This window comes from Hesperophylax consimilis, chromosome 24 (assembly GCF_061612785.1).
Source record: "Hesperophylax consimilis isolate HC1 chromosome 24, BYU_Hcon_1.0, whole genome shotgun sequence".
Taxonomy (NCBI): Eukaryota; Metazoa; Arthropoda; class Insecta; order Trichoptera; family Limnephilidae; genus Hesperophylax; species Hesperophylax consimilis.
Window position 1 is genome coordinate 11,235,731 of NC_142859.1, and position 72,089 is coordinate 11,307,819.

Consider the following 72,089-nt stretch of genomic DNA (forward strand, 5'->3'; position numbering starts at 1 on the left):
AGGACTAAGCCAGCCGAAGAATTCAACGTACGACGCACAGTGGGCTGAAAATCGCCTTTCATAGACATAGAGACTTGGATTTTCAAGGGTATTTTTTTTGGCTAGAAATGGATTCTGCTGATCATTACTATGCTATAAAATGTCGTACGAAGCAATTGCGTGTACAAATGAAGGAGTTATAATTTTTTTTAAGAAAGATTTGTATGGCGCTGACATTAAAAATGAGGCTATCTCTGGAATCATAAGGTTGGCCGTTCTATCCTTACACACAGATAATACTACTATTTATTTGTATTTTTTTGACATACTTCATATTGTGGCGCAAGGTGCGATTTTTTTTTTAAATTCTCAAAGTTGAAAAAAACCCTTTTTAATGTTGATGATTCATTTTAATGCTTAAATGCTTTTAGGCTTGCAGTGTAAATAAAATATTGTAAACTAGACAAAGCATCCTCATATGTAAAGCATTTAAGCATTAAAATGAATCGTCAAAATAAAAAAATAAAAAATTTTAACTTTGAGGATTTAAAAAAAAAAAATCACAAGTTTCGCCACCGTACGAAGTATGTCAAAAAATACAAATAAATAGTAGTATATTTGTGTGTAAGGATATAATGGTCAACCTTATGATTCCAGAGATAGCCTCATTTTTAATGTCAGTTCCATACAAATTTTTCTTTAAAAAATGATGACTCCTTCATTTGTACACGCAATTGCTTCATACAAAATTTTATAGCATATTAATGATCAGCAAAATCCATTTCTAGCCAAAAAAATGCACTTGAAAATTCAAGTCTCTATGTCTATGAAAGGCGATTTTCAGCCCACTGTGCGACGCCTGGGTGGGTCCCTAACGCGATGCCAACTCACCATCCACTGTCCGGTTGTTCGGGCTTTGTGAATTTTCTCAGCATAAATTTTTATTGAAACATAAAACCAAATCACTGTTTTAAGTATAACGTTCTCAAATTAATTGCGAAATGTTGCAGAATTTGGTTTCTCTCATCCAAATTTCTTTCAAATTCTAAAGATTTCTCTCAATCATTTAATCAATAATATTTTTAAGTTAAATAGGCGTAACGTTTCAAAATTAATGAATTGCATCCTACATAAACTCATCGACATTGTCAAGAAGGCATGAAGATCACCAACCCGTTGGAGTGATCAAATGTAAAATAATAAATTATTATTATTATTTCAAAAAGTACGAAAAATTGGTAAACTGACATTGAAAGTGTCACGAATTCTACCAAATCAAGTTCTATGTTATTACTAACTATATAAGGGGATAATATACAGTACCACACTTACCTGGTAGGTCACTTAGGATTAACAATTAATACACATTAACTAATTGTTTATTAGCAAATTTTAGATACAGGATTTAGGACATAATTGGAAAATTGGATATAATTGGACTTTCTCTAATGAATGGTATATTTAATTTAAGGGTATGACAGTTTAAAAGGGTAAGTTTTTAGTTTAGGCCGAATTCTGTTGAATTATGACAACTCTAATGCACTGAGGATAATACTAATAATATTTATTCCTGTGGATGTTGAAACCAATAAAATAACAAATATCGACAAATCAAAACAAATTTATTAAGTAAACAATGAACACGTGCTAGCCATATATTTCAGTGGCAAAGCGAAAACAATTTTAATCTAAAAGATCTAGAACTGATACAGAAAATGCGTTGCCTTTTTAAATCCACTTGTCATGAATGTTTGACCTAAACTTTGTAGACAGGCCCAGTATGGCACTAGTTTTTGTCATTATTGACTTACGATGCGTTTCGAAGATAATTGTAAGATGGTGAAACGTTTGAAGTGTTTTGCCTGATAAAAGAAAGTCATATATATATGGATAGCGATTGTTTTAGAATTCCAGTTGCACTAACAAACTAGAAATGTTGAAAGGACTGTTCATTTTTGCGATTTTCTCGGCTGCAGTTTTGGGTATGTTATTTTATGAATATTGTTGCCTAGCCAGTTTGATAAAAACGAATTGCTTTGCATTAAACTTACCGTACCATTTCATTCCATATCTTCTTTGGTCTGGAGTGTCTTTGTGTCTCCCGCTTGTTACTTCTACTGGGGTACTTGACATGTACCTGTGCTGTGGTTACCTGTTATTGATATGAATATTGGTTTTAGTACTATTGTAAAGAATATTAAAAAAATAAAGACGAAGAATACGGATCATATTTATATTTAAAATAAATGTTTCTTTGCTACGTTTTATTTGAAATAAATTTTTGGAAAAAACCCTGTGCCTTTTGTTTTATCAATACCAAAACATTACTTTAGATTATATAAATGATGGTGTATTCTGTGTGGATTGTTTCAATGACTGTGGATTATAGAATTTAATTGCGTAGTTCTTAAATTGTTTCTGCCCAAGGGGTTGTATATTTTAATAGGATAAAGAGATTTGGCTGTTATTGTTGATTGAGACAGAAGGGTCACGATTTTGTTTCCTGACATCTTGCATCCTGTTTAGCAAAGTCAACTGAACTAGCTGAAGTTTATCTTTTAAAATATAAAATCATTTGAATACCTATTTTTAATCCTCTTGAATAATATTATAAAGATTCGATTGTTATAAAATGATATATTTCTAAAATACATATTTTTTTTTAATTTGACAGTAAGTATTGGGTATTCAGCGATCGGCTTCTAACGAAAATCTGTTATATCTGTCATTCTGCACATCATGTCATTTTGTCACATGACAAAATATAACTGTTCATAAATAATTATAATTATTTACAAATGTCAAATTCTTTCAGCTGCACCACCATCCGAGTTTGGGAGTGCAAAAGAATCTAAAGCTGACAATGAAGGGGGACGTGTGGTAGGAGGAACTGACGCCGTTCTCTCTGACGTCCCTTACACTGTCGCTCTGAGAACTCACAACAATTGGCAGATATGCGGAGCAACCCTTATTAATGCCCGCACCGCAATCACCGCAGCTCACTGTATTCGCGAGTAAGAAAATTGTATCGTTATTATTCAATGAAATCAAAAAATAAATATAATATTCACCACCCATCAATTTGGGAGGCAGGTTTGGGTAACACTACCATAGGAACCATTTATTGGATAACCAACACCCCTGCTATAGGTCACCCCAAGTGTTCGCTACGTTTGGTGATTTAGCAGGGGTGCCCGGGTTCATCGGGTGAGGTGTTTTCTCGATGCGCCTGCCCACCAGCTGCGCGGCATGCCAGATCGGGAGAGGCTGTTTATGGGAGACACTTTGACCTCTTCAACTAGTCTCTCGCCGCAGTGGGAGGGATATATTCATATGTCACTCCTGAATACACTGATTCATAGATTCCTACCCAACCCTCAACCTTTTACCTTCCCAGAATTTCCACTTTTTCTTTTCTTAAAAAAGACCTTCCAAACAGCATCCGAAATGACGACATAGGAGGCCCTAAGGGAAATGATTTTTCTCAGGGCCCTGTTGTGTGGAGTTTAATTTAATAGTAAAAAACAAATGCAACCAAATATATGAAAATATCAAGGAATATAAATAAATAAATTGAATAGAAATAATATATGTGAATCTGGGAAAACAAAGTAAGTACATACACACCACGCACGGACAAAGACACTTTCAATACTACGCAACCAAATTTTTTAACAGTATGCCCATAACTTTGAAACAATTATTGGCTACAAACACATCTACATACTTTCTCAAAAAACGTATCGAAGCCTGGATAAAAAATCAAGATATTCATTTTTCAAAAGATTATAATTCCAAACCAAACATAACCAAAAAGTAATAAGTAAAATTAAATATTATACACGTTCTTCAAGAATTATCCAAAAATACATACACATATATAAATGTGTGTTTTCATGTTTCAATATATGTCTGTGAAAAAAAAAACTTTCTACCACAACACATAAATAACTGTCACCCTTAATCACAAACACGTTAACACCTCAGCACAGGTTCTCCTAGTGAGGTGTTCAATATCACCCACACGCAGTGTTACAACCAATCTTTTTTTTTATTTCTTACACCTTTTTTCTGTATTTTTTTCTCTATACTACAATATAAACCACTGTAATCATTTGTAAAATGTGTATTCAAGAATAGACATAAATAAAAAAGAGTGATTGATTGTATCAATTAGCTATGTACATTAGTTATTTGAATTATTTGGCAAAAAAAATGTTTCTAATAAATGTTTGATTTTCCAGAGTCCCAGTCAAAATGATAAACGTCGTGACCGGAACAGGCTTACTGAATACTGGAGGTCAATGGTATGATGTTTTAAGGACAGTTTGGCATGAAAAATTCAGCAACTATCTCGAGAACGACATCGGACTCGTCATCACAAACCAACGAGTGCAATTCTCTTCCACTGTACAACCCATCCGATTGTCGCTTGAAGTAACCGGAGCTGGAGTCCCAGTATTGCTGAGCGGATGGGGTCAGACCGGCGTGAGTATCCAACAAACAATATATTAAGGATAATTAAGCCCTTTGTCCCTCGGTTCGGCATACTATCGACATAAACTAAATGCCGTCATGCCCAGAAAATTCATTTACCATAACGAATTTAATATTCTGCGCAGGGTCCTGCAGTACTTGGTTTAAGTTGATTGTTACCGACCCCTGGGTCGACTGGCTAAGTAATGCAAAAAAAATAAAATTACTTGCTTTTGTACCATAATTAATAACTTTCCACCGTAATGGGTTAGATTGTCACATCGGTATTAATTTTGAGACGTAAAGTGTATTTGGTTAAAAAATTATCTCCTTATTAAAACTACACGATAAATAAATATTACTGGTGGGATTATTGCTTGTCGGCAGTTTCTGCTTACGGACGTTGCAGCGTTTTCTACATAGTGTCAAATTATCAAACATTAAAAATGAACTTACAAAACGAAAAAATCTTTAAAATAAAGATTAATCAAATTTGTACAGAAAAATGTAGGAAAGGGATAGGGAGGACGGTAATTTTGAAACTTATAATTAATATAATTACTGTTCTGGAAGAAAAAAACAAACATGGCTTTAGATTTCAGCCTTTAAAATGAGTTGTGATGGAGAACCTCGATGTAAATTATTGTGAACTCATACTTCTTGAAAACCGAGTTCTTGTTAAACTTTTCTTCTTGTTCTTCTTCCACACCTAAAAGGTAATCGATACTATTCTAAAGACTGTTTCAAATACAGACCCAAAAATGTGCAAATACTGTAAACACGACTAATATTATAATTATTTGATCGTAGAACCCAGGAAACATGTCTACCATGTTGCAGAGACTTTCGCAGACTACACTCAGCTACTCGGATTGTAAAGAGAAAATTGGCAAAAGGGGAACAGTTTTGGAGTCTCAAATCTGCGCCTTCTCCAAGGAAGGACAGGGGTCTTGCTTTGTAAGTTTAATGCTGTTTGTTTTCTGGTGAGAAAGTCTACTCTGTGGACTCAAAAGTGTCGGAAGCTCACCGATGCATCGAGTTGTAGTAGGCGTAGATTAGGCGTCTGATACCTTGCGTTCAGTGGCTCTCCATGCAAGACCGTAAGGGATGGAGGAGCTATGGAAATTGGAGTGTGCTTCACGATCCTCAGTAATTAAGAAATAACTAAAGAAGCAGAACTCTCTGATTTCATTCACTGATGCATCTTGTCGTTTAGAGGCTTAGAATAAATAATAAAACAAGAACTGCCTTTCGGGCGTCTATCGTGATCCATATATAAGCCCAATGTTCGCCTTTATTTACATACAAAATTGTGTTTCACCATGATTACGAAATTCAAATGGAATGGCGACATACAATTTGAAATATTTTTTCCCAATTTGTTTCTATTCAAATTTATTTGGAAGGGACATCGAGTTTACTTTTGTATTCCATGTTTTGCAAACCATTCTGCAAGAAAGAAAATGTTTACTTCGAAAGAAAAAATCGAAAAGATGTCATCGGCTCACGATGAAAAGCCACTGGGCAGTACTGATTCAAATACATTTGGTTAATGCATTGATGTAAATGGTATAATACATTATACATAGTATATTTTGTCATTGCATTTGAAGATGTCAGGATTCCTCCATTGTAAATAATTTAATCAATTGATTTCAACTTAGTAGGTACTATGAGCTTTCTAATTCTGAATTTATTTTTTCAGGGAGATTCTGGTGGCCCATTGGTTGGTGATTCAGGACTGATAGGCATCGTCTCCTGGGGACTTCCTTGCGGTATTGGCTATCCCGATGTCTACACCAGGATTAGCTACTTTGCATCCTGGATCGAGGAAAACGGGAAATACTAAATAAGTTTATGTTTACTGTAAAGTTGATGTTGTAGTGTGTTATATCCTTTAAAAAATGATCATATGTATTTAATCATAGCTATTAGGCCAGTAGCAGTTTTAATACTTCTCAGTATCAAACAACCAAAAATAAACATTTCATTTCATACCAGCAGACTTTTTTCCATGTGATTTGGACTCGAGGTATGTACTTAAAAATGCAAATTTTCCGATTGTTGGTAGCTATATGCTATAGCTATATTAGGACTAAACTAAAGAAAGGCTTATTAAGGAGAAGAAAATGCAAAGAAAAAAATACCTCCTTCAAATTGAATTAAACAAGGTTAAAAAGTTTTCCACGATTATACCATTTTTCTACACACAATATACTGTATTTAAACTATATTATATATTTTTCCACGTGTAAGTGATGAGTGTTTATGGTTCAGCCAATTCATAACATATTTCTCCTGGAAACTTTAAGTTCCTAAAAAGTATAATGTTGGTTTGAAGACAATATTTATACATTTGTAGTGCCGAAATGGTACTAATACGAAATTCTAACGAGTGCAAAAATCTCAAAGTTTGTTTCATAATTATTAAAAACGCATTTTTTCTGTTATTCAACGTGTTATAATGTATCTTTCAATGTAACGATAGAAAAAGATATATTGTACCCTTAATCTAAGTTTACTTTATCTATACTTTCTAGCATAAATGCTAAAAAAAACTTTGGAGAAAAAATTGTTATTATTTTTCTTAAACTAATTCTTTAAAATTGTTATACTGAATTACATTTGCAGTGAATTTTAATATTGAATTATATTAATTTGCATATTGAATTATGTTCGTAGTTATTTAATTAGTCTGTGAATATTGTTTACATCGCCTTTTAAGCGAATTTTTATGCTTATGTAAACACACCTCCCATAAACACGAGGTGATTTTGCCCAAAAACGGCGCTATACAAATCATCCAAATATTTTTATTTTATTATTACTAGAGCCTACCTTATAAAGTAGTAGACAAATTAGCACACTGCTATAATTGGATTTTTAAAATTTTATATTAATTTGTAATAAATTATTTCCAGCATGAAAACGTTAAAAAAAGACGTATGTTTTTTCTCCGAACGTCGCAAATTTTAGAGATCACAAAATTTTCAACATGTTAATTTATTTAGGAAATCTGCAAGAAAACATTTTCGTCTCGTTAGTTAATTAAAAATAATATATAATAATAATTCCCCGAGAATAACCAAATAAAAATTACATTTTGAATTCGTTGTTCATTGCGCAATTTGAACGTTGATTTATTTATTTATATTTACCTGGACTGGCGTAAAGCATTTATGTTAATAAAAAACAAAACTTGATCAAAGCAAATCGAACTCTAAGCAGAATTCTTGCCTGAACAGACTATGCAATAATTACAATAGCTTATTATCCAAGGTTGATATTTTCAGTTTCGAACTTACCAAATACAAGAGATCCATAAAAGAATATGTCTCTGATGGTTTGTGAATAATGTTAATGTTTCTATTGTTTATATCTCTATTTTGATTTGATTTATACCTACAACCTCTCTCCATGGCTTTAAATGTAATGTTTTGTAAATTTTTCGTTTTATATAATCTTTGCTTAATATAATTTATTTGAATAACTTATTCCATATTATGCTGTCTCAGTGAAATTCACAAGGAGGAAATCCATAATTGGTTTTATTTTCCTATATAATAAATACTTATGTACAAACTGATTAAATGTAAACTGTCGATTACCCGAAAATGAATAAATAAATAAAAACATCAAGTTCACAGAATTCTTGTTAACAGTTAATTAAAACATAATACATAGTCGTACACACAATCTTACAAATTATTATTCTAATTGACTGGTCAGATTTAGAGTAAAGACTAGAAATTTTATTAACCGCAAGCCGAACGACTTACCTTTTGGGCTATCAACCTACTTAATGGCTTGCTCATTCCTTTACCGTATGAATCAAATCAATAAATTAATAATAATTGTAGTTATCTAATACAAAGCAAATACAGGGAAGGTTGTGATCAATGGACCACTTCATTATTTCAGAAACTAACTGTTTTAAAAATCCAAGGTCATGTCAAAAAGCAAGCAATTCCCCTTTCTAACTTGCTTCTCTACTATTAGCGTCTTCACAACGTACATCGGATTGTCACATATATCAGCATATCGCAGGATTTTCACTATTGAAATTTATTTGTGACCGTCAAAATTCACGTGTAAGTTTATTTTCACTATCTGATGTTTAAACCAATCTTATTGAATAATATGTATTAAAAAATGTTATTTAAAAAGGCGCCATGATTATACCCTGCTTCCAAAATGTTTTGAACCGATCACAGCAAACTGATGGTGCAAACAAGGTAATAGTGGTTCAAATTAGGCTGCCAAAATTTTTGCATTTTCTTCTTTTGTTGAGTAAATGATAAGTTCTAATTTCTGGGACTTATCATTTTATCAAATGAATAAACGGCATTTTTAATGAATCAATTACTTTAATTCTAAATGCCAAGACTAAGGTGCTACACGTGTATAAAAGTTAAGTGGTACAATCATCCCAACTTCCCCTAAATAGCATTTATCTACAGATTTCTAAATCGATATCAAACTAAGAATGTCTAACATTTATCGTAGATTATCTTAATCTACTACTTATCAAACTAATTACTATCAAAATTAATATGGCACTATTTGGCACTTATTGATAAGAAAAATGAATAAAACACTAACACGGTTTGTTGAAAAATCATTAGTTTCTCGTGATTTCCCGGAAAATGTTCAAGGTACTCTTCCTTTTCGCGACTGTCTTGGTTGCAGCTTTCGGTAAGTACATTTAATTAATTCAAAATATATTCATGAATTCTTGAGATCGTTGAAGTTCTTTTTATATAAGCTACATTAGAGTCAGTATATTTATTTCTTCTGTACTCGAATCCTCATTTTGCTGCCCGTCCTAATTAATCTATAAATTATTCATTTATTTATTGTTTAATAATCACTCGTATTCGACAATGTTAGGAAGTGTGCTTAATTTTGCAATAATACTAATTGAGATGTGATTTTATCCAATGAAGTTTTTACTGATATAAGCAATATTAATTTCTTCGGTACTCGAATCATCATTTTGCTGCCCGTCCTAATGAATCTATAAATTATTCATTTATTTATTGTTTAATAATCACTCGAATTCGACAATATTAGGAAGTGTGCTTACTTTTGGTATAATACTAATTGCGATGAAGTTTTTACTGATATAAGCTACATTAGAGGCAATATTAATTTCTTCTGTACTCGAATCATCATTTTTCTGCCCGTCCCAATGAATCTAGAAATGTGATAATGTGCTTCCTTTTAAAATATAGCTAATTGATATGCGTTTTTTTACAATTAAGTTCACGAATCTAGACAATATACTCACAATATCATTTTTAGTTTAGGAATCAGTCAGATTAAAAATATAATGATAAAATGAAATAGTTTTCTTTTTTACGTGTACAGTAAACTTTTAAATGTGAAGAGAAAAATTGACGTTCTCTCTTTCTAAAACTGTGTAATGAATGATCATAATATACAATAAGATAGAACGAGATTTATGATAATTAATCATGGGGTGATTTAGAGTCATATATGGCACAACGAGGCTCAACGGCGGTTAATGTTTCGTGACCCGAGGGGTTAGCATTATTATTTAGCTTGTCTTAAATTACGTTTATTTTTAGTAAACTAGCCGAGGCAATGAAATAAGAAAAACATCGGGCAGTAAGAATAATACTGGTGGAGTTATTTTTTTCTTTGATTTAATTCGTGTAATTTAATTAAATAGGTGTGCTGTGTATTTTTAAATTTATCAAATATGGTAAAAGTTTTTTCAACTTTCTAATTATAACTAAGTATGACTTACTTTCATCGTATTTCTACACCAAATTATTTTTTTGTGATTTAATCGCCATTTCTGGTTTATTATTCATTTTGCAACATTCTCAAAGTTGGGACCACGTAGTTCCAATCACGGAAATTCCAAAAAAAAAAAATAACTCTAAATTGCTTCCAATTTACTAATTTTAAAAAATGGCAAATTTTTCAAAAAATTATAAATATTTCTAAATCGTCAAAAATTTTGAAAAATTACAAAAATTTCTGATATTGAAAAAATTACAAATATTTCAAAAATTAAAAAATATTTCAAAAATTACAAATATTTTAAAAATTACAAATATTTCAAAAATTACAAATATTCCAAAAATTACAAATATTTCAAAAATTACAACAAAGGAACCAATGAATTAAATGTCTTACCACTTTGAAGATATTTATTGATGTGTATATTTCCAGCTGCACCAACGGCTGATGATGATAGCTACTGGCGTGTGGTTGGAGGGTCCAACGCTGCCGTCAATGAGGCCCCCTACCAGGTGTCTCTGAGGTCCACCAGCAACAGCCATTTCTGCGGAGGCTCCATCCTGAACTCCCGCACCATCGTCACTGCTGCCCATTGCGTTGTTGGGTAACCAAAAAAACAATCTTATAAAATAATAGTTCTGCTACTTAATGCATTTCCGATAGATATATGATGTGTTATTTGTCCGATAGTTTATGCTTTAATTATTTATTTACTATAGATATATAATATAATTGTTTATTGTGTTATACTATTTTGTCAGAAATACGGTTAGTTAATACATATAGCAATTCATTATTCGTGTTTTAAGAAAATGAAGATTTCAATTATGATGCTGATTCATGGGATCATTATTATTAAAAAAATATATGAGCACAGTGTTATTTTATAATAATCCAATACAAAGTTACTCATTTCTAAAAATATTTCCTTCCTTCTTTGGTAATTTTTAAGTTCTTTGGTTTTCAATAAATTATCTTTAATCTCTGTTCACTTATTTAATTTTAATTGGCTTTGAGAATTAGGAAAAGCGATTTAATAAAAATTCCACAGTAATAATTTTCTAAACAGCAATAAATTCCTTATTTACCGTGATTACGTATAAATAAATGATATCCGAAAGGGATGTCGCGAATTTTATTAACACTTGGGACCCCGCACCAAAATGAGAATATTTCGGCTCTGGGGATATATAACGTACCTTTCACTTTCATGAAACATCGGCTTTATAAATCCATAGATGCACTCTGAATTCCGTTCCTATGGACGTCATTTTTGATGCAAGCTGTTAACAAAACTTAGTAATATTTTTATAATCAATATAATTTGTTATTGTTTGGGATTTCACTGCTCACAAGCTGCTTCGAGAAAACCGCCAATGATTCTTACTAAAGATGAAATGTTTTTATTTTATCAACAGCCGTACAGCTGCCTCCACGAGGGTCGTCGTAGGAACCATCTACCTGAACTCCGGAGGCACCCAGTACTCGGTATCCAGCATCACTTACCACGCTAGCTATAACGCGAATACCATCGTCAACGACGTCGCCGTGGTCATCACTAGCACCGCCATCGTCGCCGGAACCGGCGTGGGTACCATCTCCCTGTCTACTGGCGTCACTGGCGCAGGAGTCTCCGTCAAGCTTACCGGATGGGGAACCACAAGCGTAAGTCTACTTCAAAATCAATGTTTTTTCATCACCTAATTTTTATTTAGTCGTTTAACACTTAACTGATTTGATACAATAAATTGAATAGTGTAAGCAAGACGTCTGACGTGTGAGTGCGCAGTGAGGTGCCGCGTGAGATGTTATTTTTTTTTGATAAGTAGCCAATTCATACCCTGTCGAAACGTGGATTTATTTTTAAAAAATTTTACCACCGTCAATATAAACGAAATATGTGGCTTGTGCATTGATAAAGGGCTGTGGTAACAGAGGAATGGAATCCATGACGCCTGTCAACTCAGCTACTGACAGGAGAAATACGTTTGACTCATTCGTTTGAAGCATGCAAAACTTGCATTTTGTGAACGACAGTTATTTGATATTCCTGAACTATAAGTAGCATTTGAATGTCTCAGTAGTGGCTCATTTAATTTGTTGTATTTTCAGTACCCTGGAACAGCCCCCAACACCCTCCAGAAGATCACCCTTTCCACCATCTCCGATGCTGACTGCAAGAGCAGGCTGTCCTCTGTAGGAGCCACCTACGCCACCCAAGTGTGCACACTCACCAAGGCTGGAGAGGGAGCTTGCCACGTAAGCTATGCACTTGTTATATTACTTTACTTGTTATATATGGTGTTGTTGTACCGTTACATGTTATGTTGTCGCGAGAAAAATATAAAAAACATATTCAAATTCCCGAAAAGCCTTTAAAGTGCTAACATATGTTAACTCCCTGAGATTGTTCGGAAAAATTTGAAGGTCATTGGAACATAACATCAGTTGGAATGATAACCGATTTGGATGTATAGTAACCATTTTAGCAGGATTTAAAAATTCAAAAGTTAAATCAATTTAAAAATGCAAAAGTCCAATAAAAATGTCTTTTGACAGGCTGTGTATTTTTTTAAAATCAGATATGATTTGCTAATTTGGTCCTGTTAAATTACTCTTGCAATAAAGCTAAAACTGCAAATTACTGATATCATTTTTATTCCTTAGGGAGATTCCGGTGGCCCACTCGTGTCTGGAACTTCCCTGGTCGGTATCGTCTCCTGGGGATCTCCTTGCGCCAGGGGTCTTCCTGATGTCTTCACCAGAGTCAGCTCCTACGTCACCTGGATTAACAACAACGCCCAGTAATAAATATATAACTAATGTTTATAACCTTTCAATTAATCCATGTAAATGTATGCCGAATTTTAAATACACCAAATGCTAAACATTGCAATAACATAAACCAAATAAAGAACTCCGAACAAACCACGTATTTTATTACCGTATTTTACAAATATTAACTACAGGACATATTTCTGCAGAATGTACAATTTATTTGTACCCCTGTGCTGAATCAAGTAACTCCCAACACTGTCAACTGGCTGAAATTCTCAGCATTCACCGTAATTTAAAAACAAATGAAGACCCCAAGGCAAGAAGTTGTTAACTTACATTTTCGTAAAAAATGAGTTAGAATGCTCTCTAAACTAATTCGCATACGCTCTTTCCAATGAACACCATGCCAGAGCTTAAAAACGGCAAGAACATGCTTAAATCAATGTGATGAACATGTTAACTACGTGTTTCTGTGACATTAAGTTGATAAAATCAGGGCAAGAACTTGTTAACTACTAAGTTAACAAGTTCTTGCCGTAATTCTGTAGTTAACAACTTCTTCCCATCTACATTGGTTTAGATTTCTATGGTTAACATGTTATTCACTCACTTTAACGTTTACCTTGGTGGTTTTAAAAAGTTTTGCAGTGCGTGTTTTTTATTTAAAAATCATCGAAAATGAGTTCCAGTGGTGAAAAAATGGTGAAGATGTGTCAAAAATTGATCAGGGAATCAGGTAAGCTGTATAAAACATTATCGTTCATCTTAATTTATCCTTAAAGTAGTTTGAAAATGGGTGAATCATTTTTGTTTTGGTGTTTTTCTGTCTAAAAGTCAACAATTTTTTATTATAATGCTTATTAATTTGTTTCAGGAAGTGTTCAAGAGTTCACTAATTTAGTACAACCTGAGAAGCATTTAGAAATACCTCAAAATAATGTAATTTTAATGGATGGTAAATGCAAAAAATATGTTTTACTCTGTGACTCTGAATATTCTTTTATGTTTTCTTATGTTTTGAATTCCTTCATTAATGCTTTACAATATTTCGTTTCAGAAAGTGTTCAAGACTCTTTGACTGGTGTTGAGTTTGGGATATTATTAGGAATATCTCAATATGATGTCATGTTAATGGTAGGTAAACTTAAAAATAATTTATTGTGACACTAAATTCTTTTGAACATTGAACTAAAAATGATTATTTTATTGTACTTTGTATTTTCAGAAGATAATCAGAGTAGTCTAGAGTATATCGCTACTACCACTGGAACAGGAGATATAATTTTGGAATACGTACAACAAGATGAGATACTCAATACTTTAAATCAAACTGGTGAGTTTGATTTAAAGTATTGAGTAAATTGTACCTCGCATCTGATTTGTCAATCCCAAAACTGTATGAGCTCTATAATATGTTTTGTGGAGAAAAAGAGTATGCCCCTGTTTCGTTGAATCGTTACACTAGGATCTTTACAGAGGATTTCAACTTGTCGTTTAGTGTGCCTAAGACAGACACTTGTGGGACTTGCGATAGCAAAAAATCTGACCAAATGCATGTAAATATGTATAAAGCTGCATTTGAAATGCAAAAACATGATAAGAAAAAGGCATCTGAATGTGATGAAACTTGTTTCATCACATTTGATTTGGAAAAGACGCTACCTCTCCCAAAGATATCCACAAACGTGGCTTTCTATTTAAGAAAACTGTGGCTCTATAATTTGGGATTACATTGTGTGACAAAGGAGTTAAATAGGGCATATTTACATATTTGGAGTGAAAACGAAGGAGGCAGAGGGAGAGAGGAAATTTCCAGTTGTTTAATGGCCTTTGTCAACACCATGCAACTTCAGAGCAACAAGTCTCACCTTATTGCTTGGAGTGACTCTTGTGCCGGTCAAAACAAAAATATATATTTTATGATATTCTGGCAATATTTAATTCTAGCAAAAAAATTCAAAATAATTGACCATAAATTTCCTGAGGTTGGTCACTCATATATGGACTCTGATAGAGATTTTGCATTGGTAGAAAAAAAAATTAATAGATGCCAGTCCGTTCAATCAGTGGACCAATATGTAAATTTAATGATGTCGGCTAACACAAAAAATATACCCATCGTGACAATGATGGCTGATAAGTTTGTTAATATTAAAGAATTAGGGAGCAATTGAACTTTATACACAATACAAAAAACACTATCGGAAAAAAGGTTAACTTTCAAAAAGGAATTCGCTGAATAAGAGTGAAGGAATTCGGGATTTATAAATATCGCGAATCACTCTCCGAAGAAGAGCCTTGGAAAGAAGTGGATCTTAAAAAAAAGGTGTGAAACATTATCTTCCCCGCCAATGATGTCATCAAAAGTGAGAGATAACAAAGAAATCGATGCGGCCAAATGGAACGATATCCAAAAATTGTTACCATACCTGGATGAGGTTTTTCGTGGATTTTTTAAGTCTCAAAAAAAATTGACACATGCTCTGCTACCTTTTCTTTTCAATAATAATTATTATTAAGTTACTTTATATCAAAAAAATGTTTAATTTGTTTGATTAAATAAAACAACAAGAATTTAACATGTTCTTGCCTTTCAATTCTGTATCTTCCTCACCTATCCCTGAAGATGGCATGAACATGTTAACTACATTTTTTTGTAGAAAACATGTTTATTTTAACTTTTAGACTGCAAAACTACTTAATATTACTAGATGTAATGTAAATTTGGTTTGTTTACTTTACCATGAAGGATCAGTACATTGTATATGACATTCAAATAAAAAATTATAAGGCAAAACGCAAAAGTCTAAATATCTCAGAATGCCTTCAATGTAAGTTAACAACTTCTTGCCTTGGGGTCTTCAAATAGTAAAAATTTAATACCCTAAGCTAGGCAAAATCATATATTTATTCCAAATTCCTGTAATATTCAAAATTCTGTTAATAAAAAAATAAGAAAATACACGGATTTAGGAAATGAGATAAAAAGAATTTGGCATTCTCAGACTATAAAAATGTTACCATTCGTTATTTCGGCTACTGGCATTATACCTAGCTCTCTCATTAAAAATTTAGGCGTGTAAGATCTATCAAAAAATTTATATTTAAAAATGCAAAAATCAGTCATTTTAAATACATGTAGGATAACGAAAGATTTTTTAAATATTTATGTTGAGGGATCAGTAGGTTTTATAGGCCCTGTTAGGAGTTCTACCGAGCCGAACCCTCTTATATGAAAATATTTGGAGTCGGTGAATTATTTTCCCATTTGATCTCTGGTGAGTTGACGTGTTGTTCTTGTATTGTTTTGTATTTATTTTGCTTATATAATGCACTTGCCTAATGTTGATTGACTAGATGATCATTTGTGGAAAAGTGTGTGGAAGGGTTTAGTTTTTCCTATGGGGAAGATTTAACCCGGACATAAAGACTAATATTTATATAAAAACAAAAGTTCCATTATTTGGTCAGCTGTCCATTTACTAGTGGCTGACAGATTTGGGTGCCGCGGTGTTGGTAGGCAAATCCAGAGACGTCATGTTGGATACCAGCAGACTGTAAGAAATCTGCCTCTTTAGCCCTTAAGTTCAGTCCTATCCAGTCCAGTTCTCAAGTCCAGTCCTCTCAAAGTCAGGGTTGATCGATGATAGAGATAAAGACGAAATGATGCGTAAATGAATAGAACTAAATTGAACTCTCTTCAACCATTTGAAGGAAATATATTTTGGATAGGATCCCTATTAATTTTCAACAATCGACCAAATAAACAACTTGATACGTCGACGAATTACAGTATAATTAATACAGTCTCTTTGAAATATTATATTGTATATTATTCTTATATTTGTTCTACAGGACTTTTTTATTTTATTTTCCGTCATCAGCTATGATGAGTTTCTCATTACTTCTATGAATTATAATAACGAGAATTGTTTTTTGATCGAACGGTGATGTGTATCACTTGCAAAAGCAGTTATAAAAATTATACAGTAATTTTTTTATTAACAATCTTTCAACAGAATACCATTATTTTTATTTCTTTCAGTTATTAGATCATTTGAAAAGCCGAAGATAGGTTGAGAGGGGGTTAATCCTGAGCTGGTGCAATTTAACAGTCCGCTCCGGGCGCCAACATGCCAAGGCGCCAAGGAGTCGAGGAGTAGAAAAAGATACATAAAAATACTTACCTGGCAGGTCACTCCAGATTAACATGTTATATTAGAAGGTTTTAGCTTTTAAAGATACGATTTTAAAAACACAAGCAGCCTTACTAATAATATAAACACTTCCCAAACGTTAAACGGTATTTTAGTTACACGTTAAATAAAGGACCACGAGATCAAATTCAGCTTGGTACTAATAAAATATGTATTTAACTGTGCTCCGAAATACCTGGCGTTGAATTTTAGCGGAAATTCCCGTCTTGAAGAAGTGAAGAATTTCGGACATATTATTTTTAAATTGACTGGTACCTCATAAATGTAATAAATATCTATGAAAGTTATGTTTTTATAACATAATGTCTTGTGCAATGTGCATGTGTAGCAAACTATAAATCCAAATTGTCAATTTAAAAAAAAAAGAGAATTATTATACATTTTTTTAAATAATTTTTAATTGTATAAATAAATTTTCTTACGTACCTATTCCCTAAATAAAAGGAACGTTATTCTAATTTTCGAGCTTTCTACAATTTTTTTGTACTTTTTGTATTTTTTTTCATGTTTGAAATTATAGTATTCCAATATATAAAATTTATAGTAATACACGGTGACCGGAAACACGTAGCACATAATGGAAAATCTGTGAATCTACATAACATAGAGTTACAATAAAATAAAATTGGATTTGAGCATTTCGATTATTCTTTATAATTTTTTCGGTAAACAAGGGTTAAAACAATTCTTTTGGAGCCCGTTCTATGTTTCGACGCATTTTAAAACACATTGCATCTGAAATTAAGTTTCTGTATATTAAACAATTTCCCGCTTGTACTACAAATTTCCGGTCACCCTTTTTATTCGTACTGTTACCATATTATATTATTATTATTATTATCTTTTAAAGTTTTATTCAATGAAATTATTAGTTACATGCATTGAGGAATTTTTCGACCACCATGCTAGGCACATGCCCGTGTTATGGTGGTCGGTTTTTGGTTTCTCAGTTAGGTAAATTACATATGTATTAATGAACCACATTGTAAACTGTTGATTTCTCTAAAGTAAAATAGATACATAAAAAAGAATTTGAAAAGTATATTATATTATCGAGGTATTGCTCTTTGCCGAAGACATCAAGCTAAACAAAAAAAAAAAAAAAACAAAAAAAAACAAAAAATAACTGATGTAAATTATTGCCAAATACTACAGTCAATATTAATAGGTTTAAAAATTGGTGCGTACAGAGTAGAGTAGTATTGGTGTAGACAAATGCAAAACCTTGAGTTTCTGCAGACATAGAAATCCTGTTTTATTTGAATATTCCATTAACAATACAGCTTTAGAAAGAGTCACGTAAATGATCTCGGAATTATTTTAGATGAAAAACTAAGTTTCGCCAATCATATCCACCAAATTATAAACAAAGGTATAATTAAGAACTCCATACAATCCATTAAACTGTTATACATATCTCTAGTTAGAAGCAAAATTGAATACAACTCAGTAGTTTGGTCTCCCTTTTACAAAATTCACATTAATAACATTGAACGAATACAAAGAAAATTTCTAAGTTTTATAAAATTTATATTAAATATCCCACTAGAAGTCTTAAAATATCATTTCTTATTAAATACTCTAAAAATAACACACATTGAAAGACAGGCGTAAAATAAACGAGTTAACTTTTTTATTCAAAATTCTAAACTCAAAATTCAGCAAGTTATAAACTTACGAATACCTACAATAACAACACGACAAAATACACTATTCCACTGCAACACACATAAGCACAATTACATTGCGAACTCCCCAATACAACGGTTTCACACTATTTTTTATTTTTTATTTTTTAATTTTTTTATTTTGGAAGCAAACAGTCGTACAGTAAAAAATTATAACAATAAACATTCATATGTTTTAGACCAATTAAGTTCCATTGAGTTAAATGTTGGTTTAGTAATTTTTACCTACGCAACATATTTGTTGCGTAGGTAAAAATTACTAAACCAACATTTAACTCAATGGAACTTAATTGGTCTAAAACATATGAATGTTTATTGTTCAATTTATGAAGTTTATTGTTCAATTTAATAAAATGGAAAAAAAATAAACATAATAAAGAAATACATAAAATTAAAAACAAATACTAAACGTATACTAACATATATAGTCCCCCTCAGCACAGGATCTCCTAGTGAGGAGGACTTCAATGATCTGTTTTAATTTTATATATATATATTTTTTCATGTGCCGTACAAAAATGTACCTAATTATTTAAAACAAAAAAATAAAATAAAATAGAAAAAATACAATTTTTCGCATAGCTATACTATTCACTACGGGTGATAATAATGTAATTTTCACAACAAAAAAATCGAATAAAATAAAAGTATTTTAATTTATTAATTTATTAAGCTGAATTTTATATGATATCAAGTTATAGTTGAAAATGTCTACATCTCTAGAGGCATTGTGAGTTTCACAGATACGTACTATTACAGAGTTTTGCGCGTATTTGGATTTACATGTGGTATTCTAAATAAATCGTTCGATCTGGTGTTTTGCTTGGGGCAACGAAATGCAATCCTTTCTAGCAGATATGATGAATCAACAAGGCAGTTCACAATTTTGTGTAAGAATCATCAGAGATTTTTCTACGTTTATATAAAGTGACAGGGACAAATTGATGGTCACTAAAACGATACGATAGGTGTTTCATAAATTTGTTCTGAATATTTTCAATGCGATCAATATACCTATGTTTGATATTGAGGATTCCAAATTACTGAGTCGAATTCTAGTTGAAAAACTATGGGAAACCAATACTTAGGTGATGTCGATATATTTAATATTAACTTTGCGAATTTTGTGGATCACGCAAAAGACTTATTTCAACACTATTCCTAAATGAAAGTTGTATTTTTGTAAACCAGTCAGATCACTGTATTTTTGAATTTGTGTTCTTGTTCTTTTCATTTTTGTTTCTTGTGTATATTATTTAATGTAATTTTATTTTTATTATTTATTTTTTATTTATTATTATTACATTTATTACATACAAGATATACAAATATAAAAGGAAGCTTTGACTATCCAACTAGGAAGTTTCCCGTTTTAGGATTTATTTCTTTCTTGTTTCAAAATTATATAAATAAAAAAATAAATATACTAATTGATTTCATACTAACACAGCGATGACTGGATTTAATCCATTTTTCCCTGCAATAGCAATGTGAAGAACTCTGAGCAAATATTTACATTAAACTATATATAATTAAGAAGAATTATACGAATTGAGTCGACTGTATTAATGAGTTTATTTTTTAATTTTTAAAAAATATCTAAAAACTCTTACAGTATTGCTTATAAAGATTCCATAATACGCCGCTGCAGCGCTGGTGTAGCTATACGAAGAGCCCCGTATACTGCTCGGGTTAAAATATTTGCTCATAATAATATTCATGCAAGATTTATTTTAGACTGGCACTACTTTGTTCTAATCCTCAAAAACACGATCATTTTCGCATTTCGCGTTTAGTTGCTAACTTCGCGTATCTTTAGATGACATTTGCGATGTCTTTGACCGTTTTGAATTGCTTCAAAATCGTAAAACTCGATTAAACGCTCCATATTTGCTTAATATTAATTAATATTAGGCTTCGTATTAAGAACAACTAAAAACTTTAATTCTTTACAAGCCATTAAACTATTATACGTAGCTCTAGTAAGAAGTCTAATTGAATATAACTCAGTAGTTTGGTCTCCATCTTACAAAATTCACATTAACAACATTGAGCGAATACAAAAAAAAAATCTACGTTTTATAAATTTTAAATTAAATATCCCTGTCGAAGACATAAAATACAATTTCTTATTAAATACTTTAAAAATACATACATTAGAAGATAGACGTAAAATAAACGATTTAACGTTCTTATTCAACATACTTAACTCTAAATTCGACTGTTGTGAACTCCTGCAACTTATAAACATACATACACCCACAGTAACAACACGACAAAATACAATATTCTACAGCAGCACACATAAGCGTAACTACATTGCCCACTCTCCGATACAACGACTTCACACCATGGGAAATCATTACTTGGGTGATGTTGACATATTCAATACCAACTTGGCAAGTTTTGTGGATCATTTAAAACATTTATTTCAACAATACTCCTAAACACATCATGTAAACCTACAAATAGCTGTAATTTTCTGTTTTTGTTTCTTGTGTTTGTATGACTTGTTGCATAGCTTTTATCAAATGTAATTTTATTCTTATTTTTTATGTTTAAAAGTATCTGTCAAATTAAAATTATACTACCAACCATATAAAAGCCCTCTGGATGTTAAATAAATAAATAAATATGGAACGGATATTTCAACTCAAAAACATTCCTCTGACAGTGCTGCAAATGTGTATTACTGCTTTTATACATTTTAATTACGCGACCGAATACGTTAGTAATTCGTCACTCATCCTGGGGGTTGGGCGGTTTTAAAATCTGTGAGATACCCTTCAGTATTATCTATTATAAGTAAGAAGGTGAACGTTTAGACTATCCCAAAGCATAATTATTTATTTTAAAGCTATCGACTGCGAGCCGAGCGCCCAGCCACTGTGCTACCAAACACCTTAATGACTTAATTATATCTCTACTATATGAATCGCATTAATAGTTGATATAAATAACATTTATCTCTGAGATTCCCAAATCCATAATTCCAAACAAAGAAAGTATAAGATTATTTTTATCACAATCTAACAGATGCTAATTCTCCAATTTTATGATAATCATACAATTACTTACGCGATATCTCCATCTGATTTCGCGTGCATTGATAAGATATTTGAATAAAAGACTAACGCGGTTAGTTGCAAAATCAGTAGAGTTCGGTGATTTTCAGCAAAATGTTCAAAGTACTCTTCCTTTTCGCGACCGTCTTGGTTGCAGCTTTTGGTAAGTAAATTTGAAATATTCACATGGACAATTGAGATATCCATTATAAGCTATTTCTTAATAACAATCTATACAGTCAGATATGATTTGAAAGCCTCACGACCAAAAGTACTATCGTGATTGATTTTTGGTGTATCGTGTGGGGCTTCCTCCTTCATTAAGAAGTAATAAAATATTGCTGAACTCTTTTTTAGATAAATTGATGCGTAAGGAAACCAAAGGAACCAATTAGGCCTTTAAATTAACTTACTGCCCAAATTTTGCCACGTCTAGTTAACTTCATTGTGTTATTAGGACAAGCTAAACAAACCAAAACTATTTGAACGGTATGCAAAAGTTCACCTTGTTGATAAAATTGGGAGACCTCTTAATAACTTTTGTGTCAAATATTTCAGCCTTAAATCCCATTCCTCAATTGGAGAAAGATTTTAAAATAAATTATTCTATCTACATATTATATCAAAAGGTTTTTTTCGTTTATCCCCTGTAGACTTACAACTACTAGACCGATCAAGTGAAAAATATTATAAAAAAGTAATCCCGGGTACACGTCAGCTAATAAAATAGAATTAAATCGAAAGGAAATTTAATTTTAGTAGTGTAGTAACCACGGAAAAAAACCCACAACTAAATCAGAAAATTACGTAAATTGATTTTCGAAGTTCCGTAAAATTATAAATTTATCGTGATAGCATGATTAATTTTTGGGATAATATGTCATTCTGCGCTTCCGCCCTTTGGCCAACATTTCGGACAGCGTGGATGTGCTCTGCCATTACCAAGGCGGATATTTTTTTCTCTTCTGGTTTTCTAATACTTGCAAATTAACTGTAAATATTGCTGTAAGTGCTGCAATATTTTAGTACTTCTCAAATTACTGAAAAGTTTTTTTTTATTTCTCATAATTGAATTAGTTCCGTTATCATATTGTTAAAATGAATCATAAAATCTAAAAAAAATTGCTTCCTATCTCCCCTTTTTTTTAAATTTCGTTTTTTTTTTAATGTAAGCGATTTTGGAAAAATTGAATTTTTCAAACATTTAAAAAATTTTAAAGTAAAAATTTAAAAACTATTTAAAAAACTGCTAAAATTTTAAATAAAAAAAATCACCTATGTTTCAAAATGCTTACGCATAACAGAGAACCAAATATTTCAGTAATTTACGACTTCGAAGATTTATTTTATTGATGTGTATTTCTAGCTGCACCAACGGCTGATGATGATAGCTACTGGCGTGTGGTTGGAGGGTCCAACGCTGCCGCCAATGAGGCCCCCTACCAGGTGTCCCTGAGGTCCACCAGCAACAGCCATTTCTGCGGAGGCTCCATCCTGAACTCCCGCACCATCGTCACCGCTGCCCATTGCGTTGTTGGGTAACCAAAAATACAATATTATATTTGACAGTTCTACCAGGCATTTTAAGAAAATATTTGAAAACCTCACATATTTAATTAAAGAAAAATATTAATAGTTGCATATTGTGAAAAAAAACCTCCATTCGTAATTGTATTCTACTATTTAATAAGAAATACAGCACAATTATCTATTCACTCCTCAATCCTTACCGGAGGCGAATCGTTTTCATTATCAATGGGGGTTCAATCAGATTTTAGATTTTAGGTAAAATTTTTATTCGATTTGAAAAAATAGGAAAACCGCTTAGAAACCATCACAATATTTATTTACTGATAAAAATATTTTGTTAATATGTGTTTCGAAGGTGAGATCTGACGAATTGTGTCTGATCTCTGACGTGTGTTCTAAATTCCGGTTATGTGAGCAGCAAAAAGTAGCAATTTCATTATTTACGTTTGTCTTGTTTATCTTTGCTACTGTTCGGGAGTTCACTGCATATACGCTCCTTCGTCAAAACCGTTAGTGGTCTTTACTCAAAACTGACACGTTCTTACTTTTCGAACAGCCGCACAGCTGCCTCCACAAGGGTCGTAGTAGGAACCATCTACCTGAACTCGGGAGGCACCCAGTACTCCGTGTCCAGGATCACCTACCACGCCAGCTACAATGCGAACACCATCGTCAACGACGTTGCCGTCGTAATCACCAGCACCGCCATCACTGCCGCTACCGGCGTGGGTACCATCGCCCTGTCTTCTGGCACCACTGGCGCCGGAGTCTCCGTCAAGCTTACTGGATGGGGAACCACTAGCGTAAGTCTACTTCAAAACCATACTCTTTTTAATGATTTCATTCATATTATTTAATCGTTTCTTAATTCCTTTTTAATATATCAACGGTGGCTCATTTAATTTGTTGTATTTTCAGTACCCTGGAACAGCCCCCAACACCCTCCAGAAGATCACCCTTTCCACCATCTCCGATGCTGACTGCAAGAGCAGGCTGTCCTCTGTAGGAACCACCTACGCCACCCAAGTGTGCACACTCACCAAGGCTGGAGAGGGAGCTTGCCACGTAAGCTATGCACTTGAATATACATATATTATTTGGGTTATGTTGCACCGTCACACTTTGCGGTCTAAGCCTCTAATCCATGATTGCCAGCGAGTATTATTTTATGTCCCATCTACTATTCGCCTAATGTTGAAACTAAATTCTTACATATGCAATTCATTTTGGGAGGCGGCTATGGGTACCATCGTCCAAGGAACCGTTAAATGGATAATTTAATATCAAGTGGTGATGTTAGTCCGGGTCTTGGTTACTAATGCGTCTACCCACCAGCAGCGTGCTAAGCCATATCGCCAGAGACTTGTTGAGGAAGACCTTTTGATCTCTCCAGCAGGACTCTCTAGGAATATCGCCTTGCACCGCACTAGTAGGAATGGATTTATACGTCCGCAACTCCTGGACACACTGACCCCCAGATTCCTACGCACCGTAAATGCCTTTTTCCTCCCCGAAATTCTCTCTCCTTCTTTCCCTTAAAACACCCTTAATACAGAATTTCTAAATAAGATACTTCATTAATTAATATGGTACTATACCTGTGACCCTCTCCCTTATCACGTTTCATTTTATGCGCCTATCTTAACCTTCGCTTTCCGAGCAGAACATAAAAAAATATTTAATCGAGCTTGAAAAGACTCTGTAATACCAACATATCTAAAGTCCTTATGATTGATTGGACAAGTTTGGAGGTCACTGGAACACACGCCACTAGCTAAGTCATTGAGAATGACAACCGACTTGGATATCTAATAATATGGACCAATGAGGTTGTCGCCTACAACGAATTTTCATGTAATTTACAAAAATACGAGAATCATATTAATTTGAGCATGATGAGAAACGAATTTAGGGAAAATTCAGAATAGTACCGAATATATTATGCATAAAAACATCGATATTGATGTCGATGTGACGTCACTGACAATACGAGTACTGCAATAATGTCGTTCGAATTGCGAATTGTGTGTGAATTTTTATTTATTTATCCAACATTCACTTTGAAAGCACATCATAACTTCGAAAAATTTGAAGATATCGAGAAACTAATTTAACTGTCGTTATTAACTCCTTAAATTCAATATATTTTCTTCAAAATTAATTTACGAGAAAATTTCATTTCAATTTGACAAAAGACCACTAAAAAAAATATTTGCATTGGTTGAAGACAGGTGGTGTAAAATATGTTTATAAATTAGACAGGAATTGCTTATTTTGATTACGTTATTGATTAGACGACTTCAACCATTCTAGTAACAAAAACTAAAGCTCCTCTCTCACCACTGCCAAATACTGACAACCTTCTTTATTCCTTAGGGAGATTCCGGTGGCCCACTTGTCTCTGGAACTTCTCTGGTCGGTATCGTCTCCTGGGGATCTCCTTGCGCCAGGGGTCTTCCTGATGTCTTCACCAGAGTCAGCTCCTACGTCACCTGGATCAACAACAACGCCCAGTCATAAATATTAAATTAATATTTAAAACTCTCCAAATAAACTATAAAAAAAATTATCAACACGAAATTCACTATATGACCTAAATATTGCAAAAATTTATACGAAATAAAGAACAGTGAACGAATTATGTATTTAATTATTATATTTGACAAATACAAACTTCAGGACATATTGCAGAAGTCAAATCCATTAATCCAATCCTACTAAACCAAGTAACTCCTAAAATCCTCAGCATCCCACAATGATCTAATCTAACAAATAATTGTATTGTACGTCAATTCAGTGTCTATAAGATATAACAATACGTGTTATTATTGAATACTGACCTATTGGGCTCTACAAGGAAATGGACACCTTATTACAGAATGTATGTATATACCTACTCGTAAACCCAAACCCGCCTAAATTTGGGAAGCGGGTTTGGGTTATCGCTGCTCCGGGAACCATTTATTGGATAACCAACACCTTTGCCATAGGTTACCCCAAGTGGTTCGCTACTGTCTGGTGATTTAGCAGTGGTGCCCGGATTCATCGGATGACATCTGTTCAGGATGCACCTGCCCACTAGTTACGTGGCATGTCGGATCGGTAGAGGCTGGTTTGTGAGTAACCCTTTGACTTCTCCAACTGGTCTCTTGTCCTATCCTATAAATGTTTTACTCCTGGACGCACTGAAACCAAGATTCCTAATCACCCCTCATATATTTTTCTTTCCCAGAACTTCCTCTCCTTCCTTTAAATATTCGCACATTTCAGAACATCTTCGTAACCTTCACTGGTTCAAATGCCCTGGAAAAATCCAGTACAAACTGTGCTGGATGGTGTTTAAATCCATCAATGAAATGGCCCCACCTTACATCTATGAACTATGCGTCCTGGAAAACACTGGTCTGAGGCAGTCAACTAATCAGCTATAGTCAGACTGACGGAACCTAAGCGGCAGCCAAATACTAAGAAGTTCATCAAGGAAATATTCAGTTATACGTATAAATTATTTTAACGTTTTAATGGGGAATATAAAATAAATACAATTTAATTTTTTTATGGTTACAAATTAGGTAGAAAGCAGATATTAAGAGTAAAAATATTGTTTTTTTTTTTGTATTATTCAGTTCATTTTTTTTAAATGTATGATAAGGATAGATAAACAATAAAAAATAATTGTTTTGATTTAAGTATAAAGTAAGGTGATGTTGACTTTAATCTTTTTAAGGGTAAAGGGTGAAAAATATCATTATCTCTTAGGGTATTATAAGATTTGCAGATAAGTCTGATTAAAGGAGGTTGTATATAAAATTAGGTATTCGTCCTGATATTGCGTTCAGAATCACGAAATGCAATGCTTTTTAATGGATCTGGTGAGTCATTAAAGCAGTTCACAATCTTATACAGAATTATTCGTCATTTTTTTCTCAATTTGCCGAGTAAAGTACACTGAAGATTTTCAAAACTATACAACGGGTGTTTCAATTTTTTTTAAATATTGTCACTTCGGTTAATAAAAGTTTGGTATTGAGAATTCCAAATGACAGCTGCAAATTCTGGATGAGATTTTATATTATATTTACAGAAGTTCAAGTGTAATAGTTTTATTTAGTGGTTTTGTAATGCGTAGAATGAAGCCCATTTGTTTGTAAGCTTTTTTCTAAGGTATGTTCAACATATGGTTGATAAAACGCACAAAATATGTTAGCCCTAGCTAAAAACTATCCTTTTTAGGATCTTATACCTCTTACTTGAGAGTACCATTGGTTTATTGACAATAATATATCATAAAATATAATATATAATATTTTATATAATATATAAATATAATACAAATATAATATATAATATCCCTGTCGAAGACTTAAAATACAATTTCTTATTAAATACTCTAAAAATACATACATTAGAAGATAGACGTAAAATAAACGATTTAACGTTCTTATTCAAAATACTTAACTCTAAATTCAACTGTTGTGAACTCCTGCAACTTATAAACATACATACACCCAAAGTAACAACACGACAAAATACATAATTCTACAGCAGCACACATAAGCATAACTACATTGCCCACTCTCCGATACAACGACTTCACACCATGGGAAATCATTACTTGGGTGATGTTGACATATTCAATACCAACTTAGCAAGTTTTGTGGATCATTTAAAACATTTATTTCAACAATACTCCTAAACACATCATGTAAATCTACAAATAGCTGTAATTTTCTGTTTTTGTTTCTTGTGTTTGTATGACTTGTTGCATAGCTTTTATCAAATGTAATTTTATTCTTATTTTTTATGTTTCAAAGTATCTGTCAAATTAAAATTATACTACCAACCATGTAAAAGCCCTCTGGGCGTTAAATAAATAAATAAATAATAAATAATCACACTTTACTAATGGATTAAGATTATACATCTCAATTCGTCTCTTTTCGAGGGATGAATCATATTTAGGAAGATGAATCTAATCACATCCTTGTGTCGACCATCTTAATATTTGCTTTTCCTTTCCAAATCAGCACATTAAAGGACATACAATTTTAAAATAAATATCACGATTAAACAATAAACAGTGTTAAACTGAATTGACATCCCAAGTAAGTATGGTCTTGGATATTTGTAACTCGATAACTCAACACACTGACAATTGAACACACCTTTAAAAAGTGATATAAAGTCATGAAAAGTGATGAAACAAAAAGTAGGTTAAATAGTTACGTAGTGCTTAAAATTATTCGAGTTCAACGAACTTAAGAATTTAAAAAAGGAACTGATTAGTATTAATTATATCAGAAAAGTGGTAAGTAGGTAAAATTTTGTTTTTATAATTATTTTTTTATTTAAAATGCATATTTTTATGTTGACAGATCTAAGTAAGCAAAAAATTGACAGTATCTACTGTAAAAAATTAAGATAGATAATCTTATATTTGTTGCTTCTCGTGAACTGATCACGATTGAAGAATTTAATTTTATCTAATTTATATAATGTCTCAATTAAAACATCGGGAATAGACAAAATTTTATCATGTCAATGTTTAAATTTTATTATAATATTAGTTCTGTAAACAGTTCGACTTAGTTACATTTATGGACTCGTGTTTATGGACTCTGGACGCAAAGTCCATAAATGTAACTATGTATCTAATTTTCCCTTATTTAGTAAATCAAAATATAAACTCTTCATCTTAAATCTTAAAATTCGTAAATATATAGGTACTATACACCCTTATTTTATAAGCAATAGTTATTAGCCTGAAACACTCATCCACATTGAAAATATAGTAATAATTATTATTGCTTATAAAATAATTGTTACCCTTTGTGCTATGCATAAAAAATCTTGTCTTAAACATTAGTTTACCAAAAAATAATAATGAATATTTGACAAGTTCTAGTATCTTCACTAAAAAATTTGGACATTTTTTCTCGACGCCATCTAGTGAGAGAGTTAGCACTTACAATGCCTTTCTCATATAAAATAAAGTTGGTTGTTTTCAGGTGAAAAAATGTAACAAGCAGTAATTGTTGAATGAAACACTAGTATATATTGAATTATTTCGCGGATAAGAGATAAGCCGCCATAGCTCAGTGGTCAGAGCTGTCGACCGGAAATCGAAAAAACACGTCCCGTTGGCGTCATATATCTTTTATCAGGAGATTTTTCAATGTGGATGAGTGTTTCAGGCTAATAATTATTGCTTATAAAATAATTGTTACCCTTTGTGCTATGCATAAAAAATCTTGTCTTAAACATTAGTTTACCAAAAAAATAAAAATTACTATATACCTACTTAATTATAAACCATAAATCTTTTACATATCATTTTTTTGAATTAATGTATGGAATTAGGTATACAATTTGTCAATAGAAAAGTCACCATCTCAATAACAAATCTTTTTCAGAACTGTCTTCAGGAAGTACCATAAAACTGATTATTCATTATAGAAACCTCGATCACGTAAACTCTGGTGGGATAAATCCACCCAACAAGGCCACCATCTTGAACCGGAACCGGCAAGAAAGAAATTTGACAGATGAGATAATAATTAATTAACCTGATTTAAAAACAAAATAGAAAAAACACAGATAAAAAGGCAAACGTTGCAACTTCGAATTAATCACAGGATCAGTATCTTACGGGGACAACACTCTACCATTAAGGTACTGAGACCAGTGCTATCACGTAGATCTACATAAATCAGTTAATCATAAAAAAGATTCTGCGAAACTTTAAGACTCGTGGTCGGTAAAAGTGTTCCTGATAATAATGTTCCCAATCAAAATTTTCCCATTTGCCCTTTCTGTTCCGAACTTATATTTCCACATATAGACCTTGTTTTGAGCTTGAAAAATTATTTGAAATTTTTTTGGTGTATAAAATCTATTTTTTGCTCAGTAATTTAGATTTTTTTCCAATTCATTTTTATTGTTTTAAGGTCTTAGAATTATAAGGAAAAACAACATATCGCACAAACAATTGTTTAATTTATAAAAAAAATATTAACTTACAGGGCAACATGAATAAGTACAAAAATTAAATTAAAAAATATTATTGAATCCATAAATATTAATAGTCCAAGCAAAACGGCCAAAACGGGATCAATAATTTTATTTATAGAATTTGTTGTTGGAATAAAGGTTGCAACCTGGAATAAAAAAAATGACGCTCTTGAGCAATATCCTTCACAAGCGATAAGCAAAACACGGGGCGATTTGTTTGTCAAAATTCAAAAATATTTTTTTTGTTTTCATGTTCGTCAGGAAGAATTCTGGTATTGAAAGAGTTTAAAATTTCCCTACCGTAATGTCCCCTGTCAATGTTCCTTGCCAAAATCTCCTTAATAACAATCGCACAGTAGAAAGAACTGAAATAGACAACATAACAACAATAAATGAATTTATCAAAAGGTCAGGTTAGGAACATTTTGACAGGGAACATTTTGACAGGGAAAATTTTGACGGGGAACATTTTAACTAGGGACATATTTAATTGGAATAATTTGAGAGGTAACATTATTACCTAGAACCTTTAAGACTGTTCTACTAAGCACAATTATTTTGAAGTTCTAGCCACTCGGCTCTCAGCCACCTTTAATGACTTAATTACTATCGTACCACATGAATCAATACTTAATTAATTGTAATCTTCGTTATAAAACTCAGTGGACTAAAAATAAATAACATTTATCTCTGATATTTCCAAATGCACGCCAAACAAAGAGAGTCGAAGATTAATTATTTATCATAATTTAATACTTATCAAAATTATGTTAATCAAAAAATAAATTCTCACGCAATAAGTGTACTCGATTTCGCGTACTCGATGATAAGATAATTGAATAAAAGACTATCATGAACAATTTTAAATTCATTAGTTTCCCGTGATTTTCCGGAAAATGTTCAAAGTACTCTTCCTTTTTGCGACCGTCTTGGTTGCAGCTTTCGGTAAGTGATTTTAATTTATTAAAAATATTTACACGAATATGAGATATAACATGAGATTACTAAAGTTCCTGCAGATACAAGTAATATTAGATGCAAAAATCTACAGTACGCGTGTCTTCATTTTGCTTCCCGTCCTGATTTCAAGTGTTATACAGAGTGGGGCAAAAATAATTACACGATGTTCTGGTACTGCTTGTTATTCCTCGTTTTTGCAAAGTAAACCGATTTATGTATTGTTGATTTGTATTCTGCGTTTGTTTACTTTACAAATGACAAAACAGAATTGACATTTGGCGCCATTTGCAAAAGTTATAGCGTTTTCCAATAGGGTGATTACTTTTGCCCCATCCTGTACATTCTCGAACATCCCAGATCATAATGAACTCAAAACGGGATTACAGGCCGTTTCCTGATGAACTTTTAGTAAATTTCTTAATCATAAATAGTGATAAATAAATAAATTAAGTTAATAAATAAATTCATAAATCATAATCTCTAAATAGTATAAAATAAAGTCGCTATCGGCGTCTGTCTGTTTGTGCACTTAGCTGTTCTAAACTATGCACCGGATTTTGATAGGGTTTTCACTATCATTTAGAGAATTTCTTCCGGAAGGTTTATATTTACATATAAAATGTATATAAATAAAAAAAAAACGTTGCGTATCGAATATATTGGTACTCGACGAATGGACTGTAATTTTTAACGAAAAATAAGAATGAACAATCTGGTTTATCACAAGGAAAAATAGGAGTTGGGAGGAGGTCTTTACCTTGTGAATGTTGTGGACACTATACTCTTACTTGCATATAATATTTATAGAAAGTAGAAAAAAATCCGGATACATGTGAGATATTGGCATATACTCGTATAAAGTGCTAGAGAGTCTGTCGAAGCATTCTTAAGAATAATACATATATTAAAAATGTATAATCTTTTCTTTTTGAGAAATTTCTAGATATTGAGGTGGTTTTCGACCATGGTTACTGGGGTAATATTTTACTGTTCTCTCTCTTTGTCTGATCTCTGTTATTTCATTTCTTGAAATCTTTCTTTTATCGAGAAATTATTTAATTTGACACGGCTGAATAGTTCATACAAAAAATAATGTTAGATGTCGTAATTCTATCAAAGTTATACAATCAAATTGATAATCCTTTAATAAATTTTTAATCGCTTTTCTTTTTTAAAATCATTTAGGTATTTTATGCATTATTTGAGCTTGTCTTATAAACAGACATAACTCAAGTTAACTTAAAGTAAGCGAGACGCCACATCAAAAAGGAGTAAATGGATAAAGTAATTTTATCGATATCTTGTTCATTTTCCAATAATCTTCAAAGTTGGGAACTACAGTTCGAATAAATCGGAAACTGTAAAAATAAAAATTATAAAAGTTGCAAAAATTTTAACAATTTTAAAATAGAAAAAATGTTAATATAAAAAAATAGTAATAAAGGAATCAATGAATTCAATATAATTTGAATAATTTGAAAGTATGTTGCCTGTTGTATGCTGATGATGCGGTGCTGATTGCTAATAGTATAGAAGATCTACAGTCCCTCGTGTCTAAGATGAACGAAGTATGCATGAAGAATGAGTTAATGATGAATGTAAGTAAGTCTAAAGTAATGGTGTTTGAAAGAGAGAGTACGAAAACAGTGTGCAATATTATTGTGAATGAGGAATACTTGGAGCAGGTGGATAAGTTTGTGTATTTAGGAAGTATGTTTACGAGAGATGGGAAGGCTGACAGAGATATTGAAAGAAGGGTAAATGCAGGTCATTCCGTTAATGGAGGACTGAACGCCGTTGGCGCTAGCAAAAAATTGTCCAAAGAAGCGAAGTTAGCAGTCCACAACGGAGTGCTGGTACCTACCTTGTTGTATGGAAGTGAGGCATGGAACTGGCAAAGAAAGGATGAAAGTAGATTGAATGCTGTTGAAATGAGATCCCTGAGGCGTATGTGTGGTAAAACCATGTTTGATCGTGTGAGGAATGTGGAAATCCGCAAAGAGTGCAAGGCTGATGTAAGCGTAATGAGTAAGATTAAGAAAGGGACGCTTAGATGTTTTGGGCATGTAGAGCGAATGAGCGAAAATAGGAGTGTAAGGAGGATATATGATGCAAATGCGAACGGTAGCAGAAGTCGGGGACGCCCGAGGAAGACATGGCACGATCAAGTGAATCAGATACTCGAGCCGGGCCATGTCAAGAGTCAGAATAATAGAAGAGTATGTATGAGACGATGTATGAATGTGAATGAGGCAAGGAATGTGTGCCAAGACCGAGTTGTTTGGCGGTCCGTCCTCTCTGCCTACTCCTGCGGGGAAACGGCGTAATGGTTAGTTAGATAGTTAGTTAAGTTATTTATTGATGTGTATTTCCAGCTGCACCAACGGCTGATGATGATAGCTACTGGCGTGTGGTTGGAGGGTCCAACGCTGCCGTCAATGAGGCCCCCTACCAGGTGTCCCTGAGGTCCACCAGCAACAGCCATTTCTGCGGAGGCTCCATCCTGAACTCCCGCACCATCGTCACTGCTGCCCATTGCGTTGTTGGGTAACCAAAGATAAAAAATCTAATAAAATATTAGTTTCGCTTTCTTCCGTGAAGCACACAGATATTATGTTATTTGCTAGTGACATCTATGGAAAATTTTATAAAAACTTGGGGTACTTTTCACATTACGAGACAGAATATTGTTCGAATGAAATATCCCGTTGTATTTATGCGTCCATAGGTCCGTTCTGACTTCTGCTCCTATGAAAAGAGTTTTAATGATGTGCTGTTTAAAATGTAGTAATATTATAATTTACGTTGGTCATTGCTACTGTTTGGAAGTTACATATTGAAATGTTTTTACTTTTCCAACAGCCGTACAGCTGCCTCTACAAGGGTCGTCGTAGGAACCATCTACCTGAACTCCGGAGGCACCCAGTACTCCGTGTCCAGGATCACCTACCACTCCAGCTACAACGCGAACAGCCTCGTCAACGACGTTGCCGTCGTAATCACCAGCACCGCCATCACCGCAGCTACCGGTGTGGCTTCCATCGCCCTGTCTTCTGGCATCACTGGCGCCGGAGTCTCCGTCAAGCTTACTGGATGGGGAACCACTAGCGTAAGTCTACTTCAAAATCAGTCTGTTTTTCACAATCATATTCTTCTTTTTATTAGTCATTTCCCTGTTGCTGCAGATCGTGACCCCTTCTCGAATCTCACTAGTGAACAATGTTTATTCAGGCAGTTAGTTCTGTGCAATGCAAGGTACAGTTTGAAAATATTTTGGAAGGTAGCTGCATAATGTTTTCCTTTGCAACATTGCAAAAATGTGGATATATTGAAAAACCCCTCCTTCCATTATTATAGACGAAAGATGTTGCCTGTTCTTATGTTGGTTAGCTAACGGAGGAATGGAATCAGCGATGCCACTGACCGGTCGAATTAGTTTGACTAATGCAGTTTAAACATTCAGACTCACATTTTGTGAACGACAGAATGAATCACTGAACAATAATTAAATATTTCTCAGTGGTGGCTCATTTAACATGATGTATTTTCAGTACCCTGGAACAGCCCCCAACACCCTCCAGAAGATCACCCTTTCCACCATCTCCGATGCTGACTGCAAGAGCAGGCTGTCCTCTGTAGGAGCCACCTACGCCACCCAAGTGTGCACACTCACCAAGGCTGGAGAGGGAGCTTGCCACGTAAGCCATGCACTTGTTATATTCTTTGTGAATTGTTGCATCGTCACGCGTTGAGGTCTAAGCGTCTATGCATTAATAGCAAGTCTTATTATATACATCCATATATTCCACCGCGCAGTTTCCACTGAGGGTCCCGATATACTATATCCTCTCCTCCTGAATCCATAAACATGGTAGGTACTATACCAGCGTTTTTTTTCTATTATCGCGTGACTTCAGAGGATGATTATTCTCAAGTATTAGTCGTTATCTTTATTATCTTTTCTTTTGTTTTCTGAGCCTAATGCAAATACACGTGCTTAATCGTTCCTCAGAAGCCTTTCATATACCAACATATCTAAACGCCCTGTGATTGATCGGAGACGTTTGGAGGTCATTGGAACTCACGCCACCACTACGTCATTTAAATGATAACCAATTTGGAAGTCTAATCAAATACCCTGTAATATTAATAATACGTTAATCTCCAGTGAAATAGTGACAATATCAATATCTCTGGCCGCTACACGCGCTAGTGTAGCATATTGACTTTGACATTCCTTTGAATTGCAGCAAATTAAATTTACTTAGTTCTTCGTAGTAGGGATTTGCGCGTTCTAATTTGTATTTTGATCAGTATTGATAAGATATTTATAGTTTGTAATGATTACATCTGTAAACTGCACCACTTTTTGTAAATGTATTTTTAATTTGTTTTTTGATAAAATATTTATAGTTATATCTAATAATTACTAACTCTAAATACACCCCAAGTCATTTTTCAAGATGCTAAAAAAACGGTGACAGGTTATATTTCGTAAAATATAATATTTCGTTATATCCTAGCAAATAAAATGTTCTTAATTACGTAAAACGTGGATTATACCATAAAAAAATTTAAGGTTAATTTAAGGTGTTAGTTCCATGTAGTATTTTGTGTTTATGTTAAAGTTATAAATCATCATCAATTTTGAAGTTTAAAACACAATATTGTGTGTGTTTTGAATTACTATCGAATATATTTAGGGCGGGTTGTTCATCAATTCATCAATTTTCCAAGTTGATTTTCGAGTTCTGTAATTATTTCATTTTGGTGAAGCAACTGGCCAATATTATATTTAATGAATTCTTCAAATTTTGTGAAACAACCCGTCCACTGATTTATTGACATATATTTAAATTCATTAATATGATTAAATATATTGAAACACTTTTGTACATATTTAACACAGCTTAGGAGGCGCTTGTGTAGGTTGTTGCCATCAGAATGCATGGAAAATGTAAGAAGTAGAAGAATTTGAAAATACCTAAAAATTATATTGAATCGTTTAAAGAAAGACGATGTAAATTTTATTTTAAATCAGACGGGAATTACTCATTTTGATCTAATTACTTGTTAGATACAGTAATTCTAGTAACTAAAGATAAAGCTCTTTTCTCATCACTACAAATTGCTGATGTCATTCTTTATTCCTTAGGGAGATTCCGGTGGCCCACTCGTTTCTGGAACTTCCCTGGTCGGTATCGTCTCCTGGGGATCTCCTTGCGCCAGGGGTCTTCCTGATGTCTTCACCAGAGTCAGCTCCTACGTCACCTGGATCAACAGCAACGCCCAGTAATAAATATATAACTAATGTTTATAACCTTTCAATTAATCCTTTTTTCCGAATTAAAAATTCACCAAATGATATAAAAATTGCAATAACATAAACCAAATAAAGAACTCTTAATAAACCACGTATTTTATTACCAAGTGCATATTCCTTTACTTATACAGACTTCGGGTGTTGGGAACTGTTTAAAACAGTAAAAGGTTCTTAATATAAAAGTGTTTATTTACGTTTCAATAACCTGTCTGGCAAGCTACATTGTTCGTTACCCAAGGGTAGGTAAATCTCTAAGCCTCCAGACGCTTGCTCTGTCCGATAATATCTCTTTCAAGTACTTACTATACACTAGCGTCATCTGGCGAGCCCTGTCGTGGGCTTTATGTCTACCGCCATCTATCGATTAACTAATCAACCTATTTATCATACATCACTAGAATATAATTTATATTACAAAGAAGCGAAGCTAGCAGTCCATAATGGAGTGCTGGCACCTACCGTGATGTATGGCAGTGAGGCACAAAACTGTCAGAGGAAGGATCAAAGTAGACTGAATGCTATGGAAATAAGATACCTCAGGTGTACGTGCGGTAAAACCATGTGGAATTCTGCACCTAATCAACTTTAAAGAACGAAATCTAGCAACCAGGCAAAATATTTTGTTCTGCAATAATAATTCCGGGACTAACTACCTGCACTCAAATGATGTAATTTTAACCCATAATAATATTTTTTATACTATTTTTGTGCCATCTGCAATGTAAAAATTATATTCGGTTTTTTTCTCTCCTTTCTCATGTGTTGAATACACGTAGGTTCATTTCTTAAGTTTTTTTTTTAATGTTTGTCCTTCAAACAAAAGGCTCTTGTTTTCTCTGTAAAACGCAGTTATTCATTAAAAATCTCATAAGGAAGTTTATAATTATTATATAAAAAAAGTGGGTGTGTCAAGCCTACGCAAGACAGAAGTGAAACTTCTAGTTTCAGCTGATGCTTGGCGTGGCGCAGTTCGCTGGTGTCTGAGAGAGAGGAAAGAAGAGAAGAGAGAGAACGTTCGTGAGCGGCTCCCCCACCTCAACAAGGTTTCACTTCAAAAATGCCACAACCGAGAATCGAACCTCGCTTAACTGATTGAAAGCCAACCACGCTGAGCACCAACTGTAAGCAAAGCCGCATAAATTGATTATATTATGTAGGTTCTGAAAATATGAGAGCTTGTTATGTTTTATAATGTTACCTACATCACACCCAAAATATAATATATTTTTAAAAATAATGTACAATGTACAGAAATAGAATCCCACACAAGATCGCGTAGTGCGCTCTAGCGAACGGATATTTTATCAGAGGGAGATAGTTTTAATTTTTTTTTCTGTAAATTATTACATATTATCAAAATAAATAAATTAATTAAATAAATGTAATACAATTATCATAATATACGGATTAGATAATAATTTTAATCCAACACAATAACGCAAAGCGCGCTCTAGCGGAGTAATGTTTTATCACAGTGAGATAAGTGTTTTTATTATTTTGCAATATTATTTTCTTTTAAAAAATGTTCTGACCTACTAAAAAATAAGATATTGAATGAAAAAGGCGTTAAAAACAAAAAAATAATGTGCGATGGCCGAGAATCGAACTCGGATCAACTGCTTGGAAGGCAACTATGCTGACCATTACACCACCAACGCCAGTTGTCGGGATGAGCTAAGAAGCATTTATATGTTACTTCAAAACTTTGACTAGATCAAATGAACTTTAATCGGTGGTGGGGGTACCCGCATTTTCGTTTCGGTCATGAGTCGGTTTTACTCCGGTCCTCGAAATTGCATGACGCGCGTAAAGAAGTTTCACTTCAAAAATAAATTATTGTGTGAGCAATACGTAGATTCGCAAAAAATGTGAGGCTGACATAAGTGTAATGACTTAAGTAATGAAAAGATTTAAAAAAATGGGGGTAAAATTCGGTTTATGGGAGTCACTCGAATAACCGAAATTGAACTTGATTTAGACTAATTTAGGGCTGGGGAATCCGAATCTGTAAGAATTAGGTGGGGGTCGGCACTATTAACTGAGTTATAGGGTTTTGAAATTTCGTACGCGATACATAGAAACCATGTTTTATTTATCAATTATGACATAAGAAAATCAAATTAGTGACGATTTATTAGTCTCACATTTCAGAAGTGCCAACCAAAAAATAAAAAGTGTTGCCATATAATAATAATATTTTTTTACAAAATAGGTTAGGTTTTTAGTTTGGGTTAGAGTAGGCAGAAGAACATGGGAAAAAGGTATTAGAATTAAATCACAAACCAGTCTATACAAACCTAGCGTAGCCCACAAACTATTTGAAAACTGGGATGTAACTCTAAAGGGGACGCGAGCAGGCGTTATTAAAGGGGCAATTTTTTGTAACAGGAAATAACATGGAAAAAAGGTATTAGAATTAAATCACAAACCAGTCTATACAAACCTAGCGTAGCCCACAAACTATTTGAAAACTGGGATGTAACTCTAAAGGGGACGCGAGCAGGCGTTATTAAAGGGGCAATTTTTTGTAACAGGAAATAACATGGAAAAAAGGTATTAGAATCAAATTACAAACCAGTCTATACAAACCTAGCGTAGCCCACAAACTACTTGAAAACTGGGATATAACTCTAAAGGGTACGCGAGTGGGCGTTATTAAAGGGTCATTTTTTTGTTATAGAAAATCACAGTTAGGTTGGGTTATATATATATAAATTTAATATTTACAAGATTTTAAATAATAAACTACAAATCTGGCAAATGATATTTAATTTTCTGAATTTTCCATGCATTGATATTATTATTATATGGCAACACTTTTTATTTTTTGGTTAGCACTTCTGAAATGTGAGACTAATAAATAGTCACTAATTTGATTTTCTTATGTCATAATTGATAAATAAAACATGGTTCCTATGTATCGAGTACGAAATTTCAAAACCCTATAACTCAGTTAATAGTGCCGACCCCCACCTAATTCTTACAGATTCGGATTCCCCAGCCCTAAATTAGTCTAAATCAAGTTCAATTTCGGTTATTCGAGTGACTCCCATAAACCGAATTTTTTCCAAAAATGGTATGGGCGTGTAGTAATGAACGATGAAAAGGGTGTAAATAGAATATATTATGAAATTGTGAACGACAGAAGAAGTCGGAGTCGCCCGAGGAAGACGGTCAAGTAAAACAAATACTTGAGTCGGGACATGTCATGAGTCAGAATAACGGAAGAGTATGTTGGAGACGATGTGTGAATGTGAATTAGGAGAGGAGTGGTGTCTAGACCGAATTGTTTTGCGGTCCATCCTCTCTGCCTACCTCTGCGTAGAAACGACGTGATGGTTGGTTAGTTAGTTTTGTCTTTTCTCAGGTGACTGCCAACGCCGTCGACTGGCTGAAATCCCAAGCATCCCACTGTTACCTCATTCAACTCTCTCAACCATATGAAGAAAACTATAATAATCATTCCCATATTCTGAGATTAACATCTATACTAGTTGTATCATAAGTTAGAAACTATTTCTACACAAATTGCACTATCCGTTCATTCAATTAATACTTAATATGAATACCTAATACTGAAAGATTGTTGTTAGAGCCTGTAAATAGCCCCGTCAAAGGCGGGCTTTATACCCTAGAAAATATAACAAATGATGGGTGAAATGCAGATCACGCCAAACTCTGGGAATTGAATAAAAATGCACTTTCTAGATGAGAAAAGTGTGTAGAAACTCATTAAAAAAGAATTAAGGCGCGGAAGAATAAATTGAGGGAGATACAGCCGATCAAAGTTTAATAAAATTGCACTTCGCGATCTGAGGGTAAAATTCGGTTTATGGGAGTATAACCGAAATTGAACTTAATTTAGACTAATTTAGGGCTGGGGAATCCGAATCTGAAAGAAAGAATTAGGTGGGGGTCGGCACTATTAACTGTGTTATAGGGTTTTGAAACTTCGTACGCGATACATAGAAACCATGTTTTATTTATCAATTATGACTTAAGAAAATCAAATTAACAACTATTTACTTTTGAAATTTCAGTAGTGCCAACCAAAAAAAGAAAAGTGTTGCCATATAATAATAATATTTTTTTACAAAATAGGTTAGGTGTTTAGTTTGGGTTAGAGTAGGCAGAAGAACATGGGAAAAAGGTATTAGAATTAAATCACAAACCAGTCTATACAAACCTAGCGTAGCCCACAAACTACTTGAAAACTGGGATATAACTCTAAAGGGGACGCGAGCAGGCGTTATTAAAGGGGCAATTTTGTGTAACAGGAAATAACATGGAAAAAAGGTATTAGTATTAAATCACAAACCGTCTATACAAACCTAGCGTAGCCCACAAACTACTTGAAAACTGGGATAAAACTCTAAAGGGGACGCGAGTGGGCGTTATTAAAGGGTCATTTTTTTGTTATAGAAAATCACAGTTAGGTTAGGTTATATATATACATAAATTAAGTATTTACAAGATTTTAAATAATAAACTACCAATCTGGCAAATGATATTTAATTTTCAGAATTTTCCATGCATTGATATTATTATATGGCAACACTTTTTATTTTTTGGATGGCACTACTGAAATTTCAAAAGTATTAAAAGTTTTTAATTTGATTTTCGTGATAAAATATGGCGGCGGACTGTCCGAATATGGCGATAATATCAGATCGCGAAGTGCAATTTATTAAACTTTGATCGGCTGTATCTCCCTCAATTTATTCTTCCGCGCCTTAATTCTTTTTTTTAATGAATTTCTACACACTTTTTTCATCTAGAAAGTGCATTTTTATTCAATTCCCAGAGTTTGGCGTGATCTGTATTCCTCCCCAAATGATAAATTATGACGCGGCGTTCTCACTTCAAAGATTATGTCAAGAATTGCCTAAACGTATTATAAAAAAAGTGTACTAACCTGTTGTAGATCCCTTCCTGCAATAGTAAGGCTTCGTCTGGCCCATGCAATATGCGAAGCAGATTATTCTCTTATCAGGAGGTACAACACTCAATTTGTAATATGGTGGTAAGGAGAAGAAAAATTGTTGAAAAAAAAAGAACACCGAAAAGCACGATGACAATTAGTTCTATTTTTGAAGTATTTTATCGAAATAGATTAAGCCATTTGTTATGCATTCGGGTAAGTACCTGCCAGATTAGTGCACATTATAAATACATAGAGGCGTGAAGCACAATCTTTGAGGTACTTATTTAAAATACTAGGAAATTATAAACTAACCTAACCAGTTGTCTATTCAATAATGATTTATTAATATCCCTGAGGATTCATTCTACGTATATCCAACAACCAGGGAAATAAATGTTTTGATACGTAGATGCGTTCAACCCACATGAAAGAGCATCGTATTGTTCTCCAGGACTGTTTTATTTTATTTTCGTCATAAGCTCTGAAGAATTCCTTATTATTTTTTCGTACTCATCATTATAATAACCAGCATTGTTTGTTGATGGAACGGAGATGTGTATCACTTATGAGAGCATTAATAATTGTACAGACAATGTTGGAACAATATACCATTATTTTTATCTCTTTCGAGATGCATACATCGAAGGTACCTACTGTACCTATTCCCATTATTCACCAGGTCATTTGAAAAGCCGAAGATAACGACAGGGTATTACTAATGGTGAAAATAATAATACAACTTGGTTATTTATTCGTAAATCGCCATTTCTATGACAAATCATCTCAATGGCACTCATTTTACAAATTTTACTTCATAGGCTTACTATTATTTACACCGAAACATGCTTACCTGGCAGATCACTCCGGATTAACATGTTATGTTGGAGAGTTTTATCTTGAAAATATACGATTTTGCACGCACAGGACAATTAAAAAAAAATACTTTTTCAATACTTTAAAGCGATGCCATACGTCGTGTAATATTTTGAATCGAGCCGCCATCAATAACACTCCTTACGTAGATGGCGATAAGGTTAAAATTCCCGCTTTACACCATCCAGCTTTTTTGATTTAGGCAAGAAAAAAACATGGCCAAAAGGTACCTTTTATTTTATTTTCTGGATGTTCAGACATAAATATTTAAATGTTTTCCGATCATTTTTTAAATAAATCAATTTGCCACATTATACAATAAAACCATAACCGAAAATGGGTTCGTAGGTAAGTAGGAAATTTTGAACTTTAAAGGAGTTTTCATAGGCCTTATAAATTATTTTTTCTGGGCTTATAAAAAGACTTATGTAAAAAATACTCGATTATTTCAAGGGCCAAGATGTATTCTACTCGAGGTGTTTGTTTAAAGCATCTGAAACATTTCTAGGTTACCAAATTTTCAAACCAAAAACACATGATTTTCCATTACTACGTAGTGCATCGCCTTAATTCTATTATATAGTTACCTACTAACCGGCTTCGCAGCAAGTGGCGTCATGATGAGAGCGATATACGAGGAGTATCCAGAAAGTAAGTGTACTGAGGCTCTCACGACCGAATGAATTTTATTTTAGACATGTTGGCTACCCTTCTCCTCCGCAACGAGACTGGTTCAAGGTCGGTACGTTGAGAAGTGTCGACGCGACAACACGTTTCGTGAAAAAAGTCAATCCAATCTCCCGCCAAGTGCGAAATACGCGGCGTCATCCGTTATCTCGGTTGGAAGGGAAAACCTCCGTTTGAAGTTTATAATTTGGTGAAAATTGCATATGGCAATAAAGCTATGAATCGTACGAGTATGTACAAGTGGTATCACGAGTTTAAAAATGGTTCTCACCTCTTCACCCTCCGCCAAAAAGTTCAAAACCACAATTTCAGCCAAGAAAATTATGGAATCCGTGTTTTGGGACTGTCAAGGCATAATTTTGATTGAATATCTGCCTCAAGGGGAGACCATCAACTCTGCAGGATACTGTGAGACCCTAAAAAAATTGCGAAAGGCGATTCAAAACAAGAGGAGAGGCATGCTGACAAAGGGAGTCAGCCTGCTGCACGACAATGCCAGACCACACACGGCCAACGCAACGAAGGAATTGCTTGCTTCGTTTAAATGGGATGTCCTAAACCACCCCGCGCATTCTCCTGACCTAGCACCTTCAGATTTTTATCTCTTTACCTCCCTGAAGCTGTACATGGGTGGAAAAAGGTTTTTAACCGACGAGGAGGTAAAGGGGGAGGTGGAGAAGTGGACGAAGGGGTTGGCGGGAAACTACTTCGAGGAAGGCATCAAAAAGTTGATACCCCGCTTCACCAACTGCATTGAGAGGAATGGCGACTATGTCGAAAAATAGCTTACATATGTACTACGGTAACCATGTAATTTTTATTTTTCAATAAAAAAAATTGTAACCTACAAAATTTCAGTACACTTACTTTCTGGATACGCCTCGTATATGGTTTTTTTTAATTAATGGCACGTAATCTGGAAAGTTTGAATCGGTAGATGGCGCTAGTAAGCTTGGAGGTCATGGCAGTTTTTATATATTTATTTATTGGATACTAAAAATACAAATACAGAATAATGAAGCTTTGACCGACCAACTGGGAAGGTTTTCTGTTCGAGGACAATCAATTGATAGGTTTAGTTCATATTAAGTAGGTAACGTTACACAAATACAAAACAATAAATTCACAACATTGTGGAAATTACTTTCATGTTCACAATATAAGAGATAAGTTAAATAACTGTTAGACTGTTATTTACAGACTTGGTGGAACACAATAATAGAACGCGTGTTCCAATATAATAATTTATTAACAATTAAGTGCGGATTGTCTACGTCTTATCTCTGAGCTGTCGGTTTGGTAAAGAGAGCGAGCAGATGCATCCGTCATCTTTTATACCCCTATCAGTCATCTCGCTCTTACGCATTCAACAAGCAGGCGTACCACCAAAAACCTTTCTTACATCCTCCCCTACTAAAATTGAATGCCCCTATCTATATATATCATACCCTATTACTACATATTTCATTTACAATTTTATTTTTATATATTTCATTTACTAAACAATTAACACAACATATTTTTTTTTTATAAAATTAACTATCATATGCCGCGTTTCTTTTCTGTTTCCCTTCTCTTGTCTCGTCGCCCGTCCACTCCTCCTCCTGGACTGCGAGGTCCTCATCTTGGCCGAAGTCTTCCCTGCCATGGGTTAGACCTGAAACATGGAGAAACAGTATTAGAGTCACTTCTATTACGTAACATACCTGAGAGATTAACTTCATCCGTCGACAGTTCCCTAGTGTCAGACGTACCGACTTCCGGCTTATCTCCCTCCTGCCATGAAACATGTAATTTCTTTATCTGGTCTAAATGTCTTTTCCACACCATATTAGACTTGTTAATTTTTATGATATATATATTTCTACCTTTTTTTTCAACAATAACCCCAGGGACCCATAACCTATTACCCTGAGCTCTGAAATCTCTAGTCATCACTTTCTGACCTATATTCAAATCTGACTTATTTCTACCCTTATATTGTCTTTTCTGATTGACTTGACTCTGAATAACCTTTCTTATTACTTTTTGTTGACGAGTAGAACTTGAAGTATTCGTTCTTTCCTCAACCTTCCTAGGAATCAGAGAGTCAAATACTGTTCTAATTTTTCTTCCCATTAATAATACAGATGGTTCACACCCTGTTGTTGCATGAACGGTATTTCTATAGTCAGTTAAAAAGTTACCTAACTTTTCTTTATAATCTGAAGGAAATCTATTATTTTTACAAATTTTTTTAAGAAAATTTTTACAGGTTTTAACAGCATTCTCAGCTTGCCCATTGCTACTCGGGTGGTTAACTGGACTAGTAATATGTTTCATACCATTTTTCTTACAAAAATTTTCAAAATCCTCAGAACAAAAACACGTACCATTATCACTAACTAAAGTTGCTGGAAAACCAAATTGTGAAAATAATCTATGAAGTACTTCAACATTTTCTTTTGAAGACAGACTGTTCACTTCCAGACACTCGATCCACTTCGAAGAAGAGTCTATCACAATTAAAAAGTTTTTATTATGTAAGCTACCATGATCAATATGCACCCTGAACCATACTTCAGGTTCATAAGGCCATACTGCTAATGAACTCTTTTGTGATTCTGGTTTAATTTCTAAACAATCTCTACAATTTTCTGTTATTTTCTCCAAATCTAGATTAATTTTTGGCCACCAGACAAAGCTTTTCGCAATGCCTTTAGTCTTAAAAACCCCTAAATGAGATCTGTGTAACATCTTTAAAACTTCTTGTCTTAAAGACTCAGGAATAACAACTCTATGTTGATATAAAATACACCCATTTATCAATGACAATTCCAACCTTTTTTCCCAAAAAACTCTAATAAAATTAACATTTTGTGCCTTTTTTACTGATGCTGGCCAACCCTCGATAAGAAATTGTTTTACTTGACTTAAACTTTCGTCCTTTTCGGTCTCACTTCTTATCACGTCTAAAGACAAATTAAACCCGTTATTTTCAAAATAATTAATGTAACCAGACTCTATATTATCTTCACAGCTAACCTTTTCAATTGGACACCTGCTCAGAAAGTCTGAACAATTATTTTTCGACTTTACGTATTCAATCGTAAAATTAAACGATCCTAACATAACTGCATAACGCTGTAATCTTGACGCCGCAATCTTAGGAATTTCTCTATTCTGACCGAAAATTCTGACCAAAGGCTGGTTATCTACAGCTAAAATAAATTCTCTGCCATACAAATATTGATAAAACTTCTTAATTCCAAAAATTATAGCTGTTGCTTCAATATCCAAAATCGAATAATTTTTTTCCGCTTTATTTAAAGTTCTGCTTGCGAACCCTATTGGTCTTTCTACGCCGTTTTTAAATACATGGATTAACGTTGCTCCGATCCCATTCAAACTTCCATCCGTGACAAGTTTCACAGGAATATTCTCGTCGAAATGCGTTAAAATCCTATCCGAAGTTAATATTTTTTTATTATCGCAAAACTGTTTTCTTGTTCTGTATCTCATTGAAACTTAACATCTTTTTTAAGTAAATCGTATAATGGTGACAATATATCTGCCATGTTTGGAATAAAATTACGATAATAACTAACCATACCTAACAAACTTCTCAATTTATTTAAATCACTAGGCGCTGACGCGTTTAAAATGGCTTCTTTATTCCGCTGACACGGTTGAATTCCTTGCTCACTTATTTTATAACCTAAAAATTCAATAACTTTTAAATTGAATTCACACTTTTCACTATTCACCGTTAAATTACAACTTTTTAACCTATCTAAAACGAGACACACGTTTTTTTCTAAGTCGACTTCATCTTTTCCTATAACAATAATATCATCCAAGTAGAACGTCATGTTCCGTAATCCTGATAAACAATTTGCCATTGCTTTAGCAAAAACTGCTGGCGCTGGTGCTAACCCAAACACTAAACGTTTATATTGAAACAATCCCAAGTGGGTATTTATTGTTGTGAAACGTCTACACTCTTTTTTCAAAACAAACTGATTATATGCGGATTTTAAATCAATTTTAGCAAAAACCTTGCCTCCATTCACTTTGGTTAATAATTCCTCAATTCTAGGTAACGGATACTTGTCAATTAATAACTGATTATTCACTGTAGATTTATAATCACCACATAATCTAATGCTACCATCTTTCTTAATCACAGGTACGATTGGACTCGCGAAATCACTATACTGAACTTGTTCTATAATACCGTTAGAAAGTAAATTACTTAATTCTTTTTCAACTTTATCCTTCAAAGCAAACGGCATTATTCTGTGATTACGAAATATCGGTACAGCACAATCTTTTAAGGTTAAATTCACTTCGTACTTGTTAAACTTTCCTATTTTATCCGTAAAAACTTCTGGAAATTTTTTCACTAATCGCTCTTTTAATGTATTTTGTTTTACACAATTAACGATCCCCGTTATCCCCACGTTAAAGAGATTCATGAAATCACGTCCTAAAATCGAAAGTGACGAACTACGCACGACAATAATTTTTAGTCGGTGTTGTAGACCATTATACTCTAGTATCGGTGTGAAAGTACCTACCACACCAATGAGCGTATTGTCAAAACTCCGTAAGCTCACGTTTTCGTGCAATAACTCAATACTGCTGAATTTATTGAGATAACATTCTTCCGGAATTACGCTACAAGATGCTCCAGAATCTACCATGAATTTATTATTTATTCCGTCGAGTGAAACTTCTATATAATATGGCTCAATACTTAGTACATCACCAACCATTCCATCCGATAACAAAATATTCACGTTTTTACGTGTTGTCACCTGTTTACACCGTTTTGCTAAATGACCTTTAGTACCACAAATTTTACATACATAATTTTTGAATCTACATTCTACCGCCGTGTGATTATTATAACCACAAACCGTACAATTACGCTTTGTAACATGATGAATCGGCGAACGAGCCCGATTACAGCTACTGCTTCGCTTGAAACTATATTCATCTCTCTTTTTCACATGCGTATTAGGTGAGACACGACCTCCGCCGACTGTTAAATTAGCTAAAACTCTGTTATCAGCTGATTGAGATTGGGTTGATGCTACAAGTTCAATACACTCTGCTACTTGCACACATTTTTCGAAAGTATATGATTCACTATCGAGAAATAATTTTTCTCTAATCTTACCGGGTTTACAACCTAATACAAAGAAATCTCTTAATTTCTCTGATAAACTATTCCCGAATTTGCAATTGCTAGAAAGAGATTTTAAACGAACAGCAAAATCGCGAACTGATTCGTCATTCCTTTGTTTAGCTGAATAGAACTGTGACCTTTCTTCAAAGAAACATTTTGTCGTACAACAATATTCATTGAGCTTAGATATTAAATCTTTTAAATCAACCTCTGTTACTTTTTTTGGAATACACAAATTTACCAGTAAAGAAAAACAATCATCTTGCAAAGCATTTAGGAAAATAGCTCTTTTTTTAACATCCGATGCGTACTTTTCATCATTCACAAGGAGGTACTGCTCGAGACGGACCTTGAAGTTCTCCCAGTTACCGTCACGCAAACTGAAGGACCCCAATCCTGACTCCATGCTTCCTCTACCCAGAAGGTACCCACAAGACAAGAAAAGAAAAACAGAAAAAAAACTTCCCAAAGATTTCTCCGCTCTCCAATCTGCTCCTTGGACCCTCTCAGGAAACCGCTCCTTGACCCTTGTTGCTGGATGGCTCTTCCCAGACCGCTCTGAGACCTGGCAACACCGATCCTTGACCCTGGTGCTGCTGATGGCTGCCCCCAGACCACTCTTGTGGCCCGGACCCCTCCGATCCTTTGACCCTTGGAGATGCTGCCGCTTGACGCCCTGGACCCTTCCGTGCTTCCCCCTTCCGAGAAGCTGGCTGGCTCCAGTGGCTTCGTCTTCTTCACTCCTTTCAGTGAAGAATAATTTCGGTCCGGCCTTTTTTACCGACCCGAATACTATGTTGCAATCCGAACTTTTTCGACAATATCGCGTATATTTTTCCTTGCGAAATCTTGCGCGTCGATTCTTTTAATCGTTGTTTTACAATTTCCGTAGGCTGCGCCACTGTTAAATAACTGTTAGACTGTTATTTACAGACTTGGTGGAACACAATAATAGAACGCGTGTTCCAATATAATAATTTATTAACAATTAAGTGCGGATTGTCTACGTCTTATCTCTGAGCTGTCGGTTTGGTAAAGAGAGCGAGCAGATGCATCCGTCATCTTTTATACCCCTATCAGTCATCTCGCTCTTACGCATTCAACAAGCAGGCGTACCACCAAAAACCTTTCTTACAGGTAACCATCTTAATTTTTTCACCGTTTCTTTGTGAAGGTGTGATGGGAACTTTAGGTCTAGAGGCCAAAAATATTAAATAATTATCTGAAAGTACTAAACATTTGTTGTTTATTTATTTAGTTGAAAATCATTTTTTTCATTTCTGTGCGATGAAGAAGTTTTTTATCCCTATAATTGTGAAATAACTGAAATTAATCAAATAAAATTTACTAGCGCACGCCGGGCTTTAAACTTGCGACATTCGGCTTGCTAGTCGAGAGCTTTACCCCTCGTCTACCGCCAATTTCACAAAACTTTATTTTTATTTAATGGTCACCCATCTCATAACGCACGTGCTCTCTAATAAATCAAGTGCACATTTAAACTAGGGCTCTACAAATCAATTAGAGCTATTAAAACGCTAACCCTTATATAAAGGACGACATCACTTCCCACAAGTCATTATCCAAAAAAACTACACCAAGCTTTCAAAATTACCCTTTTTTCGGGGTGGCTTAACTAAATACTATAATTGGTATCTTTTTTAAATCCCTGGTTCATAGTGCAACATGAGAATTACAGCGTTGTAAAGTAAAAGTTTTCAAAGGGAGGTAAATAATAACAGTGACGTCGCACAGTGGGCTGAAAATCGCCTTTCATAGACAAAGAGACTTAAATTTTCAAGGGTATTTTTTTTTGTCTAGAAATGGATTCTGCTGATCATTACTATAGGCTTGCAGTGTAAATAAAATATTGTAAACTAGACAAAGCATACTCATATGTAAAGCATTTAAGCATTAAAAAGAATCATCAACATAAAAAAGTTTTTTTTTCAACTTTGACGATTTAAAAAAAAGCAAGTTTCGCCACAATACGAAGTATGTCAAAAAAATACAAATAAATAGTAGTATTATATAATGATTCCAGAGATAACCTCATTTTTAATGTCAGTAAGTGCCATACAATTTTTTCTTAAAAAAATGATAAATCCTTCATTTGTACACGTAATTGCTTCATACGAAATTTTATAGCATAGTAATGATCAGCAGAATCCATTTCTAGCCAAAAAAATACCCTTGAAAATTCAAGTCTCTATGTCTATGAAAGACGATTTTCAGCCCCACTGTGCGTCGCTTCAAAGATGCAATAAATTAAAGGGAGTTAGAATGCCGTAGTTTTAAGATAATTGTAGGGGCCATACGATATGCCCGGTAAATAATTACGACCTAATTTTTAATTTATAGGCTATTCCTTTCACTGAACCAGTGGCGTACCCATCAATAAAAAACATGAAAACAGTTTAATAATTGATTTATTTTAGAGCACGCATTTGGGAAATACAGCGTAGGTTAAGGCGTTTCAGAAAAAAATCAATAAAATACTGTCATATATATATGTGAATCAGCGCCATGTTGTTATCTTTTTGTTAATTTGAAAGGTCCCCGTTAAACGTCGAACCCCGGTCGGTTTCAGTTCTATGTGTACGACAAAACTTAAGCAATAGACAGCTTATTCTAAGGTCAGCAGATCTAGATGTTAGTAATCGTCTAATTGAACTTTATAGGTCAAATCGAGCCGTTTACTATGATCGTTCTTTTAGTGTAACAGCCCTGCTCATCTTTAATAGACTTCCTTAGCTCTTACTAATCTCCAGAATTTGGCTGAATTTAAAACAAAATTATTTAAAAAATCTTTCCATTCATAAATTTTCTTTTCTATATTTTATAATAAACCATATTCTAAAACTTCCGGTAATTGTTTGGTTTCGGTTGCCTCCTTATTGTACCTTTTTCAAGTGTCTGCTCAGAAAATTCTCATTTCTGAGCAAAAACTGAGTTTTATATTATGTTTTAGTTTTAATATTCTTGTTTTGTCCTGTCCTGCTGTTATTGTTATTCTAAGTTTTGTCATTAATTTGTATTAACAGTGCATTTAGTGTTATAATATTAAATCTGTATTGGGTAAGGCACACTGTAAGAATAATTTTAAGAACCACTAATACTGAATTACAATTTTTAATTTTGCTATTGTTAAGCGCAATTGAAGTGTTAATATTATTATTATTATTAAAGACTGATAAGCATAACAGCTTGACAGTTGTGCATTTTTACTGATCACAAATCGTTTAAAAGTTGAAACGCACCTAGAATCGGCTCTTAAATGTAAAAAAAAAGAAAATGGTGCTGATTGTCATTTTGACGAAAACGTATATCAAGGGGTAATGCTCAAAAATCCAATTACTCGTCGACACTGACCAGACTGCTGCACGTCGCAATGGACCACGTGATATGCGCTCTGACTCACGTTTTGGTGCTGCTGGAACGAGACGGAGTGCGCATCACGTGACCCGTTGGGCTATATCCAGTGGCGAGGTGTCATAGAAAAATATTCTGTATTTAAACTAAAAACTAAAAAACATTATCCCACAACAAAATGACAATTATGTTTTTAACTTCAAAAATGCGCATGAATCACCTGTTAAAATTCTTCGGGTACCTACGTGCTGATACATCGTGAATTTTCTTTTAATTTTACATTAACTTTTTGCTCTACATGAGATAATCATAATTAGATATTTAAAAAAAAAAAATGACTTCACTCTTCGAATGTCCTTTTCAAACATCATTAGAATCTTTAAACTACGTACACATATTAAATAAAAATTTTCGTTTAAATTTTTTTTATTTCATATTATGAAATTCGGCTTACATTAACGCTATTAAATCACATTTTTAGATTTCCTGGCTCATTTCATCGCCCCGGTTTAGGACAGTCATTAGGCACGCCACTGGCGACGATATAATAACTTAGAAGGAGATAAACGTCATTATTTAACTAACGTAATTATACAATCTGTGTTTACCCGCCGGTCGTAAATTTAAAAGGGAAACTTATCTGAAAATAATAAATAGTCTTGTTAAAAGGTACCGCCTACTAAATTGCTTGCAATGAAGACATTATTATTCTGTCAGTAGACTCGATGACAGATAAATGAATAGAATAGTTTCTCTTTTACCGATTAATTAACTATTTTGTTATGGTTTTGCTGCGGTTACCGCACCAAGGAAGTAATTAACCCTCCAGGCTAATTTGTTCGCTTTTAGGAACAACTCAAAATGGTTTTAGAAAACAATCGTTGTATCTCCCTCACTGTCATTGTAAGAAATATGATCTAAGCGGTATTAGAAAGATAAAACACCACACTTTATATTCAAATCTAGAAGTTAACCACAGAAAAAATAAAATTTAGAAGGGAAAATGTTAATGTATAAACCAAAGGCAACGAACACAATTTAAATAAAAATTATGGAATTTCTTGAATATTTAACTAATTATTTTTATATGAAACGACAAAAATTGAGGTAGCTGTAACGTTTATAACACGTTTGTCTAATATAATGAGTTTGTTTCAGTACTGGTACCTACCCTGATGTATGGAAGTAAGGCATGGAACTGGCAGATAAAGGATGAAAGTAGATTGAATGCTGTTGAAATGAGATCCCTGAGGCGTATGTGTGGTAAAACCATGTATGATCGTGTGAGGAATGTGGATATCCGCAAAGAGTGCAAGGCTGATGTAAGCGTAATGAGTAAGATTGAGAAAGGGACGCTTATATGGTTTGGGTATGTAGAGCGAATGAGCGAAGAAAGGAGTGTAAGGAGAATATACGATGCAAATGTGAATGGTAACAGAAGTCGGGGACGCCCGAGGAAGACATGGCACGACCAAGTGAATCAGATACTAGAGTCGGGCCATGTCAAGAGTCAGAACAATAGAAGAATATGTATGAGACGATGTATGAATGTGAATGAGGCAAGGAGTGTGTGATAAGACCGAGTTGTTTGGCGGTCCTTCGAAAACGGCGTGATGGTTAGTTAGTTAGTTAGTTAGTTGTTTCAGTTCAGTGTTCAAACGAAAAAACGTAATGTGAACCATTTAAACTTCGTATGTTTGATTTAAAATTTTTAACATTTAAAAATGATATATTTATTTATAATAATAAAATGGGAATGTGTATTTCATCGTCTTTCAAAAACAGTTTTTTGTTTTCTGATACGTTATATATACTGAAATATTCCATATATTTCATTTATTTGAATAGAAACAACAGCCATTTCTTTTAGTTCATTTAGCATGGGCTCTGTCTCACATATACTCGTCTGACATCGTAGATATCCGTACAATTTGAATTTCATAAACACATTTTTGTATTGGAGATTTAAGGCGAAGCTTAGTGCCAAATCACTATTTTGATTAATCTTTATAACGAATTGGTGAACATTATAAATATAAAAACATATGGTTTAGATAAATTGAAGGTTTTCCTATCGTTTCGCTTGAGTGGAATATAAATAAAAAACATTGATTACTCAATAAAAAATATATATGTAAACTACTATTTTTTTTTTTTTCAAAGGAAACAACTTTTAAAAAATACAGTATTATAGCTAAGATTATCTGTGACAGTTTCACTTGATTAACTTTTTTGCTTTCTTATAAAATTATTTACAAAATAAATAAAAACGAGTTTTGTGCTTAAAATCGAACGTTTCTAGACTCCGTTTGTCAAGCGATTTTAATGCATATTACCTACAATATAAGGTATACCAAGAATATACACATTCTTGGCTTGTAGGACCGATAAGACAAATATTTGAATCAAGCAACACGTAAACAAGACATATATTGAGATCTACTTTATTCCATGTAATAGGTAAAAATAATTTTGAATGTATTTTAATCTTACTTTTTAATATAAAAAAAGAATGTTTAAAATTTTTAATTTTGTCATAATTTTTTTATTATGTTTTTTTGTTTATTTTTATTTTTTAATATTATGCATTTAGTATAACGTACCTACGACTATCATGATACGGGCATGAGCCTAGTATCGTAGTCGAGAGAAAACAAAATTAATTGTAATGTGAAATTTATATTAAATAAATTTAAAAAATATTCTGCCGTCTTTGGGTAACTTTCTTCCCATAACACAATGTTTTCCTTTATTGTATCAAATAACATCAGATTTCAGAAGCGCACTCTTCTCCTCGTGATATCTTTACCTAAGAACACTGGGTCCATTGGGTGAGATGAATGAGGAAGTGAAAGTGTCCCTTTCAAGTTTTTTTCCACAGATCACTTCCTCGTCTTTACAATAATTCATCTCCCAACACTTAGTTCCCGGTGGGACCACTTTCTGGAACCCCCACGACCAAGGCTCCAATTTCGCTTTATATTCTTCGAAGTCTGAAATCGAGGCGTTCTAAAACGATAGACATCTTGTCTGCAAAGACAGGTCTGAAATAACGATGAAATAATGTGCCTTCGGTTTAGTATTTCATAAATAGGTTCAAAATTTGGGAGGCGGGTATGGGTACCGCTGCCGCTTGGGAAACATTTATTGGTTAGCCAACACCTCTGCCATAAGTGTTTTGCTAAGTTTGGTGACTTAGCAGGGGCACCCAGGGTTTGTACAGGTCTGGATCGGCGGATGCGTCTGCTCACCAACTGGTTGAGGGGGTTGCTTGATCGCTCCTGTCGGACTCTCCCCATCCAAAGCACGAGGTAGGGATACGTCGGTCACTCCTGGACATACTGTCTCCTAGATTCCTGCCCACCTCTCATACCTTTATTCCTTCTCAGAACTTATTCTCCTTCCTTTCCTTAAAAAACCTCTCCAAATACCATCTCCAAATACGACAAAAGTCCCGAAGGAAATTATTGCCCGTAGAACTTCCTGTAAAAAGTGTTAAAAAAATCACATACAAAATTTATTTTAAATACTTACTCTACATATTATTTTGTATTTAATTAAATGAAGGTACTCATTAGATTTTGTGAGATCAAAATTATTTATTAATTTATTTAATCATTTTATTCATTTATTGAAGCCCGTAGTGCTTTTACAGACATAATACTAGTTGGATAATACAGAATACGGACATAATAATGAAGAATTAATATATTAGTACAATAAGTAGGTTTGTGAATTATTATGAATAGTAAATTCTATTCATGTTACTTTGTATTTAATTATAAGACAATATTAGCGATTCTTAAACGGAAATTTAAAGCAGTAAAAGATACGGTCGCATCTATCGATATACAATCATATCTTTAAACACGAACTAAATGCAATCTAGACAGTGTCTTGGATATATATCTAATGTCTCATTTTAATGAGCGACATCTATTGACTTTTTCTGCAAGTCTAGGATGAATATTTTATTTTTTGAATAACTTGAGTAAAACCTCAAATTGTAATATGTAATTATTGAAGACAATATTTGCGATTCTTAAACGAAAATTTGTTCTTAAACATACAGGGTGTATCGGCAAGTAACCATTAGTTAAACATTTGGAGTAAAAAATGTAATGGGTGCTTTGCTGTCCGGTAACATTTTTTTTCCATTAAACACAAAAAATAAATTAAAAAATCCACACTCCGTCACTGTCATTTGCGTTGTTTCTCGTGTTCAACAGCTGTTATTAGCAAGTGTGTCAAAAAGTGTCCTCGCTCTTTCGTTCACACTAAATAATAATAGTTAAAAATGAGACGAATGGTGTTGTGCCATTTCGTTGTGATTGTAAAAGCGCGCTAACGTAGGTACGTACGTACATTATTCAACGAAACTCGAACAAAATATTGCCAGACGGGTTTTCAAACTTTGACAAAGGATAAAACATTGGTGACATGTGGTGAAAATATGAATAGTAAATTTTTTATTAAAAAAAAAATGTTACCGGACAGCAAAGTGCCCATAACATTTTTTACTCCAAATGTGCTAAGGAATAGCTGGTTAAAGTTTGTCGGGTACGTGCCGATATACCCTATATATATTTTGTTGTATATGTAACATCGGAGCATATGTTTACCAAATTTTGGATTCGCCTCATAGGCGCGTAATACTGCGACGTTGAAGAAGACTTGCTATAATAATATGTTAAGCACTGTCTTGTAACTGTCCTGCCAGAAACATGGAACAAAATGAAATATAGCCAGCCACTCATTCCAACTCACTCCCCATAAAACGGTTACGAACGAGGTATATGTAAGTACAAAAAGGTCATGGGGGTAGTTTTACTATTTTGTGGCATGGGTCAAAAGGTAGTTACAATGTCGATGGTCAATGCAGAATTGAGTCGCTCTGTTGATTGGCGCGTTCTTGTAGGCGGAGGTCCTCGCTTTCGAAATATAAAAAAGTGCATAGGATCTCCCACGAGTATACCAGTTAGCCATAATATATAAGTTAACCTCTTTCAACATAGGTGGTCCAATAATAATAATAATACTTGGATGACTTGTATAGCGCCGTTTTTGTGCAAAAACACCTCAAGGGCGCTGCAAGGGCGCTGCCAAGTATAATTTCAGAGATCAACTTAAAAAAATGTGTAAATAACTGAAAATATTTTTCGGCGGGGCTTCTAAGTTTTTTTTTCATTTTTTATGTGAAACCGCGCAAGAGTCCTAACTGCTCCCAACCGTCTGAAGCCAGTGAGATTATGGAATCCACAATTACGGTATGTTGTAAGGATGAAGGCAGTGTTATGGGAAAGATATGGGGAAGAGGAAGGATGGGAAGTACCTGGCTATTCAGATAGATGGCCAAAGCCATTTCAAGTAACACTCCAATTCTGAATGGTGGTCTTACTCCAGGGCGATACTGAGAGTAGCTTCCATTCTGGAATGTGCCGCAAATATATAATTTTAAGGCGATGCACTACGTCGTGTAATATTTTAAATTGAACCGCTATCAATAACAACCCTTACGTAGATGGCGATAAGTTTTAAATTCCCGCTTAACACCATCCGCCTGTTTTAATTTATGCAAGAAAAAAACATGGCCAAAAAGTGCCTGTTATTTTATTTTGTGGATGTTCAGGCATAAATATTTAATTTTTTTCCGATCATTTTATAAATAACTTAATTTGCCACATTATACAATAAAATTATAACCGAAAATGGATTCGTAAGTAGGAGATTTTGAACTGTAAAGCAGTTTTCTTAGGCCTTATAAATTATTTTTTTCTGGGCTTATAAAAAGACTTATCTAAAAAATACTCGATTATTTCAAAGGCCAAGATGTATTCTCCTCGCAATATTTAATTAAAGCATCTGAAACATTTCTAGGCGACCAAATTTTAAAACCAAAAACACATGATTTTGCATTACTACGTATGGCATCGCCTTAATAGAGTAATTTGTGAAATAACAAAAATTAATTAAATACAATTTGCTTGCGCATGCCAGGATTTGAACCAGTGACCTCCAGCTTGCTAGTCGAGAGACTTATCCCTCGACCACGGAGCATTCCTGTTAAGAATGGAGATCATTATCAGCATTATTTCCTTGTAAATTCTACATGTCTTGTCTATGTTGTTTCCACATTTGAGTTGCATAACATTTCTATTTGTAAATCGATTATTTCCTCATGAGAACATCACTAAATACCACAACTTAAAAACATCGTCAAAACTTCAAATGAATTTATGTTCTTCACGGCAATAAAATTCTTAAACAGCTGTTTACAGGCCCATTAACAACAGTCCTGCAATGTTTGAGGTCAACCGTAAACAAAGTGGTCCAACGTTGAAGGGGTTTTAATGCGTTTCTTGGAAAAGGTGAGAGATGAAAGGGTTTGTTTTATTTTTGATTTCTGCGCTGCCATTTAGTGGAGAACGCGTCCATTATATAGCCATAAATGGCGGACCGGTTATTAAATATGATATCAAATGAGCATGTCCGTGAGTGGTATCATACAGAGCTTTCTCAAAATATATTCTTCCTTCATCTCAGAATCCTTCAATATTTCAGAAAAAAAAAAGTTTTACCTCTAAATACAGGGTTTTCCAATAAGAAGTGTTATTTTGATATTCAATCGTAAAAGATCAATGATTTCGTTGCTTGTGTGGAATGTAGCGCCGTCCTGTTGAAAGTAAACGTTGTCCAGATTAATACCATCGAATTATGGCCATGAAAAATCATCAATCATCTCTCGATAGCGCAATACATTCACCGTAACTGTTGCTCCAGCCTCATTTTCGAAAAAGTAAGGTCCAATGACTCTGCCGAACCATAAACCGCACCAAACAGTCACACTTTCAGGATAAAGAGGCTTTTCAACAATAACTCTTGGGTTTTCAGAGCCCCAGATGCGACAATTTTGCTTGTTGACGAAGCCACCGAGGTGGAAATGGGCCTCATCAATCAAGATGATTTGCATTTGATTCACTCAAGTGAATTTTAATAATTTCAATGTATTGTTGAAGCGTGTATCGTTGCATTTTTATCAATGACGTAGTTTCTACTTGTCAAATGTTAAAAAATGACAGCTTCAAAAGTAACATCTACCGAAATAGCGGGCTATACAAAATAACACCTCTTATTGGAAAACCCTGTAGTATAAAATGAAGACTGTTTGTGCGCGTAGTTCATCTAAACTACGCACCGGATTTTGATAGGGTTTTCACTATCATTTAGAGAATTTCTTCCGAAAGGTTTATATATATAATACATGCATATCACATTTAGAGAAAAGTAGATGTTTTGTAATTAAGCCGTAAAAAATATTTTATGGCGCTTACATTGCTAATGCTGTCTAAACCTTGAGATACATCAAAATAATGCAATACGGAATTGTATATTTTAAAAAGGCCTACAGAAAAAACCGCTATAGTATTTGTATATCTTTAAAGGATAGCTATCAGCAACGCCGGGAACACATCAGCTAGTTTAAAATAATGAAAGAAAATTATAAATATTATTTTCTGGACGCACGGTCTACAGTTCACAGAACTTCTGGTTATTATCAGTGTATGCATAAATATCTATTTTTAAATTGTTCAGGAGAGAGAAAATAATATTTTTTTCCTTTAGACATTGTGGGGATACCAGACCTTTTATGTTGACCTAACGTAGTTTCACATTGTCGCAGGACAACCATCTTTATACCTCCGTGTAGATACTGAAAAAACTAAAAAGGTCTAATACATAACTAATTTTTTCAAAAAACTGGACAACCGACCTATGACTTCTGAGGTACAGATATTAACGTGAATTTTTACTAAACGAACTCAATTAAACTAAACTAACGCAAGCCAAATACTAAGTTTGGTGATCGCGCTTACGGAGTATTTGGGCCGAAGGCTTGGAATCAACTCCCTCCGGAACTAAGATCCATAACAAGTCCAACAGAATTCAGGTCTAAACTACTTTTTTAAGCTGTCGTACCCTTAAATTAAATGTACCATTCCTAAGAGAAAGTCCAGTTATATTCAATTTTCCAATTGTGTCCTAAATCCTGTATCTAAATTTCGCTAATAAACAATTAGATAATGTTAATTAAGTGTTAATCTCAAGTGACCTACCAGGTAAGTATTGTACTGTATGTTATCTCCATAAATAGTTAAGTATTAACATAGATCACTGAAGAAATGTGTTATAAATTTGTACAGCGCCTTTGAGGTGATTTTGTACAAAAACGGCGCTATACAAGTCATCCAATTATTATTATTAATGCTTTATCGATGATCTATGTCAGAAGGAATGCATTGTGGTTTGCGCTTACAAAAAAACTGTCCAAAGAAGCAAGGCTAGCAGTGCACAATGGAGTGCTGGTTCCTAAAGTAGACTGAATGCTGTAGAAATTAGATCCCTGAGTAAAACCATGTTTTGCATCCGAAACCGCTTCCTAATTACAGTTTCAGATGAACATGAAAAATGGACTGTAAATATATTTGAAAGGAAACGAAGTGAATGATGTTTGTTGGAATTGGGTGATCATATGTGTAGGAATGAAACAAGGTATGAAAGAAGGGAACAGGATGACCAATCACTTACCACGAAGCAGCACACAACACAATATAATTTATAAGAGTTCCACCGCGATACCTCGAGGTAATGTCAATACTTTCTTCTTCTCAAAAATTATGTACACGATAACCACAAACAACTTGTTTCGAGTATTTCAAAACTGTTTCTGGTCTTTTCCAAACAAATGCACTCGAAATTTACAGAGTGTTCTTATCATTGTTCTAAATTCCAAATCCTTTTCCTGCAAGGTGGTGGTTGGAGATAGGTGGGTACTGGATAAATGACAATCGGGTAAGAACTATGCGTATTATCATTTCAAAACCAAACACCATGTATGGTTGTGTGAGAAATGTAGAGAATTTTAAAAAGTTAATGATATTGCTAATTTATTGAAAATGTTTCAATTTTTTCGTATTCCTGTTGAAAACGGAACTACAGGCCTTTATCGAAAAAATCAACAGACTTTCTTATAAAATATAAGTAACCAAAAGAGTTTTTATGACGTCGGAACACGTGTTCATAAAAAAATATTAATATTTTCGCATTTCATCATTAAATAATAACAGGAATACGTGTTCCGATATATTATGGAAATACTGATAGTTTTTTGAGAAAAAAAATGCTGTCACCTTTTTATCAGGATTTTAATAAATTAGCATTACTCATTTTTCTTCACGCATGATGAGTAAGATTAAGAAAGGGACGCTCAGATGGTTTAGGCACGTAGAGTGAATAAACGAAGAAAAGAGTGGAAGGAGAATATATGACGCAAATGTGAATGATAGAAGAAGTCGAGAATACCCGAGGAAGACATGGCACGTTAAAGTGAATAAGATTGAGTCGGGCCATGTCAGGAATCAGAATAATAGAAGAGTATGTATAATAGAAAAGGCAAAGGGACTGATGTAGCTGGTTAACTGGTGATGCCAGTGCCCAGAATTAAGATATCTAATCCTCGAGTCGTCTAGCTTTTCGCCAAAGGTTTTACCTTCTAGAGAAGTAACTACCCGTTTCTAAGAAGGTAGATTCCACATCACCGCTTGCAGTGATGATGGGTCAGGCGTGCTATAATTTCCTCGTGACAAATTGATTACCTCGGATGGGATTACTCTTTCGGAGGCCGGACAGCTACCCGTTGACTGCTTCAAGAACAAGGTTCACTCTGACAGGATTACTAGATGTCGTTGAGCGCAAATAATAAATGTTTAACACGCCTAAGAGGAGCTTTCATGGGTCTTCAATTATGATTGTAAATTATAACGTCGATTAAAGTCAGTGCTCGCATTTTAAGGCGCCAGCTTGGATTAAATTCAGTTTGATGCAGTCTTCTTTTTATGTGAATATCGCACAAGATCTCAACTGCTTCAAACTTAACCTAACCTAACCCAACGTATTACTTTGTGAGGACGTGGGAGAGGTTGCATCGGAGCTATCAGAGGTATACGCCGAGAAAAATGATTATTCGTAATTTATTAAGAATCTCTTCAAATTATTGGCAATCTCGTTAAAAATGGGATTTCAGGCCGTTTCCTAATGAACTTTTAGTAAATTCGTAATAATATCGGAAGAGATATATATATTTTTTTATTCATTCAAAGAAAAAGTACATGTAAGTAATAAGGTGTACAATTTACAATGACAATCTTTAATGCTAATCTTCCAGAGAAGCATTCGCTTGTGGTTGGAAGAGGAGTGTACATTATGTTATTATAGATAGACATATAGAATCAAGAGAAGTAGGAAAAAAATATTGTAAGTAAAATGTACTACTAGTACCTATAATATATAAATAAAAATATGATGTTAGTAGTTTCTGGGATATAGACAGTTATTATTTATTGTTTTTGTGTTTAATTCGTAGAACTCCATTTAATTTTTTTAATAATTTAATTAAAATCAAATTTAATAATATAATTATTAAGTTCTGCAAGTATTTTTGACAGTTTGAAAATGGCCTTGAAAGCCGAAACAGCTGTAACAATAACAAAAACCAAAAAATGCTTGCAGAACTTAATAATTATATTATTAAATTATTAAAAAATAAATAAAAATATAGACAATTATTATTTTTTTTTATTAATATGTATACTATATTTGTATACTATATATTCATGCACCTGCGTTTGTCTTGATAATATATAATGATGAAATGCGAAAATGTTACGATGTTTACGAACACGCGTTCCGACGTCGTGACAACACATTGGTATTTTACTAAAAGTATATCAGGATACCTTTTAATTCTGCTATCTCTTTTTTAACCGGATTAGTAAATGACCATCATTGCGAATCGCCACCTTGCTTGAAGTGGCACTATCCTTTTTTTATTATCAGATCTGAATAGCCAGGTACTTTCCAACCTTTCTCTTTTCGTCTCCTTTCCCTCCCGACTTTTCCTTCAACCTCAAAACCCCCCCATAATCCCACTCACTCCAGACTGTTCGGACTGCAGATAGTAGAAAAAAATGTGAATATTATGGCGAAATGTGAAAGTGTGCTGGTTGTCGCTGAACTACGAACAAAATGAACTTGCTATCAATGCGGCTTTGCAATGAAAGTAGATTCAATCTGCATTAGTGTGGGTGAACAATGTTCCAGGTTTCATAATATTAATGGTTCATGGCCCATCTCACTTGTTTCTTTTATCCATGGTCAGGACTATCGTTCGTTATTTGTTATTAGCATTTAAAAAAAATTGAAACAACCCGCATAAACTGTTTTACATTTCTCGTAAGAGACATTAATACACACCTTCATAAATAAATGCAGCATGGGAAGTAGGTATAGAGGTATCATAAAGGGAATACTAAAAAGCAGTGGCTTGCAGTCCATAACACAAATATAATATAACCATCACACTATACCAAAAACAAATAAAAGCAGTGGCTTGGAGTCCATAACACAAATATAATTTAACCATCAAACTATATAAATAACAACAAACACGTACAATAGAAACACTAGATCTCATGGTCAAAAACTTATCCAACAAATAACTACTAATACAACTTTTGGGCAAAAAAGCTTCTTATATCATTCTCTACAATAAAATACACACTCTCACTCAAAAACCTCAACATTATAACATTTAAATCTCAAATAAAAAGCTGAATATTTAATATAGGGAAATCTGCAGTCCATAACACATATATAATATAACCATAACACTATACCAAAAAAATGAAAGTAGTAGCATTCAGTCCATATCACAAATATAATATAACCATAACACTTTACCAAAAACAAATAAAAGCAGTAGCTTGCAGTCCATAACACAAATATAATATAACCATAACACTATACCAAAAACAAATATTCGCACTCTATTACTAGTTACTCAAGGTTTTTTGGAGAAAGTAATGAACCACTGGTGCCCGTTGACGCTTATCACCCTTCTCTGGAAGTTATTATTTCTATTGTACATGTTAATACTTGTAAATTGTCTTTCATTCATTTTTAATCATTTGATTATGAAAAAAATTGTAATTATCTTTACTTATTTGATTGGTCTTATGTAATATATTGATATCAATACAGTTACTAATAATTTCTGGCCTGTTTTGAGAAAGGCTATTACCATGTATATTCCAATCTTGAAATTTCAGCCTAACAACTACCCGAAATGGTACTTCAAAGAACTTTATAAATTTCTAATCACTAAAAAACTTAAACAAAAAAAAAACCGTTTTATCAAAATTTTCTAATTTTAACGAATTTAAGAACTTCTTTTAAAAAATAAAATTCAGAGCTCATAAATAAAGTTCTTTATTTTTCGAAATTCTTTAAATCACTTGAGCACTATGTACTTAAATGGAAGCCAATAATAATACTTATGGAATTGTCAACATGCTTGCAAAGTTTTTCAAAAGTGTTTATTGAGCTGACTCAAATAATGCTCCCATACCTACCAACAACTCTGGATGAAACTCTTGACATTTCACAGTGAACCATACGCAATTTAACAATTCTTTAAATATAATAATTAATTTTCAAGTTCTGTGAAAGTTATGTTCAAGTTCTGTGAAGTGGCTGGCCAATACTCAGATAGAAAAAGAACTTGAATAGGACTTTCACGGAACCCGAAAATGAACTGTTGAACTTTTGAAATTTCATGAATTTTTCAAATTTCATGAATCAACCCATCAGTCTCTTTGAATAAGTAAATAGCTTCAAATCTTAGAGACCGGATAATATTTAAGAAAATATATCAAAGTAAACTTTTGATCTGTCTTTATACAATTTAGGAATTTTTCCTGACAAGTGGAAAATCAGTTATTTGACTGCAATTTTCAAAAAGGAAGAAACAAGCGATATTTGTTATTACATACCGATATGTATTCAATCCACCATACCTAAAGTCTTTGAAAGCCGTGTATTGGACAAACTAATCACACAAATGAAACCTTTAATATCACCTCACCTGTTTGGATTTATGTCAGTTAGAATTACTTTTTCCAATTTAATTATCTTCGAAATTTTTATCACCAATTCTTTAAATAAAATGAAAGAAACAAGTAAACTATGTTTGTACTCATTTAGAAAGCCTTTGATACAGTTTCCCACAATATTCTTTTATATGAAATTAGAAAAGCTTGGTTTAAGAGCTATCTTACTAGTAGACAAAAAATTGTTAAAATAAAATCCTTCCAGTAAAAAAAATATGCAACAAGTGGAGTCCCACAGGGTTCACACCATGGTCCAATATTGTTTATCATGTTTATTAATGATATAATAAAAATATTTCACTATGTGTTTAACTCACTTTTTGCAGATGACCCCAAAATAATGTAAATTCTTGAAAATATTATAAACAAATGGTCAATTTAGTGCAATGTAAACCGACTTTACTTTTGAATAAAAAATCCAGTGATCTTTAATTACAACAATGATAAAAATGCTATCAAGGCATTAAAAAAAATTTAAAACTGATGAATCACTTTTCAATCAAATCTTTCTTTTGTTAACTACATTACAGAAATCTTTAACAAGGTCTTACAAATGTTGGGATAATATAATAATGCAACTAGAATAACTAGAAATTTCAGCAATATTACGTGTGTTAAACTGTCATATTTTGCCTTTGTCAGAAGTTAACTTGCAACAACATTACAATATTCATGTACAAGCCATTAGAAGAAATCAAAATAGTTTTTTTACGGTTTCTATGTTTTAACAAGGATATTCTGACATGATGCTTAAATTATCGGACAGAAGGATTTTCATTGCCTTTCTAAATAAAATTTTCTATATCAAATTCTAAATAATGCATTTGAAAGTCCAGAATTGCTTGCATTGAAAAGCTTTAGGATTCCACTGTGTAATACTAGAAGTCAGGATTTATTTCAGTGCAGAAATTCTCAGACTAATTTCCCAGAATACTTTTGGAGGGAAATAATTATATCGAGTAACTGGACATTTTTAATTCATCACTGAAGAGTGAAAAATATTTCAACTGAATCAATTTAGTTATGTATAGTAAATATGTACCGTATTGATACATTATTGTTACTATTCATATGTAAAAGCCCTTATCCACTCGAGCGATTGGTGTCATATATGTATACGTTTACTCTATTATTTAATCAAATCGATTCCTAACGTATCTAACGCATCCAAATACTGCTAGCAGATAAAAGGCTAGTAATTTTTGCAAAGTGAAAAAGTTCGTTCTTAAATAAAAAAAAAGATTTTTTAATTTGTTTGCTTTCTTAGTTTTTGACCATCAGCAAAAGATAACAATTAAACCGCTATCTTTAATAGTTGATTCGTGTTTATTTATAACCGAACGTGAAAACTACGCACAACCTACCTTTAGTAATAAAGCAATCGCCGCCACTGCTACAACGCCCTTTGGCGAAATGAGACCTTTGGATGTGTAGATCGATATGCTCTTATGCAATTTATAAAATCGACCTCAGATGGAGGTAGCATCGCTTCTTCGTCGCTTGTTACGCCCATGGGGACATGGTAAAGTGGTACAAGTGATTTATTCCTTTACCCTGCACGGGTCTTAACGTTTTCAAATGTAATGGAAGGCATACGAGGAGTCAGGGACAAACCATAGGTAAGACGGTAAACGCAGTCATTTTATCAAAGAAAAATATCGCCACTTTTTTCTGCAGATTTTTTTACAAGTTAGGTACATCAAATTGTCCAAAGAAGCGAAGCTAGCAGTCTACAATGCGCTGCTGATACCAACCCAGATGTAATGCAGTGAGGCATGAATTACGCAGAAGAAGAATAAAAGTTCACTGAATGCTGTAGAAAATGGATACATGACGCGTGTGTTCGGTAAAATTATGAAGTGTTAAATTGTGGATATTCGGAAACAATGCAAAACTGATTGTAAAAGAAATAGATGTGATTAAGAATGGTTTTTAAGGAGAATGTCGTGGATGTTAGTGGTAGAAGAAGACGTGACATAAATAATGGTTATTCAAAAAGTATCTATTCACATTATAAAGGAGTAGTATTCACGAAAATAGCCATGTGTTATTATTACTACACGTAGATCTACTTCATAGTGTAAGATACTCTCAGTATAGCCATGGTGAGTCACCACCATACGCACTACCTACCCTACCGTTCTCGCATAAAAAGGTAAATAATGTTAAATATAATACAAAACAACTCTGCAAAAAATAAAATTACTCTTTAAAAACACGCGCGAAGTTCCATCTATGAATTGCAGCACCGCGCGCGCCCCACAGGCGGGCCTATGTGTCGAAAGCATAAACTAAATATGCTAAATGCCGCCAACGTTAGAGTATATTCTATTCAATTTTTGCTTTGTACTACACAAAATATATACCTACATGTGTGCATTCAAGTGAAGAATCGTTTTGGTTAGTAATTTTGTTAGTGCATAGGCACTGTTTTTCAGAACAAATTCAATAGCAATTTGTGACATTTTTTGGTTAATTCTATTCTAATCTCTATAAGTTGATACTTGATGTTTACTATACATATAAACATATTGTTTTGTTTATCAATATAATAACTTTGCAAACATGATAAATATGAAAAACTTATAGAGTGGGTTAGATAACCGCTACAGCAAGCAGCCGAAAAGTTAATTAATTTTTTACGTCAATTGAATCGCTCTTTTCAAAACTCCGTGCACGGCACTGCCATTTATACCCCGAATTCAGACTTATTTCTACCAACATTATAACATACATTCCCTTGAACAATTTGAGTTTGGAAGTTCTTAAAAATATAGCCCTTGAGGTGTTTTTGCACAAAAACGGCGCTATACAAGTCATCCAAGTATTATTATTATTATATGTTTTGTTTTAAGATGATCTCTATCTTTCAGATGCCCAGTTAATTTCCTGGGAAGAAAAACTCGCTCGAATTAAGCTAGCTCCGAAAATTATTAAAAACACTTCTGGTTCTATTATTTAATACGCTACAGTTATGAAAAATTCACAGTGTTTCTTTAAATGCTACTTAACTCAAATGTCGGCAGATTTTTGTTTTATTTAAATAAGTTGTATTTTATCAAATATTTTCACAACAGTAGCTTCCGCCTATCTCTAAATAGTATAACATCATGGCATGGGAATGTATGGCGAGCGATATGCAAAAATAGGCCAAGCCACGAGATTATGGCGTGTTCTGTCACAAAACGAAGTCGCTATCCGCGTCTGTCTGTTTGCTTGCTTAGTTTTTTTAAACTACTTGACGGATTTTGGTTGGGTTTTCACCATCATTCAGAGAATTTCTTCCAGTATGTTTATATTTACGTATATATAATACATGCAAATTATATTTATAGAAAGTAAATAAAAGTCTCCTAGCAACGTCGAATACACGTAAGCAAGTTCATTATAATCTTAATTTATTGAAAAAGGTTTTTCCAACCGGTTATCACTTTGTGACGGCATTGTTTATTTTATTAAAAAGACAAATTCCTTAGTTTTCATCACTTAATTTTTATATAATACACAATCATTATGTTTCACGAACAATGCTTGCTTCATCAGGAATAAATTTATGTATTATAATCGTTTTCTTTTTTATTAGCTCCCTCCATCAATCTTTTGAACGCTTATAGCGGATCCGTGGGACGCAAAGTTAATTGAAATGGCATTGGCCATGTTTGGTGATCACATATTAATAGCCAGAAATTCCTCGCCTTCTTTATCCCATCTCCTTCCCCTCCCCACTACCTTCAGCATCATAAAAAACCAAAATTAAATATGATATAGTCTCCAAGTCGTTCTGGCTGCAGACGGTAGAGAGCAGTTGGTAATTTAACTCTTATTAAAAAAAAAATTATAATTTGATTTAGGAAACAAGCAGTCATTTATACAGGGTGTATCGGCAAGTACCCGACAAACTTTAACCAGCTATTCCTCAGCACATTTGGAGTAAAAAATGTTATGGGCGCTTTGCTGTCCGGTAACATTTTTTTTCCATTAAAAATAAAAAATAATTAAAAAATCCACACTCCGTCACTGTCATTTGCATTGTTTCTCGTGTTTAACAGCTGTTATTAGCAAGTGTGTCAAAAAGTGTCCTCGCTCTTTCGTACACACTAAATAATATTAGTTAAAAAATGAGACGAATGGTGCCGTGCCATTTCTTTGTGATTGTAAAAGCGCGCCAACGTAGGTACGTACCTACGTACATTATTTAACGAAACTCGAACAAAATATTGCCAGATGGGTTTTCAAACTTTGACAAAGGATAAAACATTAGTGACATGTGGTGAAAATATGAATAATAAATTTTTTATAAAAAAAAAATGTTACCGGAGAGCAAAGTGCCCATAACATTTTTTACTCCAAATGTGCTAAGGAATAGCTGGTTAAAGTTTGTCGGGTACGTGCTGATACACCCTCTATATTTAGCATAAACAGCAATAATTTACAATATTAGACCAATAATGTTCCATTAATTATAGTCGTTGATTCAATATTTGCACCTATACAATATATTTATAAATAACAAAGAAATAAATTAAAATAAACATTATAAGGAATTACAAAATGTTATAAAACAATTAAAGACAGTTAGTAGTAATACAGTTTTCGCATGATTATAATAAAAACAGAAAATAAACTAAGATGATAGGATTATTTCACAAAATGAAGTTATCAGTTTAGTAAGTTGCATTTTATATGTTTTCAAGTTACAGTTGAAAACGTCTACATCTCGTAAGACATTGTGAGTTTTACAGATACGTCCTATTAAAGAGTTTTGCGCATATTTGGCTTTACAGTGTGTCTAAATAAGTCGTTCGATCTGGTGTTATGTTCAGGCAACGAAATGCAATCTTTTCTAGCAGATATGATGAATCAACAAGATTGTTCACGATTTTGTATAAGAAAAGGGCATCAGAAATTTTTCTGCGTTTATATAAAGCGGTAGGGTCAAATCGATGATCACTAAAGCGATACGATATGTGTTTAATAAATTTGGATTGGATATTTTCAATACGATTAATATGTATGTTTGATTTTGAGGATTCCAAATGACTGAGGCAAAATCGAGTTGTGACCTTACATATGTAGTATTTCTTATGTAGTAGGTACTAACGTTTTTTTGTATAATGACGTCATATAAATAACCAAGTATTATTTAACTGCACATTTTAGGACATGGTTCATTACTACTTATATACAGGGTGTATCGTCACTAACCCGACAAACTTTAACCAGCTATTCCTTAGCACATTTGGAGTAAAAAATGTTATGGGCACTTTGCTGTCCGGTAGCATTTTTTTTTCAATTAAAAACAAAATAATTAAAAAATTCCACACTAGATCACTGTCATTGGCATTGCTTTTCGTGTTCAACAGCTGTTATAAGCAAGTATGTCGAAAAGCGTCTTCGCTCTTTCGCACACACTAAATAATAATAGTTAAAAATGAGACGAATGGTGCCGTGCCATTTCGTTGTGATTGTAAAAGTGCGCCAATATAGGTACACAAGTCCATTATTCAACGGAATTCGAATAAAATATTGCCAGACGGGTTATCAAACTTTGACAAAGGATAAAACAGTGGTGACATGTGGTGAAAATATGAATAGTAAATTTTTTAATAAAAAAAAACGTCACCGGACAGCAAAGTGCAAATAAGATTTTTTACTCCAAATATGCTAAGGAATAGCTGGTTAAAGTTTGTCGGGTACGTGCCGATACACCCTGTATAGTGTAACACTTATTATGCAGGATAATTTTTGAAAAAAATCGGTTTATGTCATCTACATCGCTCGATCGGCGGAAGTAGCATTGCCATTGCAACCGGAAACCCTTCCTCGTCTTTTATTTCTGCTAGGCTGCTAATTACTCCCCATTGCTGGCAACGTACAAAAAATGGGCGTTATAGTAGCTTATTCACTCACTCTTATCATCATGCTATATAACGTAATCAATTCCAAGAATTGATTCCAAATTTAAAATTTAAATAAACGTGTAATTGAACAAACAGATTGGGAACACTGACTCATAATACAGAAGGCAAATCACCTCTTTGTCTAGCAAAGTTGATGATTGGCGGTTATGAACAGTGTACGCTACATCCCACGAGACTAGGCCTGAGAAATATTTAAATAAAAAAGGATTTTCGCTTTCATATATATTTATTTAATTCAATTTGTACATATTTTTGTATAACATTGCAGATTGGGATCTAGGTCGTTATAATTGTTCCGTTTTTACAATGTATTTGCAGTGATAAAAACCTTGTAAGTGCGTTGTGGGACATGAAAAACATATCGATATTTTGATCAACTACATTTAGTGTCTGTCTCCACGGGTGAGTTCATGAACAAAGTGGTGAGGCTCGCTCTACAATAATGAAGGTTATGGCGACGTCCTTAAGAGTGAGACTTCGATACAAAGAAGTCTATTTGAATTATATATTAATGCGGAATAATAACTAGTAGTTATTATTCTACATTAAAAAAACGTGTTTCTAATTTTCTCTAATTTAATAACGGAAATAATAAGATTTGTAAGTAGGTAGTTGCTAAAATATCTTCCTAAATTTCACCATATCAATGTCAATTCATTTTTTCAACTTCTTCGGGCAGGTAGGTACCTTATTATTTATGATTTTGATTCAGCTCGTAGTAGGGACCACGATCGTGTGAACTCTGATAAAAATGTAGTATCCAACAAAGTCACCGATGTGAACCGGAACCGGAAGGTAACAAACCAATTTACAGACAGATGAAATACCAAATTTTCGAGTTAAAATTTATCTTCTCCCTTGGCCATCTCCCTTGATACTATTATCTATGACATGAATCTAAATTGGAATCCTCCGAGTGAGAAAGGTATACCAAAAACAAAAGAGATATTTTTTGTCAAGAAACCAGTTAGTGGATGAATTGACAAGTACGTTGAATTACCATCGAGGCGTTGTGATTGCATTCCTAAGTAATTTCATCCATTCATAATTTAAGTACATACTATCACATATATAATTTCGGCTCAAAACATTCTCGTATGTATAATATAATGTTTCAATGGCACATAATAAAATTAAAGTAGCAACTTGTTACGCCGACCTAAAAACTTCCATATAGAAAAACTCTGCAAATTTCAGGGTTTCAAAGCTCATCGTTGCATCTCCCATATCAGGGTTATAAATAATGAACTACTCTGAGACTATGATGAATATGGCTCGGTATATCAGTCGGTTGTATCATTGCTATCTGCGACATTCCTCGCTCGAATTTAAGGAG

General features: G+C 33.5%; 3 protein-coding genes, 1 long non-coding RNA gene and 1 other non-coding gene across 6 annotated transcripts; 3 read left to right on the forward strand and 2 right to left on the reverse strand.

The window, feature by feature from the left end:
• The first annotated feature begins 9,092 nt into the window (after positions 1 to 9,092).
• LOC149411912 (chymotrypsin-2-like) lies at positions 9,093 to 13,146 on the forward strand. Its single transcript, XM_089646399.1, has 5 exons — positions 9,093 to 9,150; positions 10,660 to 10,831; positions 11,646 to 11,892; positions 12,340 to 12,486; positions 12,895 to 13,146. The coding sequence occupies exons 1-5, from the start codon at positions 9,102 to 9,104 to the stop codon at positions 13,033 to 13,035; spliced, it is 756 nt and encodes a 251-aa protein (XP_089502525.1). The 5' UTR covers positions 9,093 to 9,101; the 3' UTR covers positions 13,036 to 13,146.
• An 8,927-nt stretch (positions 13,147 to 22,073) lies between these two features.
• On the forward strand, positions 22,074 to 26,143 carry LOC149411913 (chymotrypsin-2-like). The gene is made up of 5 exons (XM_089646398.1): positions 22,074 to 22,138; positions 23,342 to 23,513; positions 24,062 to 24,308; positions 24,424 to 24,570; positions 25,882 to 26,143. Exons 1-5 carry the CDS (start codon positions 22,090 to 22,092, stop codon positions 26,023 to 26,025), a joined length of 759 nt encoding a protein of 252 aa, XP_089502524.1. The 5' UTR covers positions 22,074 to 22,089; the 3' UTR covers positions 26,026 to 26,143.
• Positions 26,144 to 31,401: 5,258 nt separating this feature from the next.
• Positions 31,402 to 36,887, forward strand: LOC149411914 (chymotrypsin-2-like). The gene is made up of 5 exons (XM_089646266.1): positions 31,402 to 31,461; positions 33,852 to 34,023; positions 34,339 to 34,585; positions 35,028 to 35,174; positions 36,632 to 36,887. Exons 1-5 carry the CDS (start codon positions 31,413 to 31,415, stop codon positions 36,770 to 36,772), a joined length of 756 nt encoding a protein of 251 aa, XP_089502392.1. The 5' UTR covers positions 31,402 to 31,412; the 3' UTR covers positions 36,773 to 36,887.
• A 1,498-nt stretch (positions 36,888 to 38,385) lies between these two features.
• On the reverse strand, positions 38,386 to 38,457 carry TRNAG-UCC (transfer RNA glycine (anticodon UCC)). Its single transcript has one exon. It is a non-coding gene; the product is annotated as a tRNA-Gly (tRNA).
• Positions 38,458 to 44,802: 6,345 nt separating this feature from the next.
• On the reverse strand, positions 44,803 to 49,118 carry LOC149411916 (uncharacterized). Of its 2 annotated transcripts, none has more exons than XR_016304664.1 (2): positions 45,038 to 45,125; positions 44,803 to 44,940 (listed from the first exon to the last, which is right to left on the reverse strand). It is a non-coding gene; the product is annotated as an uncharacterized LOC149411916 (long non-coding RNA). The 2 variants fall into 2 exon arrangements; XR_016304665.1 differs by lacking the exon at positions 45,038 to 45,125 and adding an exon at positions 47,619 to 49,118 and having other exon boundaries at positions 44,848 to 44,940.
• Positions 49,119 to 72,089: the final 22,971 nt, after the last annotated feature.

Coding starts and splice junctions, on each gene's coding strand:
- LOC149411912 (XM_089646399.1), top strand. CDS start 9,102: ATGTTCAAGGTACTCTTCCTTTTCGCGACTGTCTTGGTTGCAGCTTTC. Junction 9,151..10,659: donor TGTCTTGGTTGCAGCTTTCG/GTAAGTACATTT, acceptor GTATATTTCCAG/CTGCACCAACGGCTGATGAT. Junction 12,487..12,894: donor CTGGAGAGGGAGCTTGCCAC/GTAAGCTATGCA, acceptor TTTATTCCTTAG/GGAGATTCCGGTGGCCCACT.
- LOC149411913 (XM_089646398.1), top strand. CDS start 22,090: ATGTTCAAAGTACTCTTCCTTTTCGCGACCGTCTTGGTTGCAGCTTTT. Junction 24,309..24,423: donor CTGGATGGGGAACCACTAGC/GTAAGTCTACTT, acceptor TTGTATTTTCAG/TACCCTGGAACAGCCCCCAA. Junction 24,571..25,881: donor CTGGAGAGGGAGCTTGCCAC/GTAAGCTATGCA, acceptor TTTATTCCTTAG/GGAGATTCCGGTGGCCCACT.
- LOC149411914 (XM_089646266.1), top strand. CDS start 31,413: ATGTTCAAAGTACTCTTCCTTTTTGCGACCGTCTTGGTTGCAGCTTTC. Junction 31,462..33,851: donor CGTCTTGGTTGCAGCTTTCG/GTAAGTGATTTT, acceptor GTGTATTTCCAG/CTGCACCAACGGCTGATGAT. Junction 35,175..36,631: donor CTGGAGAGGGAGCTTGCCAC/GTAAGCCATGCA, acceptor TTTATTCCTTAG/GGAGATTCCGGTGGCCCACT.